General features: G+C 45.9%; 1 protein-coding gene across 1 annotated transcript; it reads right to left on the minus strand.

Moving 5' to 3' along the window:
* Positions 1-5641: 5641 nt before the first annotated feature.
* notum1a (notum, palmitoleoyl-protein carboxylesterase a) lies at positions 5642-57885 on the minus strand. Its single transcript, XM_070858233.1, has 11 exons — positions 57746-57885; positions 56130-56182; positions 50219-50314; positions 47724-47784; positions 45352-45410; positions 43904-44006; positions 15581-15772; positions 11477-11577; positions 10796-10943; positions 8321-8368; positions 5642-5980 (listed from the first exon to the last, which is right to left on the minus strand). The coding sequence occupies exons 1-11, from the start codon at positions 57868-57870 to the stop codon at positions 5674-5676; spliced, it is 1293 nt and encodes a 430-aa protein (XP_070714334.1). The 5' UTR covers positions 57871-57885; the 3' UTR covers positions 5642-5673.
* Positions 57886-72089: the final 14204 nt, after the last annotated feature.

Raw genomic sequence — 72089 nt, forward strand, 5'->3', positions numbered from 1 at the left:
GGAGTAAATGGGGACTTTTCAGAATGGCAGGCAGTGACTAGTGGGGTACCGCAAGGTTCTGTGCTGGGGCCCCAGCTGTTTACACTGTACATTAATGATTTAGACGAGGGGATTAAATGTAGTATCTCCAAATTTGCGGATGACACTAAGTTGGGTGGCAGTGTGAGCTGCAAGGAGGATTCTATGAGGCTGCAGAGCGACTTGGATAGGTTAGGTGAGTGGGCAAATGCATGGCAGATGAAGTATAATGTGGATAAATGTGAGGTTATCCACTTTGGTGGTAAAAACAGAGAGACAGACTATTATCTGAATGGTGACAGATTAGGAAAAGGAGAGGTGCAACGAGACCTGGGTGTCATGGTACATCAGTCATTGAAGGTTGGCATGCAGGTACAGCAGGCGGTTAAGAAAGCAAATGGCATGTTGGCCTTCATAGCGAGGGGATTTGAGTACAAGGGCAGGGAGGTGTTGCTACAATTGTACAGGGCCTTGGTGAGGCCACACCTGGAGTATTGTGTACAGTTTTGGTCTCCTAACCTGAGGAAGGACATTCTTGCTATTGAGGGAGTGCAGCGAAGGTTCACCAGACTGATTCCCGGGATGGCGGGACTGACCTATCAAGAAAGACTGGATCAACTGGGCTTGTATTCACTGGAGTTCAGAAGAATGAGAGGGGACCTCATAGAAACGTTTAAAATTCTGACGGGGTTAGACAGGTTAGATGCAGGAAGAATGTTCCCAATGTTGGGGAAGTCCAGAACCAGGGGACACAGTCTAAGGATAAGGGGTAAGCCATTTAGGACTGAGATGAGGAGGAATTTCTTCACCCAGAGAGTGGTGAACCTGTGGAATTCTCTACCACAGAAAGTTGTTGAGGCCAATTCACTAAATATATTCAAAAAGGAGTTAGATGACATCCTTACTACTAGGGGAATCAAGGGGTATGGTGAGAAAGCAGGAATGGGGTACTGAAGTTGCATGTTCAGCCATGAACTCATTGAATGGCGGTGCAGGCTAGAAGGGCCTATTTTCTATGTTTCTATGTTTCTATGTAAAGTACTTTTGTAGTCACTGTTGTAATGTGGGAAACGCGGCAGCCAATTTGTGCACAGCAAGCTCCCACAAACAGCAATGTGAAAATGACCAGATAATCTGTTTTCTTGATTGAGGGATAAATATTGGCCAGGACATCGGGGATAACTCCCCTGTTCTTCTTCGAAATAGTGCCAAGGGATATTTTACATCCACCTGAGAGAGCGGGCGGGGCCTCGATTTAACATCTCATCCTGAAAGACGGCACCTCCGACAGTGCAGCACTCCCTCAGCACTGCACTGGGAGTGTTGGCCTAGATTTTTGTGCTCAAGTCTCTGGAGTGGGGCTTGAACCCACAACTCAGAGGCGAGCGTGCTGCCCACTGAGCCACAGCTGACACCGACGTAACCACGTGAGCGGCTTCATGCTGGTTACCGTCCCCGCAATGCCGGCTGTGCTAACATGGCCAGCTTGGAGCTTCCCGATCAGTTCGGGATATTTCTGACTGGTCCAATTGAAATACCCACTTTAAAACGAACAGCTGAATTATCTTTCAGCAATACTCAAACCACTTTCTTGCAAGGAACTGTCAATTGTACATTTTTGAGCATTGGGGGAAGTTTTCACAAGGGACGCTGGCAGACGTGGTATCCGGTCAGGTGAGAAAACCACAGGTTGAAAATGTGGCCGCAAGTATCTCGAAGCAGGAAAACTTGGCACTTCATTGTGCTCCCACACTGAAGATTGCCTTTATGATCGAGAGCGTCTTGGCAGATGATGTGCGTCAAATACGAAGACGTTCACGTCTACACAAGTCAGCCACTGGATACCGGTTTAGAATGAGCCACTGTGGGCAAGTTTGCACAGGCAGACTGAAAGCGAGGGGATTCCTATTAACTTTTATCAATGCAGTGTTTAACATTGGAAATATTTCCAACACTACGCAATATCAACCCTGGGCTGCCTGAAGGCCAATTTAATGTTGGAATGTAAGAACAAGAATTAGGAGCAGGAGTAGGCCATCGGGCCCCTCAGTCATTCTCAGTCATTCAATGAGATCAGGGCTGATCTTCGACCTCAACTCCACTTTCCCGCCCGATCCCCATGTCCCTTGATTCCCTCACTTTTGCTTTATATAAACAGCTGATGCTTGTGGTGAAGGTGCTTTTGTAATGTTCAACAAGTCACTAAAGTTATGGGACTCTTTTCTGCTTTGGTACAGCTCCTCTTCAGTGGTACCAGGAGTTGAGTGGGCTGCCCTTAGCTTCATGGTCACGTTTTTGTTCCCAGACCAGTTTTGACCAGCGGTTTCAAAGCAAAAGTATAGGTGAGACATTGCTCAATGACAACCAGGGTTAATCCCCACCCCCCACCATCTAAAGACAAGCAGCAACCACCTCACTGTAGCCAAATATGAACAGAATTGGACAGCGATTGCCGTGTTAGCCTCTGCACTAGGAGCATCTTTCGGCTGAGACGTTAAACCGAGGCCCCGTCTGCCTGAGGACATAGCAGATCCCCTGGCACTAAAGGAGAGGTGAGATATTCCAAAATATTCAGCCAAAACTCCCTCCCTTTAAATCGGTATGGTTCTGCGTCACAGAAAGAGCAAAAGGCTTCCATTTGCCTAGAGGAGAGCCACTGTAACAGGGCAGATATTGCACAAAATTGCCCTTCACAATTGCCGGAAGGCACGCGAGAATTTACACAATCGTACCAATGAGCAATTCACAGATTCTCCACAGCCTTCATAGCTAAGATTCTCCATTCCTGACAACATCCTCGTAAATCTCCTCTCTACCATCTCCAGTGCAATCATATCTTTCCTGTAATGTGACCAGAACTGCACGCAGTACTCCAGCTGTGGCCTAGCCAGTATTTCATACAGTTCAAGCATAACCCCCCTGCTCTTATATTCTATGCCTCAGCTAATAAAGGCAAGCATCCCATATGCCTTCTTAACTACCTTTGGAATTCTCTACCATTGAACATATTCAAGACAGAGATCACTCGATTTTTGGATATTAAGGGAGTCAAGGGATATGGGGATAGTGCAGGAAAGTGGAGTTGAGGTACAAGATCAGCCATGATCTTATTGAATGGCGGAACAGGCTCGAGGGGCCGAATGGCCTACTCCTGCTCCTATTTCTTATGTATTGATGTTCTTATCCCAAGGTGCTTCACAAGGCAAAATAGTGAATCTTCACCACATGGCTATAATTCCAGCATTTAAACGCGGGCATGTTTGTTGAATGAACTTTGCTTTCAGTGAGGTGTATCTCTGTCAACAGCTGCACCAAAAGGAAAAACTGGTTTGTGAGCGGTTAGGGGACAACTGGCTGTAGAATAAACCTCAACTCCTTCCATCTCTCCGCAGCATTAGCGAGCTACCACCAGAGCTCTGTGTGACAGTATCGTCGGTTTAACATTACCATCAACATCAGACATTAAACTGGTGACAACAGGAGCAACCCACTAGGGCACTCCCAGTGACAAGGTCCTGACCTCTGCCTGTTACAAGAGACCCATTGGAGGCGACCAAACCCAGAGGCCATCAATATAAGACAGTCACCAATACATCCAATAGGGAATTCAGGAGAAACCTCTTTATCCAGAGAGCGGTGAGAATGTGGAACTCGCTGCCACAGAGAGTGGTTGAGGTGTAGATGCATTTAAGGGGAAGCTTGATAACAACAACAACTTGTATTTATATAGCGCCTTTGACGTAGTGAAACATCCCATGGCGCTTCACAGGAGTATTATGTGCTAAAAATTTGACATCAAGCCGCATAAGTAGAAATTAGCGCCGGTGACCAAAAGCTTGGTCAAAGAAGTAGGCTTTAAGGAGCGTATTGAAGGAGGAAAGAGAGGTGGAGAGGTTTAGGCAGGGAGTTCCAGAGCTTGGGGCCCAGGCAACAGAAGGCAGGGCCACCGATGGTTGAGCGATTATAATCAGGGATGCTCGAGGGCAGAATTAGAGACGTGCAGACATCTCGGGTGGGTTATGGGACTGGAGAAGATTGCAGAGATAGGGAGGGGCAAGGCCATGGAGGGATTTGAAAATAAGAATGAGAATTTTGAAATCGAGGCGTTGTTTAATCGGGAGCCAATGTAGTTCAGCGAGCACAGGGGCGATGGGTAAGCCTCAAAGCCTCTTTGATTAAGTGCAACATCCCCACCAACACCTGGGAGTCCCTGGCCAAAGACTGTCCAAAGTGGAAGAAGAGCATCTGGGAGGGCGCTGAGCACCTCGAGTCTTGACGCTGAGAGCATGCAGAATACAAGCGCAGGCAGCAGAAAGAGCGTGCGGAAAACTAGACTCTCCACCCACTCTTTCCTTCAACGACTGTCTGCCACAGCTGTGACAGAGACTGTAATTCCTGTATTGAATTGTACAGTCACCTAAGAACTCACTTTTGGAGTGGAAGCAGGTCTTGATTTCGAGAGACTGCCTATGATGATGATGGGTAAGCACATGAAGTGGGGGGGGTGGGGGGGGGAGAGGAATAGAAGGTTTTGCTGATAGGGTTATATGAAGTAGGGTGGGAGGAGGTTCATGTGGAGCATAAACACCAGCACAGACCCATTGACCCGAATAAACATAGAAACATAGAAAATAGGTGCAGGAGTAGGCCATTCGGCCCTTTGAGCTTGCACCACCATTCAATGAGATCAGGGCTGATCATGCAACTTCAGTACCCCATTCCTGCTTTCTCTCCATACCCCTTGATCCCTTTAGCCGTAAGGGCCACATCTAACTCCCTTTTGAATATATCTAACGAACTGGCCTCAACAACTTTCTGTGGTAGAGAATTCCACAGGTTCACAATTCTCTGAGTGAAGAAGTTTCTCCTCATCTCGGTCCGAAATGGCTTACCCCTTATCCTTAGACTGTTGACCCCTGGTTCTGGACTTCCCCAACATTGGGAACATTCTTCCTGTTTCCTGAATAGTCTGTTTCTGTGCTGTATATTTGATGTAATTCTATTTAAGACAGGAGGTGTACACTCGGTACCTGGAATCTGGTCCTGGAAGTGGAAATGCAACAAGTCTTGCGTCTTCCAGTGTTCACATACCAACACAAAGCACACCCAGGTGGTTGTCATAATGTTGTTTGTTTTAATTCCATTACAAAAAACATGCGATTAGGAGACAGTATTTACAATTTATAAAGAAACATATTTAGCTCTCTGCCTGCATAACACTTATAAATATGATTTACATAATAAAATAAATATGTAAAATTCCCAACTTAGCACGGGTTTTAGTTTGTTAAAAAATACACAGCATTATAGTTTGCATCAGTTTTGACCTTAGCAGTCCTGTTTGAACCCCGCTGCTCTGTTTTACGCTGTTAACTAAAGGGAATCCATTTGTATCTTCCTGTTCTATGACCCAATCTATGAAGACCGTCAGTCACTTAGAAAGACCTCTGGAGTCTTTCTTTCACCTGTCATTGAACAATCCAGTGCTTTCCACCACTTTGAATTTTAATTGTGTCCTTGCAGGTTCAGTTGTGAGAGGTTGTGAGGTCCCGTTGGAAAAGCCTGCCTGCTCCTCCACCGTGTGTGGACTTGATTTTTTTTTGTTTTCTTATTCTCCCTCATTCAAAGTCTCGTCAGTCCCGAGGCGCGGATATTTTAGCTCCCGCTGCTCAGCATCCCGAGTAGTTTGCTAACCTCCATGCCTTGCTGCTGGGCCATCTTCTGTATGTCGAAGCCCATGTGCATCAGGAACTGTATAACAGTCATCTCCTGACCTGTGTACTGGTCTCTGATGGTGGGACAGGTAGGGTTACAGTGTGGCCAGTGACAGCCATCAGTCAGGTGGATGGGACAGCCCTTCAGTGAATTCTTGCCGTTTTTATTGCCATCCTGGAGGCTTCGATCCCAACAGTGCAGGGCCCGGGGCAGGGAGATCCCTTTCACTTGAAGGTTCAACCAATAGCTGGAAATGAAATGTGAAAAGTAATTGTTATACTTGAAAGGAAACACTTGTACATTTCCCATCAACAACTTCAAGTGATCCTTCTAAGAACGTATGGTCATAAGAAATAAGAGCAGGAGTAGGCCATACTGCCCCTCGAGCCTGCTCCACCATTCAATAAGATCATGGCTGATCTGATCTTGGCCTCAACTCCACTTCCCTGCCCGCTCCCCATAGCCCTTGACTCCCCTACAGTTCAAGAATCTGTCTATCTCAGCCTTGAATATATTCAATGACCCAGCCTCCACAGCTCTCTGGGGCAGAGAATTCCAAAGATTCACGACCCTCTGAGAAAAGAAATTCCTCCTCATTTCCGAAACTATGCCCCCTAGTTCTAGATTCCCCCACGATGGGAAACATCCTCTCTGTATCCTTGTTATTTCCAGCATCTGACCTTTCCCTCCCATCACATTTCTATTTTATCAATGCTGAGCACACCTTTCTTGTATTCCTTACAGAAACAAATATATCATCCTCCTCACCGCATAGAATCAAGGCACAGAATGACAGTCACAGGTCATTTGGCACAACTGGTCTGTGCCGGTGTTTATGCTCCACACCAGCCTCCTCCCAAACCTACGTTATCTCACCCTATCAGCAGGATCTTCTATTCCTTTCTCCCTCATGTACTTATGCAATGGTGGTTTATTTTTGAAGATACCAGTTTAGTTATTGTGACTGTCATCATCATCATCATAGGCAGTCTCTCGAAACGAGAATGACTTGCTTCCACGCCAAAAAGGGATGAGTTCATAGGTGTTTCAATGAAGGACCGAATATTCCAGGTCCAGAACTACATCTTGAAGGGTGGAAGATGCCTGTGCGTGGATCTTTTTAACGTGTGGTGGCTGTTGCACACCAGCCACCACACAGGCTTGACAGAGCTAGGTCTTGGTCCAGTGGCAAGGATTACCCAGAGACCAGCTCTGCTGCACGGACCTAGTGCGCACACATATCGCAGTGTGGGCCGGCTTGTGTTGCCCCTGGGCCCTCGCCTCTTCTGTATTTAGCATTTGGAATGCATACCTAAAAAGATAGTGGAAAGAGATTCAATAGTAGCCTTCAAAAGGAGAAAAAATTGCAGAGCACAGAGCTGGACTAATTGGATTGCTCTTCGAAAGAGCCGGTACAGACTTGATGGGCCGAATGGACTCCTGTGCTGTACTATTCTATGATTATCTGGCTTCCCCTCGTTGTATGGTCTGTTACTCTATATCAACCTCTCCCCGGATCTCAAAATGATCAACTCCGCTCCCTCAGTCATGTCTTTTGCAATCAGCAGGTTTATAAAACTCAAACTTGATGTCCCCCTGGATCACTACTTCCAGGTTTATCTCAATTTCCCTCCGAGCATCGTCACCATTGGTGCTGTCTTGCACTATAGAGCCTGGCTTCATCCCTGTTTCTCCTTGGTTAAATACACAGTATTACACTGTTTTCAGGATGTATAAAATGTCCCATACCTCTTAAGGACTTCTTGCTTGTTCCATTTTTGCATCAGCATGAACTCAGTTGGTAGCACCCTAACATTCGAGCCAGAACATTTTTATCTGGCTCAGTGTCAAATTTATTTTTTGCCTTATAACACTCCTGTGAAGCACCTTGGGACGTTTTACTATGTTAAAGGCACTATATAAATACAAGTTGTAGTTGTTGTTGCTTTAGTCGCCTCTGTGCATTTTTCCCCTAATTTCTGCTGACTATCCACCTGTAAGTTACCTTGGGACATTCCCTTATATAAAAGGGGCTGTATTAATGGAAGTTGTTGTTAATGCAATAATGATAGACTCATTTTTAACAAAGAGATTCGATTTTATTGTTAAAAGTAGCTGAGCGAGAGAAGCAGAGGACAGGGGAGGACAGGGTACAATCGGAGCATAGGGTGTTTAAGGACAGGTTAGGGTTTGGTACATTTCAAGAGGAATTCTAAATGGAATAATGATTGAGCAAAGTTGAGGACAAGGATGGAAAGGATGGAAAGGAAAGGAAGGAAGGAAGACTGACTTGCATTTATATAGCGCCTTTCATGACCACCAGACATCCCAAAGCGCTTTACAGCCAATGAAATACTTTTGGAGTGTAGTCACGGTTGTAATGTGGGAAATGCGGCAGCCAATTTGCGCACAGCAAGCTCCCACAAACAGCAATGTGATAATGACCGGATAATCTGTTTTTATGATGTTGATTGAGGGATAAATAAAGGGCCAATATCTAGAAGCAGGATTCCGCAATTTGGATTATAAAGGAAAGGGTGCATTGGATCAAGAACCTTTTCTCTTTCGCTTCCTATTTCTATCTTACCTTTTTGTGATTACTTCATGAGACAAGCACGCAGGTGCAAAAACAGCCCTAAAACCAAAAAAAAGTATTTAAATCAATTGCATTAAAATATAAAGTTCCTGCACAATTCACATCAGCCACGCCTCAATCAAATATAGCGGTGGTTATAGCTCTCAATCAAATGCACAAGTTTACTTTAAGCGTGCCCTGATTTCTGCTGATTTCTTTTCAGTTCTCATTTAGTCTTTTTACGCAGCGAGTTGTTACGATCTGTTACGCACTGCCTGAAAGGGTGGTGGAAACAGTAATTGATAGGAACTTTCAAAAGGGGACTGGATAAATTATTGAAAGGAAACAAAATTACAGGGTTGTGGGGAAAGAGCAGGGGGGAGTGGGACTAATTGGAATAACTCTACCATAGAGTCGGCACAGGAACGATGGGCTGAATGGCCCCCTTCTATGCTGCATGATTCTATGATCATGAAAACTTTTGGGGAACGGGCTTGGATGATTTACTGAGGCTGACAGTGTAAGCTAATGTACACAAACAATTGAAATGACGAGATTGCATAAGTACGCTGGATTTTGCCTGTATTTACAGATGTGAATTGGCCTTGTTTGCCTCGGTTTCCCAGCAAAACAAATTGAGGTTGAAACGATTAACTCATTTCAAAAAGCAGCAGCATAAATATATGTTTGGGAACAGATTGCAGACTACATGGATAGGTGTAGACTTAGATCACAAGATAAAGACAGCCCAGCCTATTATAGCCCAGCTATCTAGAAATACCGAGACTTTGACATTCTAGTAGTCCCACACCACCAGCGGAAGTGCGATGGAGTGAGACCCTATCTGTTTGTTCGCAAAGAAGCCGAACCCTCTCCAAAATCATTACATAGGTCAGCCAATGAAGTATTTTTGAAGTGTGGTCACTGTTGTAGCCCTAGAACCAGGGGTCACAGTCTCAGAATAAGGGGTCGGCCATTTAGGACTGAGATGAGGAGACATTTCTTCACTCAGTGGGTGGTGAATCTCTGGAATTCTCTACCCCGGACCGCTGTGGAGGCTCAGTCGTTGAGCATATTCAAGACAAAGGTCGATAGAATTTTGGATATTAAGGGAATCGAGGGATATGGGGACAGTGCAGAAAAGTGGAGTTGAGGTAGAAGATCAGCCATGATCTTATGGCAGAGCGGGCTCGAGCGGTCGAATGGCCTACTCCTGCTCCTAAGTTTTATGTTCTTATGTCAGAGTGGCACCCACACCTCTCAGGGTATATCCCAGGCACCCACCCTGGCCTGTGCATGGAAGGTGGTGCAGTGCCCAGCCCTTCCACGACACGGCCCCGCCCTCAAGGTCCTGCCCAGGTCAAAGATAGAAGTCAAGTGAAAAAATATTTCTGCTCTTACATTAGCTCCCAATCTTCTAAATGGAGGGATCGATCACTTTTGCACCGGCAAAGTCTAGGGGATTTCCAGTGACCTCCTCAGACCTCGTGCACGTGCTCAGCTGGAGACTGTTCTGTATGGCCCTCCCGAGGGCGTGAGTGGAAGAATTCTCGGGTTAGCTCGGCAACTCCTCCAGACACGCCCCCATCGGCATGGGAGGTGGGGGTCAGGTGCAGCCCCACCCCTGCTGAACTTTAGGGCAGATGTTAAATGGGGCAGAGACCCCGGCCAGCCACCCTTCACCCTCTCTGACCCCAGGAACTTGTTTTATTTGTAGAAGCTAGCATTTATTGCCCATCCCTAATTGCCCTCGAGAAGATAGTGGTGAGCCGCCTCCTTGAACTGTTGCTGTCTTTGTATCGGTTTGTTACAACGGAATGGTTTGCGAGGCCATTTAAGAGCCAACCACATTGCTGTGGGTCTGGAGTCACATATAGGCCAGACCAGGTAAGGACGGCAGATTTTCCTTCGCTAAAGGACATTAAGTGAACCAGATGGGTTTTTATGACAATCCAGTAGTTTCATGGTCACCATTACTGACTAGCTTTTTATTCCAGATTTATTTAATTAACTGAAATTAAATTCCCCAGCTGCCCTGATGGGATTTGAACTCACGTTTCTGGATCATTCGCCCTGGCCTCTGGATCACTGGTCCAGTAACATAACCACTACACTACCATACCATACTTGAGACTCTTAGTTTCTTCATCACAGCAGTCAACTGTCTGTGGGTTGAATAGGGAAGATATGGCGATGGATAGATAGTTTGGAGCTTTCCCACCTATGAGGCGGACATTTTGGTGGATTTTTTCAATCTCCCTACACGCAGCAACGTAAATAAAGAGGAGCCCCGCCCCCAGCTCCTCCTCGCCCCAGGTGACCCACCGCCAGTCAAGCGTGGCATGCCCCTTGCACTTCACACATGAACTTGTTCTTAAAATAGGCGTTAACGTCTCCTAACAACAGAGGGTCAGTACCACGCAAGGAAACGTCGTAACGCCCAAGGATTCAACACGCTCACAGTGCCGCACAGCTGACAGAACTTACGGAACATCTTTCAGAGTGTTTTTCAGTTCTCTTCCCAGATTCTGAATGTAGTTCCACTGTCCTTCTTGAACAGGTTGCCCAGTGAGGTGCACGTTATCGACTGTAAGCTGTGCTTCATCGAAGAGCCACTGCACCACAAACAATGGACCTGTGGGGGGGGAAAAAACAAATGAAGTTAGGCTTCTTGGGACTTTTCTCCGCAGCCCCCTCCTTCCCCATCCCTTCGGAAACATCTCACCCTCCAGTGAAAGCTCATGGATAAATGTTGGGAAAGCTTAGAATTAAACTGGGATTTCCCAATCAAGTGCAGCAAAATTCTTAAACCAATTACTTATAAATGCACTGGGACTCCAACCACTGATTTTTTAGACTTTTCCAATATAACAGCAATTCAAATCATACAGTACAGAAGGAGGCCATTCGGCCCATCGTGCCTGTGCTGGCTCTTTAAAAGAGTGATCCAATTAGTTCCCCCCCCCCTCCCCGCTCTTTCCCCGTAGCCCTGTAATTTTTCCCCTTCGAGTATATGCCCAATTTATTTTTCAAAGTTACGCCTGAATCTGCTTCTGCCACCCTTTCGGGCAGTGCATTGCAGATCATAACAACTCGCTGCGTAAAACAAAATTCTCATTGCCCCTCTGGTGCATTTGACAATGACCTTAAATCTGTTTTTAAACTTACTTCTTAAAGTTGGATATATTTTATAACCAAAGAAACAGTTCCACTCTTCCCCTTCTCTGAACTGTTGCTTGCAACGTACAGGCACAACTCCATTCCAGTACCTGAAAGCATAAAGGATGATTTTAGTCATTTCGCACTGGTTCGTAAGCCCAACAATTCAGATCAGCCCATAGAGAGGAGACAAGGACCCCCCCCCCCTCTACTAAACCGAGGAGCCTATATGGAAATCTGCCCGACAGAACTGAGAAGCATTGCAACCCACAAGCCACGAAGCAGCCTCAGGAGTGGAATCTGAACCATATCAGACTGGTTCCCAAATGCTAATCACGGAACATAGGCTGGGGGTACACAAGCATAGAGGTGAGTTACTGCACTAACGATCCAGAGTTGTGAGTTCAAATCCCACCACGGCAGCTGGGGAATTTAAATTCGGTTAATTAAATAAATCTGGAATTAAAAAGCTCATGGCAGTAATGGTGACCGTGGGCCCCAAGTTTCAACTGATCCTTAGAACGGCGCACCTCCGAGAGGTGCGCGAGTTTCTGGAATAAAAAGCGTGCCTAATCCTTACCGCGGTATTCTCGACGTTCATCAGGCCTCCATCGGACTCAGCACAGCGCAGCAACAGCACTGGGGGGGGGGCAGGGCTATGGCTGTGCTGCGTCAACACAGCCGGCAAGGGGGCAGGGCTAGGGCCCAGCGTGTCTCTGAGTGCCGGCAGCATTGCGCATGCGCGTTGTAGCGTGTGCGCATACGCAATGGCACACAAACATTGGCAATCGGCCATCTTTAAAGATGGCCCCTAGCCCCTGGCTGAACGGCCCGAACGGATATGCGCTGCAGTAGGTGAGGTAGGAACTTTACATTTTTTATTTATTGATTTATTTTTCATTTATTATTGATAATGGTTCTTTATTGTTAAATGTGAAGTGTTTAATGTTTTGGAAAATCCTCTAACTTCCCTCCCACCCCCCCCCCACCCCCATCCCTATCTTTGGCTACCTGCGCTCATTTCTTAAGTCTACACAAGGTTTTTCTGAGCGTACAAAAGTGGACACATAAGCTGGCCTAAGTTAGTTTGGAGTAACTTTTAGCTGTCTAAACTTGCTTAAATGGGCAAAACAGGCATAAGTGGCTGGTAATGCCCCCTTATGAAAAAAAAACTGAACTAAAAAGAAACTGAACTAACTCACTGAAACTGGAGCAAGCTAAATGTGGAGAATTGTGATTTTTAAGATACTCCAAAAAAAACTAGTTGCTCCAAAAAAATAGGAGCAACTCCTGTCAAAACTTGGGCCCCATGAAACTACCGGATGTCAGGAAAACCCATCTGGTTCACTAGTGCCCTTTAGGGGAAGGAAATCTACCGCTCTTATTCCCGGGATGGCAGGACTGACATATGAGGAGCGACTGGGCCTGTATTCACTGGTGTTTAGAAGGATGAGAGGGGATCTCATAAGATTCTAACGGGACTGGACAGGTTAGATGCGGGAAGAATGTTCCCGATGATGGGGAAGTCCAGAACCAGGGGACACAGTCTTAGGATAAGGGGTAGGCCATTTAGGACTGACTTGAGGAGAAACTTCTTCACTCAGAGAGTTGTTGACCTGTGGAATTCCCTACCGCAGAGAATTGTTGATGCCAGTTCATTGGATATATTCAAGAGGGAGTTAAATATGGCCCTTACGGCTAAGGGGATCAAGGGGTACGGAGAGAAAGCAGGAAAGGGGTACTGAGGGAATGATCAGCCATGATCTTATTGAATGGTGGTGCAGGCTCGAAGGGCTGAGTGGCCTACTCCTGCACCTATTTTCTATGTTTCTATGTTTCTAACCAGTCTGGCTTATATATGACTCCAGACCCACAGCAATGTGGTTGACTCTGAAATGACCGAGTTGTACCAAAGCGTTACGACAAAGTCAGCACTGTGGGAGCACCTTCATCACACAGACTGCGGCAATTCAAGAAGGCAGCTCTCCACCTCCTTTTCAAGGGCGATTAGGGATGGGCAATAAATGCCGGCCTTGACAGCAACACCCACATCCCAATAAATAAAAAGGCCATTCAGCTCCTCGAGCTTCTTCTACCAGGGCTGAATGTATCCTAACTCCATTTACCTGCTGTAGTTCCATATCCCTTAATACCCTTGTTCCTTTCTACGTTTCATTTGATGCAACTAGCAATCGCACAATTTTTCTGTTACCTTTTCGGGTTCAAGAAAAGGCGGATGACATAAGAGATGTCACGTCTCTCATGACATGACTAAGAGCCATTGCTAACTTGTCCCTCTTCCACAATGTGAGCCAGTTTGATGTCTGTAATTCGGAAATGTGTTGGAGTCGATACAGATTTTCAAGGCAATTTGAACTGTTATGTACATGGAAGTGCACTCTAGTACAATAGCATGATGTGCTTGTGTGGCATCTTGCCTCAGTGCTGAGAATACCTTCTTGTGATTCCACCACATGATCTATCGCAGCACATGCATCTGCTGCTGTGGTTATAGTGGCCTGGAAATCCCGGCCTCCCCAGGTCCGTACGGAGTGTGTGTGCGGGGAGTGTGTGTGTGCAGGGAGCGTGTGCGTGCGCGGGGAGCGTGTGTGTGTGCAGGGAGCATGTGTGCACACGCGGTGAGTGTGTGTGCGCAGGGAGTGTGTGTGCACGCGCGGGGAGTGCGAGTGTGTGTGCGCAGGGAGTGTGTGTGCACGCGCGGGGAGTGTGTGCGTGCGCACGCGGAGTGTGTGCGTGCGCGTGCGGGGAGTGTGTGTGCGCGCTCGGGGAGTGTGTGTGCGCGCGCGGGGAGTGTGTGTGTGCGCGTGCGGAGAGTGTGTGTGCGCACATGGGGAGCGCAGAGTGTGTGTGCACACATGGGGAGTGTGTGTGCGCGCGCGGGGAGTGTGTGTGCGCACATGGGGAGTGTGTGCGTGCGGGGAGTGTGTGTGCGCGCGCGGGGAGTGTGCGCGTGCGGAGAGTGTGTGTACGGGGCGTGGGTATGGACCCGGGAAGGCATCGCAAAAGCCGGTTTTCAGCACACAATGCGCATGCGCTGAAAACCGGCTTTTCCGATCCGACAGATCCAACACATCTCGGGAACGAAGACATTTGCTTGGGCAAGGTTGCGAAATTTACCCATATCTTGCCCAGCAAATGTCCTCAAAACTCTTGCGCCTGATAAAAGCAGGCGCATAGCCTACTGTTACAGGCGTAAGAGTTTTAAAACATACAAAAATGTAATTAAATTAAATTTAAAAAACACATTTTATTGTTAAAAACCCTGCCCACTAAGGTAAGTTTATTTTTAACCCTAATTACAAAACTTTTTTAAAAATCGGAAAAATATTTTTTTTCCCCCAAGGCATTTATTAACTTTAATTTTAATTATGTGAGATGTGTTTTTTTTATTTTTTATTATGGTGTATAGTGTGTTTGGTTTTTTTCTCATTAATAGCAATGAGAATTCGTAGATATGGAGTTCCCATTGCTATTAATAAGAAAGCTGTGAAATGCTGTACCTGATTGGCTGAGCAGGCACACGTGACTGCACTTCCTCCGAGGACGGGAGCGCGCTCGGCAGCGCGGGAAGAGAAGGCCTCCCCACCGGAATCCCACGCTCCTCCCGGACCACCAGGTAAATTCATAGAAATGTTTCCGGTCGGAGGCAATTGCCCGCGGGGAAGCTTCCGACTGCAATTTCTGGGCCAGTATCTTTAGCTATAGTCCCAGAGGATAAAGCAAATTGTCACAGAAATGGAATGGTTGAAAGTCTATATTCCAGGGCCCTTTGTTCATTAAGAATGATTTAGAGATAGTAAAGAGTAATCCTCATTGGTCACAAGTGCCTGTGATAATGTATTGTAGTACACGGATGCGTTAACCTGTTGTGATTGCCCTGATTGACTGGAGACTATCAGGCCAGAAGATGCTGAAGCAGCTTGGGTCATTAGCTTGAGAACAATGTATTCACATCTGTTATCAAGCAGTTGCTGCTGTCGGCCAAGGGCAAACTGAGAAATAAATCGGCACCAAGCTGCATTTGCTAGTCAGCAGGTTCCCACACTGTACAGCAGCTCACAAAGGGGAAGCGATGATAGCAAAACGTCTCACCTTATTCCTTTCTTGATTGCTTCAGTGGGGCCGCACGATATTGTGTCGATGCAATCGGTCCTTTGGTATTGTTTGTTGTCCAAGAACCAGCCTGAATCAGCCAGACCGCGAACCTGCACTCCATGGACTCCCAACTCTTCCAGCTGTTCAGCCACTCTGTCTACATTCAGCAGGACCCCGGTCCCACCAGCACTAAACAAACAGACAACCGCTCCAGTTAATAACACTACTTGGAAAGAATTTATACAGCGCCTTTCATGACTTCAGAACGTGCAAGAGTACTTTTGGAATGTAGTCACTGTTGTAATGTGGAAAATGCGGCAGCTAATTTGCACACAGCAAGCTCCCACAAACAGCAATGCGATAATGACCAGATAATCTGTTTTTGTTATGTTGATTGAGAGTTAACTATTGGCCAGAACATCAGGGATAACTCTGCTGCTCTTCTTCGAAATAGTGCCATGGGATCTTTTACACAAACCCAAGAGAGCAGACGGGGCCTCGGTTTAACGTCTCATCAGCAAGACGGCACCTCCGACAGTGCAGCACTCCCTCAGCACTGCACTGGAGGGTCGGCCTAGATTTATGTGCTCTAGTCCCTGGAGTAGGACTTGAACCCACAACCTTCTGACTCAGAGCCGAGAGTGCTGCCCACTGAGCCACGGCTGACACTTAATGTAGGAAACACGGCGGCCAATTTGTGCACAGCAAACAGCAAAGTGATAATGACCAGATAATCTGATTTTTAAGTATTGGTTGAGTATAAATATCGGCCTGCTCTTCTCCCGAAATAATGACGTGGGATCTTTTACGTCCACCTGAGAGGGCACTCAGGGCCTCGGTTTAACGTCTCATCCGAAAGACAAAAGAGTGGCAATAATTCTTCCGAACCCAAGTTTCAAATGAGTTTGTCCTAATATAAGAACTACAAGGCTTTATTTGTTAATGTCTAGTCAACATCATTTAACACATCTTCCCCAAACAGGGAACAAGCATCCATATACTGTACTATGAACTACACATCAATTGTTCATTCTTCCATAATCACTTCTGACACTTCATAGGTACATCTATCCAGTGTACCACCAGATACCTTGCTTCCTGCGCCTGCAGTGTGGGCTGCAGGATAAGCCAATCGCAGAATTCTTCATTAACAAAGGAGGTATCATGGAGTTCCCTCCCCCAGACAGCTGTGGAGGCTGGGTCATTGAATATATTTAAAGTGGAGATAGACAGATTTTTGAATGATAAGGGAGTCAAGGGTTATGGAGAGTGAGCGGGGAAGTGGAGTTGAGGCCAAGATCAAATTAGCCATGATAGTGAATGGCAGAGCAGGCTCGAAGGGCCAAATGGAGTACCCCTGCTCCTATTTCTTATGAACATAGAATAGTACAGCACAGGAGGCCATTCGGCCCATCTTGTCTGTGCCGGCTCTTTCGAAGAGCATTCCAGTTAGTCCCATTCCCCCCGCTCTTTCCCCATATCCCTGCAATTTTTTCTACAATTATTTATCCAATTCCCTTTTGAAGGCTACAATTGAATCTGCTTCCACCGCCCTATCAGGCAGTGTTTTCCAAATCCTAGCCACTCATTATGTAAAAAATGTTTTCCTCAAGCCGCCTCTGGTTCTTTTGTACTCGTTTGAAATTCCATCCCAAATGATCGCATCCCGCAGTTGTAGAATAACATTTGTCTATTGCACTGTTGATAAAATTCCTTCCTTTTTGGCAGCCCCAGGGTCTTTCCCTGGAATGACCTGGTCAAAGTCCAAACATAGAAACATAGAAAATAGGTGCAGGAGTAGGCCATTCGGCCCTTCGAGCCTGCACCACCATTCAATATGATCATGGCTAATCATGCAACTTCAGTACCCCATTCCTGCTTTCTCTCCATACCCCTTGATCCCTTTAGCCGTAAGGGCCACATCTAACTCCCTTTTGAATATATCTAACGAACTGGCCCCAACAACTTTCTGCGGGAGAGAATTCCACAGGTTCACAATTCTCTGAGTGAAGAAGTTTCTCCTCATCTCGGTCCTAAATGGCTTACCCCTTATCCTTAGAGTGTGACCCCTGGTTCTGGACTTCTCCAACATCGGGAACATTCTTCCTGCATCGAACCTATCCAATCCCATCAGAATTTTATATGTTTCTATGAGATCCTCTCTCATTCTTCTCAATTCCAGTGAATATAAGCCTAGTCGATCAGAAATAAGCGAGGCTGAGAAACTCTAAATTTGATGTAAAGTGTATCAGTTTTGAGTTGAGCTGCATACACCCGACAGTGTATCAGACAATTCCACTCTCCTCAGCAATTTGGAGATGGTACTCCATCTGAAAAAGCTCCGATAACTATCCTGTACAGCAAATAAACAGCCCAATGCCAGGCAATCTGAACTGCTTGCAGACTGCAATCGGTGTAAAGAAAGAAAGAAAGACTTGCATTTATTTATATAGCACTTTCACGACCTCTGGTCATCTCAAAGTGCTTTACAGCCAATGAAGTACTTTTGGAGTGTAGTCACTGTTGTAATATGGCAGCCAATTTGTGCACAAGCAAACTCCCACAAACAGCAACATGATAATGACCAGGTAATCTGTTTTTGTTATGTTGATTGAGGAACAAATATTGGCCAGGACACCGGGGATAACTCCCCTGCTCTTCTTCAAAATAGTGCCATGGGATCTTTTACATCCACCTGAGAGGGCAGACAGGGCTTCAGTCTAACAAGTCATCCTCGTTCGAGGGACTGCCTATGATGATGATGATGACGACGACGAACGTCTCATCCGAAAGACGGCACCTCCGACAGTGCAGCACTCCCTCAGCATTGCACTGGCAGCGTCAGCCTAGATTTCTTTAAAGAAGGATTGTTGCCACTGTAAAGTTATGGACTATCTTCCCCCCCCCCCTCACTTTAATCGGCTTAAGTTATCCTCGACTCCGAGGGACGGCCTATGATGATGACTTTATCGGCTTGCAACAGAACGGCGTGATGCTGATACAAAGAGACCATGTGAATTGTGAAGGTGTCATATGCACTGAGCTCTTCTATGGTTTATTCCCCTCCCCAAAATATTGATCATGTCTTTTAAGTGGGTTGTACTGCAAGCTGGAATGTTAGCGGGCTGGGACGGGAAGATGGGAGGGAGGTGCCGAACAGCTTCAAACTTCATTCATTTGGTTTGTGTTTCTTTTTTTTTTAATCCACATCTGGAGACTCATGGGACCCACAAAGAGGTAATTAGGACCACATGGGCCATGAAAATTAAAGGCAACAAAGGCACACACGCTTTGAAGCGCAAACATGAAAAATGTACGCTAAGCTATGGACAAGATTGTTATCATTATTTAGGCAGCAATGCGTTATTTAAATATTGATTATGCAACAGAGGAAGAGCAGTTGGACAGCAGAACTGTAGGCAAAGGACTTGCAGCATTTTGCACTCCCTAGCTGGTTCTGCACTCCAAAATATTCATAGGCATTCAGCATTAGCATTCAGACTGAAATTTCTCCATTTATTAGATTCACATCATTTTTATCTGAAAGCAAACTATTATTATTGTAACAGTCAGTTCACTCTTCAAGGTTCTGAGTCTGAGAAAGTGATTTGTATTGAAGATTTCACCCTTCTAAAGAGCTTTAACAATGCATGAGGTCTATAATTAATATATATAGTGAATAACACTTGGCTTCTAACAAAGAAAGAAAGACTTGCATTTATATAGCACCTTTCACGAGCACCTGACATTACAATAGTGACTACACTTCAAAAGTACTTCACTGGCTGTAAAGCGCTTTGGGATGTCCTGAGGCTGTGAAAGACGCTATATAAATGCGTGGAGGCCCCTTCAGGGTGCAGCGCGAGCTGGCGCAGGAGGGCGACGGCAGCGAAGAGCGATGTCATCAAGGTGCAGGTCGGTGATTGGAGCGTGGGCAGATACAGCAGGAGCGGCGAGGTCGGGGCGAAGGAGCGGCAAGAGACTGTGGGGGGATGTGATCGGGGCCCAGGGGAGGCGTGAGTTCAGGGCCAGGGGCCCAGGGACAGCACGGGCCCAGCCCACACTGCGATATGTGTGCACACTAGGTCCGCGCAGCAGAGCTGGTCTCCAGTTAGTCTTGGGTAATCCTTGCCACTGGACCAAGACCTAGCTCTGCAACGGCCACCCCACGTTAAAACAATCCACGCACAGGCATCTTCCATCCTTCAGGATGTAGTTCGGGTTCTTCATTCGAAGCACCTGTGAACTCATCCTTTTTTGGCATGGAAGCAAGTCATCCTCGTTTCGAGGGACCGCCGATGATGATGATAAATGCAAGTCTGCCTTTCTGTCTGTCTTTCTGTCTTGTGAACTATTATTCCATATATATGTATTCATTGTATTGTTCAAGCTATTTAGACATGGGACATCTTCAATGCAAATCATTTTTCCAGACTCAGAACCTTAAAAAAAAGAGATTTGGATTTCTATAGCGCCTTTCACGACCACCGGATGTCTCAAAGCGCTTTTCTGCCAAAGAAGTACTTTTGGAGTGTCACTGTTGTAATGTGGAAAATGTTGGAAAAAATTTGTCCACTCCAATACCCGCACAAAGTGTGTTTCATAATGTTCAAAACCTCCATTGTGTGACTAAAATAATTGCACAGAACTGGATCTTGGAGCTAACAAGCCACCTCAACTAATCACACAAATTCGCTTGGATCCAGGCACTTCTCTTGACAATTTACTTGGAGCACAAGCAGGTGAAAAGCTTGTTCCTCTAGTTCAGCCCAACCTTTCGACCCATGTCCCAAACCTGTCGATGTCACTTCCACCTCTCTCCCACCTCATTAGCTTTACACCATGTTGAGTACGTCTGTTCATTTCATTATTGAAGTTATAGTGTCAGCTGTGGCTCAGTGGGCAGCACTCTCGCCTCTTGGGTCAGAATGTTGTGGGTTCAAGTCCCACTCCAGGGACTTGAGCACATAAATCTAAGCTGACCCTTGAATGCCAGTACTGAGGGAGTGCTGCACTGTCGGAGGTGTTGTCTTTCGGATAAGATATTAAACTGAGGTCCGTCTACTCTTTCAGGTGGATGTAAAAGATCCCATGGCACTATTTTCCGAAGAAGAGCAGGGGAGTTATCCCTGGTGTCCTGGCTAATATTTATCACTAAAACAACAGATTATCCGGTCATTAACACATTGCTGTTTGTGGGAGCTTGCTGTGCGCAAATTGGCTGCTGCGTTTCCCACATTACACAAGACAGTACTTCATTGGCTGTAAAGAGCTTTGAGACATCCGGTGGTTGTGAAAGGCGCTATAGAAATGGAAGTCTTTCTTTCTATTGAAGGCTTTGACTCAGCCCCATTCCCGTCACCAGCTGGCATTATGTCATAGGGCCGTACTCAGGGCCTGGACCTTTGTGCCCACATCACGCAGCCGTAACTCTTCTGACGAGAAAATGACGGCGGCGCAGCCAACGAGAGGGAGAATAAAGGCCAGCCGAGGTACATTCTCAATAATTAAGAGGAAGGACTTGAGTCCTGTAATGAAATGGATGACGACTGCTGTGCTCCAGTGCCCATATAAGAAATATCAAAACAGCTCTCCTGGCTCCTGTTCAATGTGTGTGCAGCAGCTGTTGTGGGAAGCCATTAGGTTGGAATATTCCATGCGCACATCAATCAGTCAGTGGAACGATGTCACATATTGCATGCATTCGTGGAAGTGGCATCACCAGGCCCAAGAACAGAGACTGAGGGGACATTTAATTGAGGCGTATAAAATTATGAGGGGCCTCGATGGAGTTTTCCATCAGTCTATCGACTCTGGATCAGTTCCTATGGACTGGAGGGTAGCTAATGTAACACCACTTTTTAAGAAAGGAGGGAGAGAGAAAACAGGGAACTATAGATTGGTTAGCCTGACATCAGTCGCGGGGAAAATGTTGGAATCAATTATTAAAGATGAAATAGCAGCACATTAGGAAAGGATCGGTCCAAGTCAACATGGATTTATGAAAGGGAAATCATGCTTGTCAAATCTTCTAGATTTTTTGAGGATGTAACTAGTAGAGTGGACAAAGGAGAACTAGTGGATGTGGTGTATTTGGACTTTCAAAAGGCTTCTGACAAGGTCGCACATAGGAGATTGGTGTGCAAAATTAAAGCACATGGTATTGGAGGTAATGTATTGACGTGGATAGAGAACTGGTTGGCAGACAGGAAGCAGAGAGTCGAGATAAACGGGCCCTTTTCAGAATGGCAGGCAGTGACTAGTGGGGTGCCGCAAGGCTCAGTGCTGGGACCCCAGCTATTTGCAATATACATTAATGATTTAGATGAAGGAATTGAGAGTAATAGCTCCAAGTTTGCAGATGACACTAAGCTGGGTGGCGGTGTGAGCTGTGAGGAGGATGCTAAGAGGCTGCAGGGTGACTTGGACAGGTTAGGTGAGTGGGCAAATGCATGGTAGATGCAGTATAATGTGGATAAGTGTGAGGTTATCCACTTTGGTGGCAAAAACATGAAGGCAGAATATTATCTGAATGGCGGCAGATTAGTAAAAGGGGAGGTGCAACGAGACCTGGGTGTCATGGTACATCAGTCATTGAAAGTTGGCATGCAGGTACAGCAGGCGGTGAAAAAGGCAAATGGTATGTTGACCTTCAAAGCTAGGGGCTTTGAATATAGGAGCAGGGAGGTCTTACTGCAGCTGTACAGAACCTTGGTGAGGCCTCACCTGGAATATTGTGTTCAGTTTTGGTCTCATAATCTGAGGAAGGACGTTCTTGCTATTGAGGGAGTGCAGCAAAGGTTCACCAGACTGATTCCCGGGATGGCAGGATTGACATATGAGGAGAGACTGGATCGACTGGGCCTGTATTCACTGGAGTTTAGAAGAATGAGAGGGTATCTCATAGAAACATACAAAATTCTGACAGGACTGGACAGGTTAGATGCAAGAAGAATGTTCCCGATGTTGGGGAAGTCCAGAACCAGGGGTCACAGTCTAAGGATAAGGGGTAAGCCATTTAGGACCGAGATGAGGAGAAACTTCTTCACTCAGAGAGTTGTTAACCTGTGGAATTCTCTTCTGCAGAGAGTTGTTGAGGCCAGTTCGTTAGATATATTCAAGAGGGAGTTGGATATGGCCCTTACGGCTAAAGGGATCAAGGGTTATGGAGAGAAAGCAGGAAAGGGGTACTGAGGTGAATGATCAGCCATGATCTTATTGAATGGTGGTGCAGGATCGAAGGGCTGAATGGCCTACTCCTGCACCTATTTTCGATGTTTCTATGTTTCTTAGCAGAGGGATCAATAAATTTAGATTTAAATAGATGGGTAGAAGTATTAGAGGAGAGATGAGGGGACATTTCTTCACCCAGAGGGTGGTGGGGGTCTGGAACTCACTGCCTGAAAGGGTGGTAGAGGCAGAAACCCTCATCACATTTAAAAAGTACTTGGATGTGCACCTGAAGTGCCGTAACCTACAGGGCTATGGACCAAGAGCTGAAAGGTGGGATTAGGCTGGGTAGCTCTTTTTTGACTAGCACGGACACGATGGGCCGAATGGCCTCCTTCGGTGTCATAATTTTCTATGATTCCATAAGAAACTAAACGCCTTATAGATTTTGCACTGAATTCTCAAATACGAGTCTTAAAAGCAAAATACAAATCGATGTGCTCAATCATTGATTGGTTTCACAGGAACAAAGGATTACATTCTTTTCCTTTGAAGAAATAATCAGTGTTTCTTACCGATATACAAGTATATTAAACTGTCGATAAATGAAATCAAGATGGCGCATTCATTTGCTGTTCTCCGTTTTACGGATGTGCTAATCTACATTTGTGGAGCTGCGAACATTAGTTTACAGAGCTTAGTGCAGTTGTGGGAAACCATTAGGTTGGAAATTCCGTGCACACATCAATCAGTCGGTGGAACGAGGGAGGTCACATATTGCATGCATTCGTGGGGTTTCAATGAAGACGCTCCATTTCAGAAGCTAGGGAGATTCAGTGTTGGGAGTTTTGAATTGGATGAACAAAAGTGTTCTCTTATATTTCAAAAGCTTTTTGTATCTAATTGTGTAATAGTAATAATAGTGATTACAACATGGCCATGGAAAGGGTTACCAGACTGTTAATGGCAATTCCACAAGGAAAATAAATGTAATCAGGGCCTGGGTGGCACTTTGGGTAACAGAGTATCCTTTAATCTGCGGGACCTTGCTTTGAATTCAGCCCACAATGTTGGGACATCTCTTTCCAACAGTTGTTAAAGGCCCCAAAAGAAACTGGGAGGGTGTGCCACTATAACCTTCCTGCCTTGATGTCATTTCAACTATTTTCACCAGCTTGCTGGTGTTTCCGACAGGGAATATCGCAGAAACACAGATCCTCGAGTTTCCCAGTTATATGCAGCTCCCAACGTAGAACTGAGCCACACTGACTCGATTGTAGCTTCAAGCCCTGCTCTGTGGCTAATCTCAACCAGGGAATTGGCCTTAAGTGTATGGATGCCAGATGAAGAGAGAACAGCTCTGATGCCTCTGCAGCTGAATAGTTTGCCAACACTTCCCCATTTGAATTCTCACATGAAGAACCTTCACTTGGGCAAAAATACTGAAGGGTGTAAGGTGGCTGTGGAACACGTTGGAATGAGCCAGCACCTAGAGAAGAGGAGAGGGCAAGGGGTAGGGAGGAGAGGTGAGAGAGGGTGGGGGAGGGGTGAGAGAGGGTGGGGGAGGGGTGAGAGAGGGTGGGGGAGGGGTGAGAGAGGGTGGGGGAGGGGTGAGAGAGGGTGGGGGAGGGGTGAGAGAGGGAGAGGGGGAAGAGGGAGTGGGGGAAGATGGAGTGGGGGAAGATGGAGTGGGGGAAGAGGGAGAGGGGGAAGAGGGAGAGGAGGGAGAGGGAGAGGGGGGAGGAAAGAGGAAAAGGGAGGAGAGAGGGGAGGGGGAAGAGGAAAAAGGAGAGAGGAAGGGGAGCGGAGGAGGGAGGAGAGGGGAGGAGAGATCGGCGGTGAAAAAGGAAATGAAATATGCCAAATATCCTTCAAAACTCCAAAAATTTATGAAAAAAGATGATCTATAACAAAAGCAGAAACGGAATGAGCCAGCACCTAGAGGAGGGGAGAGAAGAGAGGGGAGGGGAGGAAAAGGGAGGAGAGATGAGGGGAGGAGAGATGAGGAGAAGGGAGGGGGGGAGGAGAGAAGAGGGGAGATCTGGGGCAAAGAATTGAATGTGCTGAATTTCCCATAAAACTCCCAAAATGTGAAAAAAAGTGATTCCCTTCAACAAAAGCAGCAAGTGCTGGAAACGCTCAGCAGGTCAAGCAGCACCTGTGAAACTGTAGCAAGGGAAAGGCAGGATTAACGTTTCAGGTTGACGACCTTTCGTCAGAACCAATTTCCAGCATCTGCACTACTTTGCGTTTCACGATTATCTATAAAATAGTTCAAAGCAATAAAGTATTTATTGTCTACAGCTACAAGCTCGAGTCAGACAGAAGAGCCAACTATCAGCTGGGCAAGCTTCAGAATTGTTCCCGTAAATGACGTTCACCCATCACCAGGGTAGTGAATCCAAAGCTCTGCTTTGTTGTGTCTGCCAAAATTCCATGAAGAGCAAGTGGAGATAAAAAGAGATCAATTATTTTGCTCAAACGCTGGCACTAGCAGCGATGAGCATAGATCAAGCTGGAAGGTAATATGTCGGATAAACTGGAATCCTTTTGACATCAGACTTCAGCTCCCACTGCCCACTCACACTCCCGGCCCACGGTCAGATATCACCAGACTGATTCCCGGGATGGCGGGACTGACCTATCAAGAAAGACTGGATCAACTGGGCTTGTATTCACTGGAGTTCAGAAGAATGAGAGGGGACCTCATAGAAACATTTAAAATTCTGACAGGGTTAGACAGGTTAGATGCAGGAAGAATGTTCCCAATGTTGGGGAAGTCCAGAACCAGAGGTCACAGTCTAAGGATAAGGGGTAAGCCATTTAGGACCGAGATGCGGAGGAACTTCTTCACCCAGAGAGTGGTGAACCTGTGGAATTCTCTACCACAGAAAGTTGTTGAGGCCAATTCACTAAATATATTCAAAAAGGAGTTAGATGAAGTCCTTACTACTAGGGGGAATCAAGGGGTATGGCGAGAAAGCAGGAATGGGGTACTGAAGTTGAATGTTCAGCCATGAATTCATTGAATGGCGGTGCAGGCTAGAAGGGCCGAATGGCCTACTCTTGCACCTATTTTCTATGTTTCTATGTTTCTATCCACTGGTCACAGACCCACAGCACATCCCGAGATCTTGTAAAGCCAGATGGGTGAGAATGACTAAACAGACCCCCTTGCTACAAGCCAAGTTCATTCCCACTGCCCCCTCAACGCTACTGACCTTCCCTGACCTTCCCTGACCCAAGCCCCATGAATTGCATCAGCTAAAAAAACACTTGCATTTACATAGCGCCTTTCATAACCTCAGGACAGCCAATGAAGTGCTTTTTTTTTGGGAGGCGTAGTCACTGTTGTAATGCAACCATTAAATATGGATACACAGTCTCGTACTTTTACAACACACATGAGCAGCAGGTGTAACTGGCTTCTGATTCATCCTCCCTCCTAGCATTCCATTTCAGACAGTCAGTTTTGTTAAAAATGGACATTATAAAAATGGGGTGACTTTACTTGTCGATCTCCAAGCTCAAACTTGCCTCAACTAACTGGACAAGTTATTCTGCTCACCGAGTTATCTAACCACAATCATTGTTGACAATTGTTTACTGCATTGCTGTAGAAACTATCCATCCACATTACCACTTGTACTACACTTCCCTTCGTGTACAGACAGCAATCCTGTTGAGTCTGACCACCATAGCTCAAAGAGTTTGTAAATTATAAAGACCGCAGCGTGTTACTCAAGCTGGAGTAGGAATTCCTCTCGTTGCTCTGAAGTAAATATCTTTGTTGAAGATTTCCTTTGTTCAGTACTTCCATGTCAAGTGATGGCATGAACCAAGAGAACATGTTTACAATTTCAGTGGAAATACCCAGCAGGGGAGACGAACATCAATGTGTTTATGATGTTGCCACACACAGCATCCAGAAGGGATCTACTCCCACTGATCTTTATCCACAGTGATTCGTCACACACACAGTTTCACAACTTGATATCTGCACTGATTTATTCCGCAGACTCACAATAGTAGGACAAATCTAATCTGGCCAATTACCTCCCCCCCCATCAGTCTACTCTCAATCATCAGCAAAATGATGGAAGGTGGCGTCGACAGAGCTATCAAGCGGCACTTACCTCGCCACCATGCTCCACCTTACAGTCAACAAGCTCCCCGCTGGAGTGGAACTAAACTACAGAACCAGTGGGAACCTGTTCAACCTTCGTCAGCTCCAGGTGAGATCCAAGACCACCCCAACCTCTGTCGTCGGGCTACAGTACGCGGACGACGCCTGCATCTGCGCACATACAGAGGCTGAACTCCAGGATATAGTCAATGTATTTACTGAGACTTACGAAAGCATGGGCCTTACGCTAAACATCCGTAAGACAAAGGTCCTCCTACAGCCTGTCCTTGCCACACAGCACTGTCCCCTAGTCATCAAGATCCACTGCGCGGCCCTAGACAACGTGCACCATTTCCCATACCTCGGGAGCCTCTTATCAACAAGAGCAGGCATCGACAACGAGAATCTACACCGCCTCCAGTGTGCCAGTGTAGCCTTCGACCACCTGAGGAAAAGAGTGTTTGAAGACCAGGCCCTCAAATCTGCCACCAAGCTCATGGTCTACAGGGCTGTAATAATACCCGCCCTCCTGTATGGCTCAGAAACATGGACCATGTACAATAGACACCTCAAGTCACTGGAGAAATACCACCAACGATGTCTCTGCAAGATCCTACAAATCCCCTGGGAGGACAGACGCACCAACATTAGCGTCCTCAACCAGGCCAACATCCCCAATAATGAAGCACTGACCACACTTGATCAGCTCCGCTGGGCAGGCCACATTTTTCGCATACCAGACACGAGACTCCCAAAGCAAGTGCTCTACTCGGAACTCCTTCATGGCAAACGAGCCAGAGGTGGGCAGAGGAAACGTTACAAGGACACCCTCAAAGCCTCCCTGATAAAGCGCAACATCCCCGCCGACACCTAGGAGTCCCTGGCCAAAGACCGCCCTAAGTGGAGGAAGTGCATCCGGGAGGGCGCTGAGCACCTCGAGTCTCGTCGCCGAGAGCATGCAGAAATCAAGCTCAGACTGCGGAAGGGGCGTGCGGCAAACCAGTCCCACCCACTCCTTCCCTCAACGACTGTCTGTCCCACCTGTGACAGGGACTGTGATTCTCGTATTGGACTGTTCAGCCACCTAAGGACTCATTTTAAGAATGGAAGCAAGTCTTCCTCGATTCCGAGGGACTGCCTATGATGATGATGACTCACCAATAACCGGCTCACCGATGCCCAGTTTGGGTTCCACCAGGACCACTCGGCTCCAGACCTCATTATAGCCTTGGTCCAAATATGGACAAAAGAGCTGAATTCCAGAGGTGAGGTGAGCGTGATTGTCCTTGACATCATTTGACCGAGTGTGGCATCAAGGAGCCCTAGTAAAATTGATGTCAATGGTAATCAAGGGAAAAACTCTCCACTGGCTGGAGTCATACCTAGCACAAAGGAAGATAGTTGTGGTTGTTGGGTGCCAATCATCTCAGCCCCAGGATATCACTGCAGGAGGTCCTCAGGGCAACGTTCTAGGCCTAAATATCTTCAGCTACTTCATCAATGACCTTCCCTCCAGCATAAGGTTAGAAGTGGGGATGTTCGCTGATGATTGCACAGTGTTCAGTTCCACTCGCAACTCCTCAGATAATGAAGCAGTCCATGCCCACATGCAGCAAAACTTGGACTAATAAGTAGCAAGTAGAATGCACACTACATAAGTGCCAGGCAATGACCATCTCCAACAAGCGAGAGTCTAACCATTTCCCTTTGACATTCAACGGCATTCCCATTGTCGAATCCCACACCATCAACATTCTGGGGGTCATGACTAACATAGAAACATAGAAAATAGGTGCAGTAGGCCATTCGGCTCTTCGAGCCTGCACCACCATTCAATATGATCATGGCTGATCATGCAACTTCAGTACCCCATTCCTGCTTTCTCTCCATACCTCTTGATCCCTTCAGCCATAAGGGCCACATCTAACTCCCTTTTGAATATATCTAACGAACTGGCCTCAACAACTTTCTGTGGTAAAGAATTCCACAGGTTCACAACTCTGAGTGAAGATATTTCTCCTCATCTCAATCCTAAATGGCTTACCCCTTATCCTGAGACTGTGACCCCTGGTTCTGGACTTCCCTAACATCGGAAACATTCTTCCTGCATCTAACCTGTCCAATCCCGTCAGAATTTTACATGTTTCTAGGAGATCCCCTCTCATTCTTCTAAATTCCAGTGAATATAAGCCCAGTCAATCCAGTCTTTCTTCATATGTCAGTCCTGCCATCCCGGGAATCAGTCTGGTGAACCTTCGCTGCACTCCCTCAATAGCAAGAATGTCCTTCCTCAGATTAGGAGACCAAAACTGCACACAATATTCCAGGTTTGGCCTCACCAAGGCCCTGTACAATGGCACAGATAGCTGTTAACGGATATGATGTAATTGGGATTACGGAGACATGGCTCCAAGGTAACCAAGGCTGGGAATTCAACATCCAGGGGTATTCAATATTCCGGAAGGACAGACAGGAAGGAAAAGGAGGTGGGGTAGGGTTACTGGTTAAAGAGGAGATTAACACAATAGTAAGGAAGGACATTAGTGTGGATGATGTGGAATCTGTATGGGTAGAGCTGCGAAACACCAAAGGGCAGAAAATGTTAGTGGGAGTTGTGTACAGACCACCAAACAGTAGTAGGGGGGTTGGGGATGGCATCAAACAGGAAATTAGGGACACATGCAATAAGGATACAGCAGTTATCATGGGTGACTTTAATCTACATATTGATTGGGCTAACCAAACTGGTAGCAATATTGTGGAGGAGGATTTCCTGGAGTGTATAAGGGATGGTTTTCTAGACCACTATGTCGAGGAACCAACTAGAGAGCAGACCATCCTAGACTGGGTCTTGTGTAACGAGAGAGAATTAATTAGCAATCTGGTCGTGCGGGGCCCCTTGGGGAAGAGTGACCATAATATGGTAGAATTCTTCATTAAGATGGAGAGTGACACAGTTAATTCAGAGACTAGGGTCCTGAACTTAAAAAGGAAACTTCGACAGTTTGTGACGTGAATTGGCTAGGATAGACTGGAGAATGATATTTAAAGGGTTGACGGTGGATAGGCAATGGCAGACATTTAAATATCACATGGATGAACTACAACAAATGTACATCCCTGTGTGGCATAAGAATAAAAACGGGAACGTGGCTCAACCGTGGCTAACAAGGGAAATTAGGGAAAGTGTTAAATCCAAGGAAGAGGCATATAAATTGGCCAGAAAAAGCAGCAAACCTGAGGACTGGGAGAAATTTAAAATTCAGCAGAGGAGGACTATGTTTTTAATTAGGAGGGGGAAAATAGAGTATGAGAGTAAGTTTGCAGAGAACATAAAAACTGACTGCAAAAGCTTCTATAGATATGTAAAGAGAAAAAGATTAGTGAAGACTAATGTCGGTCCCTTGCAGTCAGAATCAGGTGAATTCATAATGGGGAACAAGGAAATGGCAGACCAATCGAACAAATATTTTGGTTCTGTCTTCACTAAGGAAGACACGAATAACCTCCCGAAAATACTAGGGGACTGAGGGTCTAGAGAGAAGGAGGAACTGAGGGAAATCCTTATTAGTCAGGAAATGGTGTTAGGGAAATTGAAGGGACTGAAGGCCAATAAATCCCCAGGGCTTGATAGTCTGCATCCCAGAGTACTTAAGGAAGTGGCCCTCGAAATAGTAGATGCATTGGTGGTCATTTTCCAACATTCCATGGACTCTGGTTCAGTTCCTATGGATTGGAGGGTAGCTAATGTAACCCCACTTTTTAAAAAAGGAGGGAGAGAAAACACAGAATTATAGACAGGTTAGCTTGACATCGGTGCTGGGGAAAATGCTGGAATCAATTATTAAAGATGTAATAGCAGCGCATTTGGAAAGCAGTGACAGTGACAAATCTTCGAGTTTTTTGAGGATGTAACTAATAGAGAGGATAAGGGAGAACCAGTGGATGTGGTGTATTTGGACTTTCAAAAGGCTTCTGACAAGGTCGCACATAGGAGATTAGTGTGCAAAATTAAGGCACATGGTATTGGGGATAATGTATTGACGTGGATAGAAAACTGGTTGGCAGACAGGAAGCAAAGAGTGGGAATAAATGGGTCCTTTTCAGAATGGCAGGCAGTGACTAGTGAGGTACCGCAGGGTTCAGTGCTGGGACCCCAGCTATTTGCAATATACATTAATGATTTGGACGAAGGAATTGAATGTAATATCTCCAAGTTTGCAGATGACACTAAGCTGGGCAGCAGTGTGAGCTGCGAGGAGGATACTAGGAGGCTGCAGGGGGACTTGGACTGGTTAGGTGAATGGGCAAATGCATGGTCGATGCAGTATAATGTGAATAAGTGTGAGGTTATCCACTTTGGTGGCAAAAACAGGAAGGCAAATTATCTGAATGGTGACAGATTAGTAAAAGGGGAGGTGCAACGAGACCTGGGTGTCATGGTACATCAGTCATTGAAGGTAGGCATGCAGGTACAGCAGGCGGTGAAGAAAGCAAATGGCATGCTGGCCTTCATAGTGAGGGGATTTGAGTATAGGAGCAGGGAGGTCTTAACTTGAAATTTAACCGGACCAACCATATAAATACTGTGGCTACAGGAGCAGGTCAGAGGCTGGGTATTCTGTAGCGAGTGACTCACTTCCTGACTCCCCAAAGCCTTTCCATCATCTACAAGGCACAAGTCAGGAGTGTGATGGAATACTCTCGAGTTGCCTGGCTGATGCAGCTCCAACAACACTCAAGAAACGCGACACCATCCAGGACAAAGCAACCCACTTGGTCGGAACCCCATCCACCACCGGTGCACCGTGGCTGCAGTGTGTACCATCTACAAGATGCACTGCAGCAACTCGCCAAGGCTTCTTCGACAGCACCTCCCAAACCCGCGACCTCTACCACCTAGAAGGGCAAGGGCAGCAGGTGCATAGGAACACCATCACCTCCAAGTTCCCCTCCAAGTCACACACCATCCTGACTTGGAAATATCGCTTTTCCTTCTTCGTCGCTGGGTCAAAATCCTGGAACTCCCTCCCTAACAGCACTGTGGGAGGACCTTCACCACACGGACTGCAGCGGTTCAAGGCGGCGGCTCACCACCACCTTCTCAAGGGCAATTGGGAATGCCAGCGACGCCCACATCCATGAATGAATACATTTTTAAAAATTAAATCTATCTTTATCTGTGTATCTACATACCAAGATCTCTCTGGTCCTCTACCTCATTTCAAATCTTACAATTTACAGCGTATTTCCTATCCTTATTCTTACTTAAAAAATGTATCGTCTCACATTTTTCCGCACTCGCTATCTGTCCGTTTTATGTCTGTAATCTATGCACATGTGAGTATGCTCATAGGTTTGTGGAGCTGTTGCACTGGGAGTGGCTTAGGCGGTCACGTGATGTTCACAAGACTCAATAAAACACCAGTTAATTGAGTTCAGATTCTCCATGATGAGGTATGCAGTTGTGAGCCTGGTGGATGAACTGGTTGGGTTCAGTTTGATTGTTAAACCTTTGCTAATAAACCAGCTGGTTCTTCACAGCAAATGTGCAGATGTGAATTCTTCAGCAAAGAACCCATGAAGCAAATACACTACAATGTCCTTCTGCAATCTTTCATAATTTGCCATATCCCCTAATTTGATGCTATTAGCAAATTCCAGTATTGTTTCCTCAATCCCTAAGTCCAAGACATTTATGTATATATGTAAATAAGTGTGTCCTCGATGCAATACTCTGTGCAACATATCTCACCACATATTTCCAGTCAGAGAAACTTCCTTTTAGCCTCACCCGTTGCTTCATAAGAACATAAGAAATAGGAGCAGGAGTATGCCATACGGCCCCTCGAGCCTGCTCTGCCATTCAATACGATCATGGCTGATCTTATCATGGACTCAGGTCCATTTCCCTGCCCGCTCCCCATAACCCCTTATTCCCTTACCGTATAAGAAACTGTCTATTTCTGTCTTAAATCTATTCAATGTCCCAGCTTCCACAGCTTTCTTTGGAAGCGAATTCCACAGATTTACAACCCTCAGAGAAGAAATTTCTCATCTCAGTTTTAAATGGACGGCCCCTTATTCTAAGATCATGCCCTCTAGTTCTAGTCTCCCCCATCAATGGAAACATCCTCTCTGCATCCACCTTGACAAGCCCCCTCATAATCTTATATTTTTCGATAAGATTATCTCTCATTCTTCTGAATTCCAATGAGTATAGGCCCAACCTACTCAACCTTTCCCCTTAAGTCAACCCCCTCATCTCCGGAATCAACCGAGTGAATGAACCTTCTCTGAACTGCCTCCAAAGCAAGTATATCCTTTCGCCAATATGGAAACCAAAACTGCATGCAGTATTCCAGGTGTGGCCTCACCAATACCTTATATAGCTGTAGTAAGACTTCCCTGCTTTTATACAGGAAGCAAAGAGTAGGAGTAAATGGGTACTTTTCAGAATGGCAGGCAGTGACTAGTGGGGTACCGCAAGGTTCTGTGCTGGGGCCCCAGCTGTTTACATTGTACATTAATGATTTAGACGAGGGGATTAAATGTAGTATCTCCAAATTTGCGGATGACACTAAGTTGGGTGGCAGTGTGAGCTGTGATGAGGATACTATGAGGCTGCAGAGTGACTTGGACAGGTTAGGTGAGTGGGCAAATGCATGGCAGATGAAGTATAATGTGGATAAATGTGAGGTTATCCACTTTGGTGGTAAAAACAGAGAGACAGGCTATTATCTGAATAGTGACAGATTGGGAAAAGGGGAGATGCAACCAGACCTGGGTGTCATGGTACATCAGTCATTGAAGGTTGGCATGCAGGTACAGCAGGCGGTTAAGAAAGCACATGGCATGCTGGCCTTCATAGCGAGGGGATTTGAGTACAGGGGCAGGGAGGTGTTGCTACAGTTGTACAGGGCCTTGGTGAGGCCATACCTGGAGTATTGTGTACAGTTTTGGTCTCCTAACTTGAGGAAGGATATTCTTGCATTGAGGGAGTGCAGCGAAGGTTCGCCAGACTGATTCCCAGGATGGCAGGACTGACATATCAAGAAAGACTGGATCAACTGGGCTTGTATTCACTGGAGTTCAGAAGAATGAGAGGGGATCTCATAGAAACGTTTAAAATTCTGACGGGTTTAGACAGGTTAGATGCAGGAAGAATGTTTCCAATGTTGGGGAAGTCCAGAACCAGGGGGTCACAGTCTAAGGATAAGGGGTAAGCCATTTAGGACCGAGGTGAGGAGAAACTTCTTCACCCAGAGAGTGGTGAACCTGTGGAATTCTCTACCACAGAAAGTTGTTGAAGCCAATTCACTAAATATATTCAAAAGGAGTTAGATGAAGTCCTTACTACTAGGGGGATCAAAGGGTATGACGAGAAAGCAGGAATGGGGTACTGAAGTTGCATGTTCAGCCATGAACTCATTGAATGGCGGTGCAGGCTCGAAGGGCTGAATGGCCTACTCCTGCACCTATTTTCTATGTTTCTATGTTTCTATACTCCATCCCCTTTGCAATAAAGGCCAAGATTCCATTGGCCTTCCTGATCACTTGCTATACCTACATACTAACCTTTTGTCTTTCATGCACAAGTACCCCCAGGTCCCGCTGTACTGCGGCACTTTGCAACATTTCTCCATTTAAATAATAACTTGCTCTTTGATTTTTTTCTGCCAAAGTAGAGCACCTCACACTTTCCAACATTATATTCCATCTGCCAAATTTTTGCCCACTCACTTCGCCTGTCTATGTCCTTTGCTTTCTGTCTTGTAACCATCTCACTATCCCTGTGAGCACATTCCTTTGAGTTCCATAGGTCACACTCTTTGCCATAGGTCTGTGTGCTTTTTTGAAAATCCGCATAAACTACATCCACCGCATTTCCTTAGTCTAACCTCTCTGTTATTTCTTCCAAAAGTTCAATGTGATGGCCAAATATGACCTGCTAAACAGAGATTTGATTTGAATGGCATTGAATGTAGCAATTTCATCCTGTATTATATACGCTAGTAGTTAACCAACAATAGATGCATGACTGACTGGTCTATAATTTCCTGGTTTATCCTTGTCTCTGTTTTTTTTTTAAAAAAGGGCAGTCACTTTTACTACCCTCCAGTTCTCTGGCACAATTTGCCTTTGCACAGAACTTTGGAAAATTATAGTCAAAGCATCAGCTATTTCTTTCCAAACTCTCCTCGGGATCCTCGAATGTAAACCATCACATCCCCTGTGATTTGTCTACCTTGGGTTTTGAGTAACTGTTTTCGTATCAATTCTCTTTGAATTGCAACCTTCGCTAACTGCTCGCCACCCACCTCTGGTGGTTCTGCAACCCCAGTACTTGCCTCCTCTGTGAAAACCAAGACAAATGATTTACCATTTCTGCCATTCCCTCACACACCACTACAAGCTTGGTACCTTGCTCTCTCAGCAGCCCTTCCCCTATTTTGCCTAATAGTCATCAATACACTTCCTTCTTGCCTAGTGGAATATACTTAATTTGTACTCTTTCGGTCTCCTGTTTCAATATTTCCCGTTAAATACAGTTCTCTTTGCCAATTTTTCATTCCCTTTAATCTAGGCAAGGTCCCTTTTTATCTTGGTATAATTTGCTTTTTCCTGTCAAATACACATGCCTTTCACTTTTCTTGTTCCTTACTATTCTTACATTGAGCGCAATTAGATTGTGGTCACTGTTTCCCAAATTTCCCCCAGACTTAACGTGGCTGACTTTCTCCATTTCATTACACAGAAACAAGTCCAGTGGTGCTTCCTTCCTTGTTGGAGTAGCAACAAATTGCCCGAAAAAACTGTCCCGAAAACGCTGCAAAAAGCTTTGCCTCCCTTTCGCAAAGATGTCCAATGTCTATTTTTGGATAATTAAAATATCCTAATCGATTGTTAATATGTGCCCCTTCCTGGTCTTCCTTCCTTATCCCTCCTGAAAGTGTTACAGCTCAGTATATTTCTCTGCCACTCCTGACTTGGCTGCAGTCACATTTCAGTTATTGGTTTCTGTCACGAATGCCTATTTTAATCAATGATGTTGGTTACCCAATTTTAGACTTGGCATTGCAGTTAGTAACTATATTGTATGCAGGAGTGAATTGTCCAACTCTGGGAACAGTCATTACTATATTACCAAGGTATCGAAACATAGAAATTAGGTGCAGGAGCAAGCCATTCGGCCCTTCGAGCCTGCACCGCCATTCAATAAGATCATGGCTGATCATTCAACCTCAATACCCATTTCCTGCTTTCTCTCCATACCCCTTGATCCCTTTGGCCGTAAGGGCCATATCTAACTCCCTTTTGAATATATCTAATGAACTGGCCTCAACAGCTTTCTGCGGTAGAGAATTCCACAGCTTAACTACTCTCTGAGTGAAGAAGTTTCTCCTCATCTCGGTCCTAAATGGCTTACCCCTTATTCTTAGACTGTGACCCCTGGTTCTGGAACTCCCCAGCAACAGGAACATTCTTCCTGCCTCTAAACTGTCCAATCACATCAGAATTTTATATGTTTCTATGAGATCCCCTCTCATTCTTCTAAACTCCAGTGGATACAAGCCCAATTGATCCAGTCTCTCCTCATATGTCAGTCCTGCCATCCCGGGAATCAATCTGGTGAGCCTTCGCTGTACTCGCTCAATAGCAAGAACATCCTTCCTCAGATTAGGGGATAAAAACTGAACACATATTCGAGGTGTGGCCTCACCAAGGTTCGATACAACTGCAGTAAGATCTCCCTGCTCCTATACTCAAATCCTCTAGCTATGAAGGCCAACATGCCATTTGCCTTTTTCACCGCCTGCTGTACCTGCATGCCAAACTTCAATAACTGATATACCATGACACCCAGGTCTCATTGCACCTCCCCTTTTCCTAATCTGTCACCATTCAGATAGTATTATGTCTTCCTGTTTTTGCCATCAAAGTGGATAACCTCACATTTATCCACATTATACTGCATCTGCCATGCATGCCCACTGACCTAACCTGTCCAAGTCACCCTGCAGTCTCTTAGCATCCGCCTCACAGCTCACACTGCCACCCAGCTTAGTGACATCTGCAAACTTGGAGATATTACATTCAATTTCTTCATCTAAATCATTAATGTATATTGTAAATAGCTGGGGTCCCAGCACTGAACCCTGTGGCACCCCACTGGTCACTGCCTGTCATTCTGAAAAGGACCCGTTTATTCTGACTCTCTGCTTCCTGTCTGCCAACGAGTTCTCTATCCAAGTCAATACATTACCCCCAATACCATGTGCTTTAATTTTGCACACTAGCCTCTTGTGTGGGACCTTGTCAAAAGCCTTTTGAAAGCCTAAATACACATCCACTAGTTCTCCCTTGTCCACTCTACTATTTACACCCTCAAAAAATCTAGAAGATTTGTCAAGCATGATTTCCCTTTCATAATTCCATGCTGACTTGGACCGATCCTGTCACTGCTTTCCAAATGCACTGCTATTTCATCTTTAATAATTGATTCCAACATTTTCCCCACCACCGATGTCAAACTAACTATAATTCCCCATTTTCTCTCTCCCTCAGTTTTTAAAAAGTGGTGTTACATTAGCTACCCTCCAGTCCATAGGAACTGATCCAGAGTCAATAGAATGTTGAAAAAATGATCACCAATGCATCCACTATTTCTAGGGCCACTTCCTTAAGTACTCTGGGATGCAGCCGATCAGGCCCTGGGGATTTACCGGTCTTCAATCCCATCAATTTCCCACCTATTAAGGATTTCCTTCAGTTCCTCCTTTTCACTGGACCCTCGGTCCCCTAGTACTTTCGGAAGGTTATTTGTGTCTTCCTTCGTGAAGACAGAACCAAAGTATTTGTTCAACTGGTCTGCCATTTCTTTGTTCCCATTATAAATTCACCTGATTCTGTCTGCAAAGGACCTACATTGGTCTTCACTCATCTTTTTCTCTTCACATATCTATAGAAGCTTTTGCAGTCATTTTTATGTTCACTGCAAGCTTCCTCTCATACTTTATTTTCCCCCTTCTAATTTGATCCTTTGTCCTCCTCTGCTGAATTTTAAATTTCTCCCAGTCCTCAGGTTTGCTGCTTTTTCTGGCCAATTTATATCACTCTTCCTTAATTTCCCTTGTTAGCCACGGTTGAGCTAGACAGGGATGTACAATTGTTCAAGTTCATCCATGTAATCTATAAATGTCTGCCATTACTTATCCACTGTCAACCCTTTAGGTATCATTCGCCAGTCTATCCTAGCCAATTCACGTCTCATACCATCGAAGTTACCTTTCCTGAAATTCAGGACCCTAGTCTCTGAATTAACACTGTCACTCTCCATCTTAATAAAGAATTCTACCATATTATGGTCACTCTTCCCCAGGGGGCTTCGCACAACAAGATTGCTTATTAGTCCTCTCTCATTACACAACACCCAGTCTAGGGTGGCTAACTCTCTAGTTGGTTCCTCGACATATTGGTCTAGAAAGCCATCCCTAATACACTCCAGGAAATCTTCCTCCACCACATTGCTACCAACTTGGTTCACCCAATCTATATATAGATTCAAGTCACCCATGATAACTGCTGTACCTTTATTGCACGCATCCCTAATTTCTTGTTTGATGTCATCCCCAACCTCACTACTGTTTAGTGGTCTGTACACAACTCCCACTAGCGTTTTCTGCCCTTTGGTATTCCGCAGCTCTACCCATACAGATTTCACATCATCCAAGTTAATGTCCTTTCTTACTATTGCATTAATTTCCTCTTTAACCAGCAATGCTACCCGACCTCCTTTTCCTTTCTGTCTATCCTTCCTGAATGTTGACTACCCCTGGATGTTGAGTTCCCAGCCTTGGTCACCCTGGAGCCATGTCTCCATCATCCCAATTATATCATAATCGTTAATAGCTGCCTGCCCAGTTAATTCATCCGCCTTATTACGAATACTCCTCGCATTGAGGCACAGAGCCTTCAGGCTTCTCTTTTTAACACACTTTGTCCCTTTAGAATTTTGCTGTAATGTGGCCCTTTTTGATTTTTGCCTTGGGTTTCTCTGCCCTTCACTTTTACTATTCTCCTTTCTATCTTTTGCTTCTGCCCCCATTTTATTTCCCTCTGTCTCCCTGCATAGGTTCCCATTCTAACTAAACAGATGCTAAGGAGTATGCCACAAATTACAATTTGTAATATGAGAGAATAAAGATGGTAGAAAAGCAACTAGATTCCCTGGGCCCAAGTTTCCACATGATTTGCACCTGATTTTTAGGAGCAACTGGTGGAGAACGGACTATCTTAGAAATTGCAATTCTCCACATTTTTTTTTCTGCAGTTCTAGTCAGTTAGAACAGTTTCACTTTGGAACAGAATTTTTTCTTCAAAAGGGGGCGTGTCCGGCCACTGACGCCTGATTTCAAAGTTTCCACAGTGAAAACGTACTCCGAACTAACTTAGAATGGAGCAAGTGAAGATTTTTGTTGAACTGAAAAAACCTTGTCTACACATTAAAAAATCAGGCGCAGGTTACAAATTAGGCGTCCAGAACGAGGTGGGGAGGGGGGGGGGAAGGGAAGTCATTAAATTCTATAATAAATCCTTATTCATACTTATACAAATATTATACAAATAAATCCAACCTGAATAAAAATTTATAAGCAAAGAAAAGATTAAATAAACCATCTTCCTACCTGTGTGAAAGTGTTTCAGCCAGGGAGAATGCTGCAGGGGGGGGGGGGGGGGGGGAAGAGAGGAGGCAGCCGTTCCCGACGGGGGGGGGGGGGAGGGAAACGGCTGCCTCAACTTTCTGAGGCTTCCTGCAGCCTTCTCACTGCTGCAAGAAGCCTCAGTGCTGATGTGCTGATGGCAATGTGCTTTTATTAAAAAATGTTCAAAAATTAAACAACTACAAAGAACTACAAAAATGGCCGAGTGCCAATGTTTCCTTCACACTGCGCGAACGCTCCAACGCGCACGCGCAGGGTTGCCGGCAGGAAAAAAACTAATTTAAATGGTACCCGCCCCCTCCCACTTACAAAATCGGCGCGAGTGGTAGGCTCCGCCCCCCTGGGCGCCGCGCCAAGCAGACATGGAGCTGCAGGGCGCTCCAGAATCGCGCGTTTTTTTTCCGGCGCCATTTTCGGCACGAAAAACGGGCGCCCAGCTCGGAGGGGCGCCCGTTTTTTATCGTGTGGAAACTTGGGGCCCCTGTGTTAGATTAACTGTTCTATATTCACATTTAAACACCAACACTTAGTGCCACACAGCATTGGAATGCAGATTTGATCACCCGTTCTATTTAATTGCCAATCTCAAGTCACATCATCATCATCATAGGCAGTCCCTCGAAATCAAGAAAGACTTGCTTCCACTAAAAATTAGTTCTCAGGTGACTGAGCAGTCCACTACAGGAATTACAGTCTCTGTCACAGGTGGGGTAGACAGTCATTGAAGGAAAGGGTGGGTGGGACTGGTTTGCCGCACGCTCCTTCCGCTGCCTGCGCTTGTTTTCTGCATGCTCTTGGCGACGAGACTCGAGATGCTCAGCGCCCTCCCGGATGCTCTTCCTCCACTTAGGACGGTCTTTAGCCAGGGACTCCCAGGTGTCGGTGGGGATGTTGTATTTTATCAAGGAGGCTTTGAGGGTGTCCTTGAAACGTTTCCTCTGCCCACCTGGGGCTCGCTTGCCGTGTAGGGGTTCTGAGTAGAGCGCTTGCTTTGGGAGTCTTGTGTCAGGCATGCGAACAATGTGGCCCGCCCAGTGGAGCTGGTCGAGTGTGGTCAGTGCTTCGATGCTGGGGATGTTGGCCTGATCGAGGACACTAACAAGTCACATCAGTGTGATGAAGGAAAAGACAATCACTGAAGCTCTCAGGGGCGAAATTGCCCCTTTTTATAGCCCCGCTGGTAGCTGCGGGCAGTTTTCACCCGGAGGGAGTGGGGCGCTCCCGCCCCCCCCCCCCCCCCGGGAAATTGCCCCAGAGGTTTTGGAGGCACTGCCTTGGCAGCGCATTATCCCGCGGATAGCAGCCTGGGTCCGCCACGCAACCAGCGATGACGTCATCGCCATACACGGTGACCCCCGCACCGACCCCTTAATGCCCCGCGGGGGAATCTTTTTTCGGCAGTCAACTTGCGGGTTGGCTCGACCATGGCGGTCCTGGTTTGGTCCGGACCGCCATCATGCACCAGAGACCGCGCTCCGCTTCCTTTGAGGAGCGGTCGGCCCAATTCCGCATCGAGGGCGGGGCATCCAGGCCGGGCAATGGAAGTCCCAGCCCCGGAAAGTTACCGCCCTCAATTGGGGTGGGGACAATTTCGCCCCCTGGGCTTTACAATTATATTACAATGGCCAAATCTCAGTACCACGCACAAGTATGCTTTCGTTGTACGTAATTTCTGTTGAATTATTTTCTATTTGATTTGGTAAATGCGCGTCAACCCATAAAAGTGTCTTTAGTCACAGTGTGCGAACACGTTGAGGTTTTAATATGCCACCCTTTCCTGTGGCACATAGATCACATACTTTGCCAACACGAGCAAAGAGAACTAAGTTTTGCTCAGTGGCTGCAGGAAGCAGCTCAGGGCATTGTTGGTGAATCTTTTTGCACAGTGCTGCAGTTGAAGACTGCTATCTGTGCCTACAAACCTCACACTGTTCTCTGCTGATAAGGTTAGCACTCAGCACAGGATCCATTCTCAGTTTGTGCTGATTCAACTGATTTCAGCAAGTTGATTTCACCTGCGATGGGTGAGGTCAAAACTTTATTGTCCTTCTGCCTTAAAAAGTCATAACCCTTTTGGGTATTTTTTGTAAGTGTGGTTGGTAAAGATTACAGGCATTCTGGCCTTGTATCAAATGAATGCCGTTGTTGTATTTTTTCAAGGAGATGGATATTGAAAGGCATGCAAGACACACCATTTTTTATAATAGCAAAACTCCTGTGGCACTGCTCATAGAGCTTGCACTGTTTGATAAGGTCAGGAAACATTATACCACTTAATATGTTCCTTTAAAGCTACAAAGTTTACTTGTTAAGTAAACACTGGGAAAGTCGATACAGAGCCCAGTTAAGAGGCTGAAGACTTCCTGATTCCAATATTTTGCGTTTAGAAACATAGAAATTTACAGCGCAGAAGGAGGCCATTTCGGCCCATCGTGTCCGCGCCGGCCGACAAAGAGCCAAAGGCCCTCGGTCAGCCGCCCTGAAGGTTACATATAAACCTATGAACAATGAACAATGGCAGAAAGGTCAAGAGCACCCAGCCCAACCAGTCCGCCCCACACAACTGCGACACCCCTTACACCGAAACATTCTACACTCCACCCCAACCAGAGCCATGTGTTTCTGGAGAGTTGCTTTTTGTTTCTTTATACTTTTACCTGAAGTGTGACATACAACATTGTTTTTGTTGGGCAAGGGTATTAAGGGTTACAGAACCGAGGCAGGTAGAGCGAGTTAAATTACAGATCAGCCACGATCTAACCGAATGGCAAAACAGGTTCGAGGGGCTGAATGGCCTCCTCCTGTTTCTGTGTTCCTAACAGTAAGAAATGTGCACTAGATGTACTGTTTTCATAGTAGCTGATAGCTAAAGTCTATATAAAGACTACATTGTTTATTGGCTGCTATTATATGACCACTTCAAATCGATTGCCCCTTTTCCACATTTCCCCGTGAAATGGAAAGAAATTTCATGCTTGTACCTCCCCACCTTGCGGCAACAGTTTCAGCATCCTGCCTGGTATTTTTGTTTTTACCTGCACTGCCTTCCTGAACGGTTACTCAATGTGTTGAATGTGTGTGCTGCAAATGAGAGGAAGAAAGGATTGACAGAAATATGCAGCAGAACATCAGAACCGACCAAACCATCATTACTGTGCCCCCTTCCATATTGCAAATTACACGCTCCACTTTACAAAGGTGGCTTAAGAAATCCATTGCAACCGTTTGAAATTGCAACGTTGCAAGAAGTTTAAACGTATGAATAGCCCATTTACCCGGTCATTTATCCCACCCTACAATCGCCATGTGACCACTCAGCTCCACTGTTTCAAACTCCAGCTAAATGGATAGCGCAGAAGGTTGATTTGTGACACAACCGAGTTATAAATAGCCTTATAGCTTCAAAAATTCTATGGACATTGACCTCACTTTCATCTCATCTCAGAAAAGCAGTAATGGTGAGCTCACCTAACGGTTAAGCTGGTTAGTGGCAGTAAGCAGCTAATCTGCAGAGAGTAGGATGAACATTGGTTCAGTCCAAGGTTCCTGAGTTAGCAGATTTCAAACAGCAAGAAGCAAGGGAGGGTTTGAGAGGATGAAGTCATCCAGCTTGCCCGCTCCTGCTTTTTATCTGGGATCATTGCTGGAAGTGTGCCTGTGAACATAGGAACAGGAGTCGGCCATTCAGCCCCTCGAGCCTGTTCCGCCATTCAATGAGATCGTTGGCTGATCTGTATCTTAACTCCACCCACCCGCCTTGGCTCCATATCCTTTTATATCCTTGTACAAACATTTGGGTTAGCTAAGTTGTGCTCTCGCCCAACATTGGATGAATAACCCGCCAACATTCTCTGTCTAGGTTTGTGCTTGAGGAATGGCAATTTGACTGTGATAGCAGATTTGTGGAATTCTACCCCAGAGAGGAGTTAATAACTTCAGAGGAAGAGTGGGGTGGGGGGGTAGGGCACGGACAGGGAAGGAAGTTGATGGAAAGAGAAAAAAAACAATGGCCGCTAACTGTTTGATTGATTTGCAGCAATGATTAATCAATCAACATCCTTATCAAGTTGCCATGGTAGGGTGAGATGGTATGGAATTTAATCTTTAATGACCGTGGGCAGTGTTTGAGATGCAAAATAGGATTTGATCCTAGCCAAGATAACTCGCACTGCAGGGACTGAACGCAGTTTTCTACACGGAATTCACTTTCATCTCAAAGGAGCATTTGATCTTATCCGAGTACATCTCAAAGGAGGAGGGAGTCTCGGCACTGGGACCCCGAAAACCCAAACAACATACCTGGTTCCTGCTAGCAGGAGAATCTTTGCATTCTCAAGGCCTTTAGTTAACAGCTCTTTGACAACTTCTTGTATTATCAGTGCTCCCATGAAAGCGTATTCACCTTCAACAAACAATAGGCAGAGGACAGTGAGTGCACATTACACTGGGACAGGCTCGTACAGTAACATCCGACTTTTTCGTTTGTCTCCTCTCCCTCTCCTGAAGGCACTGACTAATACAGGGTAGCAAAGACCAAAGTGGCTATTCTTCCTACTTGACCGCTCAAGGTGACGCTGGTAGCTATTTGACCTCGTGAGACATCAAAGCCAAGTCTAATCATCTCCTGACACAACATTCACACACACACACACACACGCACACACACAGACTTTCCAATAGGGACCATTGGATAGCAATTGGGGGCAGGAACCATGGGACTATATCTAGTGGAATAAGAGCAGGCTAAAAGAAACTCAATGTTGATTGTTAAAAGTTTAAGAGGTTTCGATAGAGTGAATGGGGGAAAGGCTATTTAAAATGATCACCAAGAGAGTGAGAGATTAGGAAAAATGGATTTATGCAGAGAGTTGTTGCTTTGCCACGGGGAGTTGTTGAAATCGAGACGACGGCATCTTTGAAGGGAAAAGTGGATAAATATTTGAAGCAAAGGAAGGTTATAGGGACTATGTGGAGAGAGCAGTGGGATTAGTTTAGGATTGCTTTAGCAAAGAGTTGGCACAGATATTATTTTGCGGGTGTTGCTACCCATCCCTAGCTGCCCTGAGACGGTGATGGCAACTGGATGTCTTGTTATACCACTTCCGAGGGCAGTTAAGAGTTAACCACGTTGGTGTAGGATTGGAGTCACATATAGGCCCAACCAGGTAAGGACGGCAGGTTTAATTTCTTAAAGGGCATCAGTGCATCAGTTTGGGTTTTTATGACAATCCGACAGCTTCATGGTCACATTTACTGATACCAGCTTTTTTTATTTAAATGGTTAAACGGTCTACTTCAGTGCTGTAAATTTCTGTGGTTCGATGGGCTCAGTTCATGGCACCTCCAGCACCTTCACCAAAATGACCATTCTTCACATGTGACCCTTCGCAACGACCCGTTGGCAGGTTATTTGAACTCGGAAGACATCACAGCCAAGTCTGATTCTGCGCCAAAACAGCACCCACACACACGCCCACACACACAGGCTTCCCGATAGTGGACACTGGACCTCAATCAATAGTCGGAGCCTTAACCCAAGGACACTACCTTCACCTGTAGTGGCCCCTCCACTGCCCTGGCCACGATCGGCTAACTGAGCTCAGATCAATTATCAAAACCCGAGACCTTCCGAATCTGTGTGGCTCAGAACCACTCCAGGTAGTGAATTTACTCATTAAGCCATTCGACCAACTCCAATTAAGTTCTACAAGGATGAATTCTGCAAGAGGAGGCAAACGAAAGCTTACTTTTCTCTGATTTCTGGGAAGCTCCACTCCAAACATCACTTGAGCAATAAGGGATGAAACTGAAATGTGAAACAAAATGCAGTTAGTCGATGTGCTTGATAAAATGATTCTGGTGGAAATAATATTTGCAGTGCAACCCAGTTGCTTATGAGTGGGAATAAATGCAGATCACACACTCATGCTTAGGATTCCCCTACAGAGCCAGTCAGTCCCAGATTTCAGCAAAGTGACTGTTGGGGAGGGGAGGGGAGTGGGACTGAAAAATAGTCCCTTCACCACATGGAGAGAAGGAAAATCGACAGGACCATTCACCCTGCTACTTACTCCCTTTGAATCTCTCAACATCTCAAAAAGCAGGACAGACTCATGGTCATGCAGCAGGTCTCCACTGCCTGTGTCCCGGATGGTGAGTAGTGCAGAGGGTCAATAGACAGAGGCAGAAAAATAACCTGCAAATGAGGTGAGATGATGCACCAGGTTATATCTCCTGCCCTGTACTGATACTCGTTATCTATATTGTGCGGCTTTCCCATAACACAGGACTTGCTGGCATGATTACATGCCATACTTTGGTGTGTTTTCCACCAATCCCAGCATAAGAAATCCTAACATTGCCAAAGTCTCAACGAGAATGCAAGCTAATTTATAACAAGTTCCCATTTGGTTCCCGAGATCGGAATGCTGTAGTCAACAAAAACAAAAACTTGTATTTATATAGCGCCTTTGACATAGTACAACGTCTTCACAGGGGTATTATAAGACAAAAAAATTGACACCGAGCCACATAAGAAGAAATTACAGCAGGTGACCAAAAGCTTGGTCAAAGAGGATGGTTTTAAGGAGTGTCTTAATGGAGGAAAGAGAGTTAGAGAGGCGGCAAGGTTTAGGCAGGAAATTCCAGAGCTTGGGGCAACAGAAGGCATGGCCACCAATGGTTGAGCAATTATAATCAGGGATGCTCAAGAGGGCAGAATTAGATATTTCGGGAGTTTGTGGGGCTGGAGGGGATTACAGAGATAGAGAGGGGGCGAGGCCATGGAGGGATTTGAAAATAAGGATGAATATTTTGAAATCAAGGTGTTTGCTTAACCGAGAGCCAGTGTAGGTCAGCGAGCACAGGGGTGATGGGTGAGCCAGACTTGGAGCAAGTTAGGATATGGACAGCAGAATTTGGGGTGAACTCAAGTTTACGTAGGGTAGAATGTGGGAAGCCAGCCAGGAGTGCGTTAGAATAGTCAAGTAAAGAGGTAACAAAGGCATGGATGAGGGCTTCAGCAGCGGATGAGCTGGGGCAAGGGCGGAGACGGGCGATGTTACGAAGGTGGAAATAAGAGGTCTTAGTTATGCTGCAGGTATGTCAGTCCTGGTATATGCAATGTGGTTCTAAGCAACATTTTTTTTCTCAGGTCTATTGTGATTAACAGGATTATGTTGTTCAGTATTTTTCCTAATTTCCTTGCTCCCCTCTGCACCCAAAAGGTGCCAATTCCTGCTGGGGTATAACATCAGCCCTCTAGCACCTCTACCCAAATGAGTGTTCTTCCTGTGTGTCTAGCCGGTGAGTGCTGGCAGGACAGCTAACTGTGAGGGGAGTCACAGGTGAGCCCCATCTTATCCTCACCCATTGTTCACTCGGGAAAGCACAGCAGTCAGGAGCAGGAACACGCCCCCTAGCTCATTCTTTCCTTCACCATCCAAGGGATGCTAAGGCCAATTCTAATGCCTTCACCCCGGCCTCAGCTATGATCAACTGACCCAGCACGGAAGTGTAATTGAAGCCAGGATCGTCCTGCTTTGTATTATTCCGTACCAAACCAGATACTGCATTTTCCCAGTGAGTGAGTGCGTTTTAGTTTTACAATGTTGTGCTCAAATAGTTACACAATGCAGCTTTTCCATTTTTGGTTCGGCTGTGGCTCAGTGGGGTAGCACCCTCACTTCTGAGGCAGAAGGTTGTGGGTTCAAGTCCCACTCTAGGGACTCGAGCGCAAAAATCTGGGCTGACGCACCTGTGCAGTGCTGAGGGGGTGCTGCACTGTTGGAGATGCTGTCTTTCAGATGAGACATTAAACCGAGGCCCCGTCTGCTCTCTCAGGTGGATGTCAAAGATCCCATGGCACTATTTCGAAGAAGAGCAGGGGAGTTATCCCTGGTGTCCTGGCCAATATTTATCCCTCAATCAACATAACAAAAAACAGACATTGCTGTTTGTGGGAGCTTGCTGTGCGCAAATTGGCTGCCACGTTTCCTATATTTCAACGGTGACTACACTTCATTGGCTGTAAAGCGCTTTGGGATGTCCGGTGCTTGTGAAAGGCGCTGTATAAATGCACGTCTTTCTGTCTTGTTTAATTGAGTTCACCAAAACTTACACTATATTAGCGTTCCACCAGTAAGGGTTTTCTTCTGGCTGAGGAGATAGGATCCCAGTTCCTGTTGAAATAAAAGCCCATAGAAAGGTCAGGTCCGCGTGCTAAATGTCGATTTGTCAACACACCGCATTTCATTGATATTTGCTGGAACATTTTGATGGACACCAGTGTTTAGACTTAGAAACAGAATTTTACAGCGCAGAAGGAGGCCATTCCGGCCCATTGTGTCCGCGCCGGCCGACAAAGAGCCACATGACCCTTGGTCAGCAGCCCTAAAGGTTACATACAAACCCATGAACAATGACGGAAAGGCAAAGAGCACCCAGCCCAACCAGTCCACCCCACACTACTGCAACACCCCTTATATAAAAGCATCTACATTCTACCCCAACCGGAGACATGTGATCTCCTGGGAGAGGCAAAAACCAGATAAAAACCCAGGCCAATTTCGGGAGAAAAAATCTGGGAAAATTCCTCTCCGACCCATCCAGGTGATCGAAACTAGTCCAGATCACCCTGGCCGGATTCTATTCCCTGCAGTACTTACCATTATATCTGCGCCGGCCAACGAAAGGTCATCCAGTCTAATCCCAAATACCAGCTCTAGGTCCGTAACCCTGCAGGTTACTGCACTTTAAGTGCCCATCCAACCATCTCTTAAAAGTGGTGAGGGTTGTCAGGAATATAAAGAGACTATGGTCAGTCCTTGTGCATGCTGGTAGTGCACATCAGGAAATTCCAACCATGGATTTTAGCGATTAGAAAAGTCCCGGCTGGGGGTGCAGCATTTCTCAGTACAGGCTCTTGTTTTTTTTTATATTCATGGGATGTGGGCTTCGATGGCAAGGCCAGCATTTATTTCCCATCCCTAATTGCCCTTGAAACAACTGATTGTTTGTTGGGCCATTTCAGAGGGCAGTTAAGAGTCAACCACATTACTGTGGGCTGGAGTCACATATACGCCAGACCAGGTAAGGGCAGCAGATTTCCCTCCATAAAAAGACATTAGTGAACCAGATGGGTTTTTACGACAATCCAATAGTTTCACGGTCACCATTACTGATATTAGCCTTTTTTTTAAATAATTGCAGGTTTATTTAATTGAACTTAAATTCCCCAGCTGCTGTTGTGGGATTTGAACGCACATCTCTGGATCATTAGTCCAGCCTCAGGATTACTAGACCAGTAACATAACCACTACGTTACCGCTTATAATATGATCGGGCACAATCCAGCTGAATGATGGGACATTTAGCTACAAATGGATGGCACATTTGCATGTTCTGTAGTGTCTCTCAGTGAGGTTGCAAATGAATGCCAATCTGCACCAAATTGTGGGGAGTTTTCTGCTGTGGACCCCACCCATTAGTCACTAGGTTGACTGATTCTAGGATACTGTGGAAAGCTCACTGGCATAAGAAATAGGAGCAGGAGTAGGCCATTTGGCCCCTCGAGCCTGCTCCGCCATTCAATAAGATCATGGTTGATCTAATCTTGGCCTCAACTGCACTTCACTGCCCGCTCCCCATAATCCTCAACTCCCTTATCGTTCAAAAATCTATCTCCACCATAAATATAGTCAATGACCCAGCCTCCACAGCTCTCTGGGGTAGAGAATTCCAAAGATTCACAACCTCCTGAGAGAAGAAATTCCTCTTCATTTCCGTTTTAAATGGGCGACCCCTTATTCTGAAACTATGCCCCCTTAGTTCCAAATTCCCCCACGAGGGGAAACACCCTCTCTGCATCTACCCTGTCAAGCCCCCTCAAAATCTTATATGTTTCAATAAGATCACCTCTCATAGTAGCTATGCAGCCAGCAAGAGCACAGGAGAGGAGAGAGAAGGGGGAGAAAGAGTGAGTGCAAGTCGTCCTTTATCCCATCCAAGTGCCCAAAGCACTATACAGTCCCTGCATATAACAACAACTTGTATTTATATAGTGCCTTTAACATAGTAAAATGTTCCAAGGCGCTTCACAGGAGCGCTATCATCTGCAGGTTCCCCTCCAAGTCACACACCATCCTGACTTGGAAATATATCATCGTTCCTTCATCGTCGCTGGATCAAAATCCTGGAACTCCCTCCCTAACAGCACCTTCACCACACGGACTGCAGCGGTTCAAGAAGGCGGTTCATCACCACCTTCTGAAGGGCAATTAGGGATGGGCAATAAATGCCGGCCTTGCTGGCGACGCCACATCCCAGAACGAATTTTTTAAAACTATAAATATAAATATGTTATATATGATTATGGATATTTTTTAAAGGGGTAGGGTATGAGTGCATTGACTTATTATGTTAGGTGACTGCTGGGGCCTTGTCCAATATTGACTTATTTCCACAGGCATTTGGTCATATAACTCACTGAATAACCATACCACAGATCTAATGGATCTCAAAAAGATTATTTTAATGCTTTATTCTTCATCAGTGTTTTCCCTTTATTGTCTAAGCCAATAGTGCGATGTGCAAGCCGTCATTGCCGGCACTAACCTGTTTTACTGCGAGGCCAGTTGGTGGAGCTCATTAACCGGCGCATGGTGTCGTATCGAGTGTCACAGTTCTCTTTGCTGAAACAATACCAGCCCCCTAAGTGAGTAAAAACAAACGGCAAAATCAATATGCAAGAATAGGACAAGCAGTGCGATACGACTAATGCGTTAGGATCCCTACAAGATGCACCCTGTACCCTATCGAAAGGCTGCGAATGCTGAAAGTCTATCAATAAAAACAACAAGACCTTCAACGTCAAAACAAAAAGAGAAAAGACTTGGGTGCAAACTCCTCGTCAGAACTGGGAGCTGGAAGATAAGTGAGGCCTTTAATTATGAACAAAAAAAAAACTGGGCGGGGCAGGGAGGAAGAGGAGGAAAGACTGGCTTGAATGCCCAAACAGGGCTTTTTAGGAAAACCGGTGCATTTAGTGTGATCATCTCTACAAGACAACCAAAAGAACAGCGTATTTAGTGTAGGTAAGTCGGTGGTGAAAAGATACAGGAAGAAAAATGGGGCAAAATGTTAAAAAAAAAAACTGCAAGTACAGGCAACTCTCGATTATCCGCACATGGATGCAACGGAAAACCATTGTAACGGCATTTAAAATTCCGTGTGTGTGATGTCGCTTTGAAACTCTGAGGTTCCTTTCGAATGTTGCCTGTTGACCCTTGCTTCTAAGCGCTCTGCCTTGCCTCAGCTCCCGCTGCTGCCTCTGTCGAGCCTCCACTTGCCGCGAACACTTACAGGGAGTAATCAACAAGCCTAATGGTCTTCAGATCGAGAGAACTAGAATTCAAGGATTAGAAGATGCGCTACAGCTATTGGTTAGAGCACACGTGCAGTACTGTAAGCATGAACTGTAATGTCAACTCGCTCTAACGGAGAAATCGTTTACCCGGCACAGCCCAATTCCCCGAGGGACCCGGATAATCGAGAGTTGCCTGTCGTTGAAATCTAGGAGAGACATTGAAAATTCTGGAAACACACAGCAAGCTTGTCAGCATGTGACAGATCCACACCCTGGGAGCAGATCCCCAGCCAACCCACAGACAGTGAAGGAAGCCCCAATACATCCCCGGTTCCCATGGCTAAGAGGTCTAAAGGCGTTCAGCCAATGTTCAGTTGTGTTTCTATTGCATTTCTTTTCTTTTCCTAGTACTTTATCAGATTGATTTGAAGTCCTCTTCTTAAATTGGCACACGAGATTAATACAATAAATGGAACATACTGAAGTCAACGGTGTGTTACCAATTATAGGCTCCCCTGGCACATTTTACAAAACCATCCCAAAATGAATAAACTTTAAATCTCTAAATCAACAACCACAATTGATGAATTAAAATATGCTCAGTACCAAATCTGAAATCTTTTGCTTCAAAAAGCAGGACACACTAATGCTCCATTAACTCTCTCCAATATACAGTGCTACAGCATCACAAAAGCAAAATACTGCGGATGCTGGAAATCTGAAATAAAAACAGACAATACTGGAAATACTCAGCAGGTCAGGCAGCATCTGTTAGATATATAACAGGTTTTAAGCAAGTACAGAGACAGGGAAGGGAGGGTGGACGAACAACAGGGATGGTCTGTGATAGGGTGGAAGGCAGGAGAGATTAAATGATAAAAGGGATAATGGTGCACTGCAAAATGGGGTGGTAATGGGCCAAGTAACGAACAAAAGATGGGTCTAGAAGAGGTGTAAATAGGAATGGAGGTCAGCGTGGAGGCCCCAACCTGTGAGAAACCACCAGCCGCAGGTCGGGGCCATAAAAGGAGCGGAGGAATAGCGGCCCAGGAGCAGCGTGGAGGCCGCTTCAGGGAGCAGTGTGAGCTGGTGCAGGAGGGCGATGGCTTGGAGAGGGGCGACTGGATTGGACGTCACCAAAATTAAGTTCGCTGATTGGAGTGTGGGCAGGTACAGCAGCAGAGGAGCGGTGAGGTCAGGGCGAAGGAGCATCGATAGATTGTAGCGGGACGTGATCGGGGCCCAGGAGAGGCGAGGGCCCAGGGGCAGCACAGGCCAGCCTACACTGTGATATGTGCGCGCACTAGGTCCGTGCAGCAAAGCAGGTCTCCAGTCGTCTTGGTCAATCCTTGCCACGGGACCAAGACCTAGCTCTGTCAAGCCCGTGTGGTGGCTGGTGTGCAACGGTCACCACACGTTAAAAAAATCCACGCACAGGCATCTTCCACCCATCAACATGTAAGAACATAAGAATATAAGAAATAGGAGCAGGAGTAAGCCATGCTGCCCCTCAAGCCTGCTCCGCCATTCAATAAGATCATGGCTGATCTGATCATGGACTCAGCTCCACTTCCCTGCCTGCAAGTGATCAGAAAGGCCAATGGTATCTTGGACTTTATTGCAAAGGGGATGGAGTATAAAAGCAGGGAAGTCTTGCTATAGCTATAGCTATGAGGCCACATCTGGAATATTGCGTGCAGTTTTGGTTTCCATATTTACGAAAGGATATACTTGCATTGGAGACAGTTCAGAGAAGGTTCACTAGGTTGATTCCGGGGATGAGGGGACTGACTTATGAGGAAAGGTTGAGTAGGTTGGGCCTCTACTCATTGGAATTCAGAAGAATGAGAGGTGATCTTATCGAAACGTCTAAGATTATGAGGGGGCTTGACAAGGTGGATGCAGAGAGGATGTTTCCACATATCGGGAAGACTAGAACTAGAGGGCATGATCTTAGAATAAGGGGCCACCCATTTAAAACTGAGATGAGGAGGAATTTCTTCTCTGAGGGTTGTAAATCTGTGGAATTCGCTGCCTCAGAGCACTGTGGAAGCTGGGTTATTGAATGTATTTAAGACAGAGATAGACAGTTTCTTAACCGATAAGGGAATAAAGGGTTATGGGGAGCGGGCAGGGAAGTGGACCTGAGTCCATGATCAGATCAGCCATGATCTTATTAAATGGCGGAGCAAGCTAGAGGGGCCGTATGGCCTACTCCTGCTCCTATTTCTTATGTTCTTATAATTGATATTACATTGGGGTCATTACAGTCAGCCTAAGCATCTGTCTGCTCGGTAGGGGCAGATTGGACATGTTCCCCACAGGATTATAAAATCACAAGATCGAAACCTAGGAAGAAGGTTGTTGGGTCCAATTTAGCTTGTTCCATCCATTCAGAAGGACCTTACAATCTCTCCATCAAACCACCCACCCAACAGGTTTGCAAACGCCTGGAGGGCTTATTCCTCCACAAATTGCCCTCTGTCATTCAGTGTCCAGGGTAACATACCAAGCATGGCCAAGATGTTACAGGGCCTGCTCCCTGTGGAATCATTCCCCAGATGGAAGGATAACTAAAGAAAACTGATGTAAAAAAGGAACTGGTCAATCTACCTCTTGCATTTATAGAGCTCACTTATAGTAAAACATCCCAAAGCACTTCACAGGAGCATAAAATAGACAAGATTTGACACCAAGCCACAAAAGGAGATATTAGGACAGGTGCCCAAAAGCTTGGTCAAAGAGGTAGATTTTAAGGGGCGTCTTAAAGGAGGAAAGCGAGGTAGAGAGGCGGAGAGGTTTAGAGAGGGAATTCCAGAGCTTAGGGCCTTGAGGACATTCTTGCTATTGAGGGAGTGCAGCGAAGGTTCACCAGACTGATTCCCGGGATGGCAGGACTGACATATGAGGAGAGACTGGATCGACTGGGTCTGTATTCACTGGAGTTTAGAAGGATGAGAGGGGATCTCATAGAAACATATAAAATTCTGACGGGACTGGACAGGTTAGATGCAGGAAGAATGTTCCTGACATTGGGGAAGTCCAGAACCAGAGGTCACAGTCTAAGGATAAGGGGAAAGCAATTTAGGACTGAGATGAGGAGAAACTTCTTCACTCAGAGAATTGTGAACCTGTGGAATTCTCTACCGCAGAGAGTTGTTGATGCCAGTTCATTGGATATATTCAAGAGAGAGTTAGATATGGCCCTTATGGCTAAAGGGATCAAGGGGTATGGAGAGAAAGCAGGAAAGGGGTACTGAGGGAATGATCAGCCATGATCTCATTGAATTATGGTGCAGGCTCGAAGAGCCAAATAGCCTACTCCTGCACCTATTTTCTATGTTTCTATGTTGACGGCTGAAGGCACAGCCAGTGGTGGAGCGATTAAAATCAGGGTGCGCAAGAGGCCAAAATTGGAGAAGCGCAAAGATCTCAGAGGGTTGTGGGGCTGGAGGAGATTACAGAGATAGGGAGGGGTGAGGCCATGGAGGGATTTGAAAACGAGGATGAGAATTTTGAAATCAAGGCGTTGCTTAACCGGGAGCCAATGTGTAGGTGAGTGAGCACAGGGGTGATGGGTGAGCAGGACTTGGTGCGAGTTAGGATATAAATGAAAGGAAATGACCACCAGTTTAATGGCTGGATTCCTGGCAGAAATATTGTCCATTACCTGACAGATCCATCCTGCAGATATACAGTTCACCAATGAATTGTGCATCTCTCAGTAAACCGTTCAATGGACTTTTTTTTTACATTATTTCGATTATCATATCAAATTGTTTTCAAAATATTGTGTATTTTCAAATTGCACTTTCCTTCTCTGTTTGAAATAAAATTTGCAACTGTCATTCGGGTTTTAGAAATCTAAATCCGGGTTGGATCCGATGCAAATGAGAAAGTGCAACTGGGAGCAGGCAACATAACACAGTAAGTAAGGACTTTGTGGACCTGGGGTGAACTGATTCGGTACCAGTGCTAGTGTTGCGTATATTCAAAGCTGAGATAGATAAGATTTTTGGATATTAAGGGAATCGAGGGATATGGGGATCGGGCAGGAAGGTGGAGTTGAGATAGAAGACCAGCCATGATCTTATTGAATGGCGGAGCAGACTCAAGAGGCTGAATGGCCGACTCCTGAGAAAAGATTGGATAGGCTAGGGTTGTTTACTTATGAACAGAGTGGACTGAGGGGAAATCTTATTGAGGTATATAAAACGATGAGGGGCCTAGAAAGTGGATAGGATGGACCGTTTCCCTTAGCAGAGGGGTCAATAACCAGGGGGCATAGATTTAAAGTCGTTGGTAGAAGGATTAGAGGGGAGATGAGGGAAGTGTCTTCACCCAGAGGGTTGTCAGGGTCTGGAACTCACGGCCTGAAAGGGTGGCAGAGGCAGAAACCCTCATCGCATTTAAAAAGTACTTGGGTGTACACCTGAAGTGCCGTAACCCACAGGGCTACGGACCAAGTGCTGGAAGGCGGGATCAGACGGGATAGATATTTTTCGACCAACATGGACACGAAGGGCTGAATGAAAATTACAGAGAAAGAGGCCAATGATTCGATGTTCCCAATTTTTATGTTCAATCTTATAAAGGACAACCAAAAGCAAAACTACAGCAGGTGCTGGAAATCTGATACAGGAAAAAAAACACAGATAAGGCTGGAGATATTCGGCAGCGTGGGGCAGCATAGCACTAACCTGAAGTGCTCTTGCAGAGAAGCGGCACGGGCTGGATGGGCCGAATGTCCTCCTCCCATGATGTAACCATTCTGACATCTGTCCGGAAAGCACCAGCAATGGGGTTTTATACCTGGTGCTTTCCCGACGGATGTTGCCTGGCCTGCTGAGTATGTCAGGCGTGTTCTGTCGGTCACTGCAAATTCTGTCGGTGGACAGCGGCAGCTGAATGCTGGGGTGAGACAGACGCGACCAGTTTCTCTCGCAACGAAAACCAAGTGTGGGATGCAGCACTGTAATTTTGCAAATACTCAATTCCTGATCGATGTTGTCGGTCCCCGCATGGTACAATCTCTGAGAACGTGCAGTGCATTCCAAACAGCGACTACACGCTTCGAGAAAGGCGCTACAGAAATGCAAGTTTTTAAAACTCACCCAAACATGAACACTTGACCCACCCTGGTTAAAACCCCAAACTCACCTTCCAAAAAGATTAGCCAGCGTCTGCTGCCCTTTGACTCTTTCATGTAGTACCTGTGAGGGCAATGATAACTCGGTTAGTTAGTCCATCGATGGTTAAAGAGAAATCTATCTTTAAAAGTACATACATTTATCGATGTATTCTTGATGTAAAAGCTAGTTAGGACTCGGAGCTCCCACCAATAATTTCTGTGCTCAAGGGGTCAGATCCCGTTTTTTTTATATAAATCAGGTGGGAAGGTGGATTTTTACTAATGTGTAAGTTTGGGAGAACTCACCAGACGAGTGTTTTACAGTTAGTACCGGAGCTGGTGCAGACACGGTGCCCGCGCCCCCAGCAGTAACGTGAGGAGCGCTTCACAGCAACTGCTGACTGGCTCAGTCAGTCAATCCATCCTTCCAAGTGGCGGGGCCCGCGTTTGCAACACTGAGCCCCAGTTCCAAGGGGATCTGGGGCTGGTTATTCTTGAATCTTCAGGAGGCTACTTTCTGGGCTGATGGGATGTTAAACCTCAGCCCGTGTTATTGCCCGGAGTGTAAAGATTTCGATGTAAACGTGGACGGGGGGGGGGGGGGGGGGGGGGGCTGGTTATAACAGAGAGAAGCGTTTGTACCGAGCCCTTGGAAAAAGTGCATCTTGTAAAGTCTGGGTTTCACAGGTTCACATGCCCTTACAACTGTTTGATGGGTTGCAAGTGCTGACCGAGTGGCGTCTAGTCTGTGGACTTTAATTTGTTAAACTGTTGCAGTCTGGAAAATTACATTCGCCTGTTTTTTAAAGTCAGGTGACAGTGCAGAGAGAAATCCCAGAACCGGTTCCATGGCCACAAGATATTCCACCACACAAGGCTCGCCCCAAATTACTCTAGAGTTCCATAGGGTTTTTTTTTAAATATATATTTTCGCGTTTAATATAAACATGACTAAATGAAACTCAACTTTAAAATATCAGGCCCCCCAGAAATGCCTCGTGTCCGGAGAAGGCAAACAGGTTAACTGGTTACTTGTAACTCCAATCGGTGAGATTTACATTGTCTTAGCAATTATACAATGCATCCATTTACTCTGAACTGAAGCGGTGTTAGTTTGGATGGCAGTGATGATTTACAGGGAGTGGGATCACTGGGGTTTGTGAAAGTGACCAGGAGGTCTGTTTCACAAGGAGAGGGGTTTGTAAAGTGCAGACACCCTGGACAGGGGTGGGGTCAGAGACAGGAGACAGCTCCTTCACAGGGACACCAGTCAAAAACCCACAAATTCCCAGCAAATCTTTAGCTGATTTTTGGGAGGAAGGGGAAATAAACCCTCCAAAAAGTGGATTTTTAAGAAAATACATAAATTGCTGCGAATTTACAACAGGTCAATCAGCGTCTGAAAGCTGGGTTGGAATATGCTGCTACATCACAATTTGAACACGTTTTGTGGGACACCAGTTCTGATCCAGGTTTTATTTTTCCTGCGGGTTTTAACAAACCATCTGGTGCATTGGTTAAAAGGGGGGCTTTTTTTTTTCTTCTAGCTGTCTGGGTGTTGTACCAGGCGATTGGCAGCTGCCTGGGCTGAGAGTTTTAAAGCGGTGTTACCGGCGCCGGTCAGGCTGACAGCAATATTCCTTACCCCGCCGGCGTCCCGTCGTTGCAGGTGACGGAGGAATTGAGCAGAAAGTGCAGCCGCATGTCATCGTTGAGCCGCTGCGCGGAGCAGGGGTAGAGGGACTGAGCCAAGCTCTTGATCTGCGCCATGAAGCTGTCGATGTTACCCTCGACGGCGGTAAAGTCCAGGGTGAAGCTCTCCTCGGTGCCCGCCGCCGCTGCCGCCGTCGCCGGGTGAAGTTGCTGCTGCTGTTGGCTCCAACCGGGCGCCTGGCCCCGTTCCCGGGCGGCCGCTCCTTGCGCCCGGCGGTAGTGCGAGTTCTGGCGGCCGGCCCTCCAGCTCTTCCTGCCCTCGGAGGGGCCGCTGAGTTGCACCAGGACCAGGCAGCTGAAAAGCAGCGGGCGCCACAGCCTGGGACACGGCTGCCAAATCCGCTTGCAGCCCATCCTTTCCCCCCACACACACACACACCCCACTTTGAAGCGAAATCTGCACAAGTTGCTCCCGCTATGCAGCCAAAACGACACTGAATGATCTGGGGACAGTGCTTCACATAAGAAACGAAAATTCTAACAAAAGTTCGGAAATTTTTTTTAAAGTGCGACCCAAATGGTTTTAATTTGCAAGTCACAACAATTCGGACCCCCCTCCCCCTCCCCCCAATAAATACTCCTGTTTTTAAAAATCCACTTGCTTTGCAGATCTGCTTAACATTTAAAGTTCTGTGCAATTGCTGAACTAAAGCGGTGGGATCTGCTTAGCCTTGTTGAGCCTGGGTGCTGAGCAAGTTTGTCTCTCTCTCTCTTCTCTCTGTCTCTGCCTCGCTTGTTAAATACTCAACTTCAACCCAGTGCATTTAGGTAATTAATATGGGTCGGAAGGTTTCTTTCTCTCTCTCCCCCCCCCCCCCCCGCTTATTTCATTTTCTCTCTGACTCACTGCCAATGAACGCACTCGTTCTGGGACTGGAGAAATGGGCGTCGTCTATTTATGCTGTTTGTAGATGCAAATCGCAGCCCCCCCCCCCCCCCCCCCCACTCCGCTCTCCCCTCTCTCTCCTTAGGGTGAGGTGCTCTCATGTAGCGTTTGATCTTTCTGGAGATAGAGAAAGAAGATTAAATAAATGAAAGGCAGGGGTTGGGGGTTGCTTAGTGTGAGTGCGGGTTTCTTTTTCCCGGCCGGACCCTCTCCAACAAACATTACAGGAATTGAATATTGCAAGAGAGGGAATCCTTTGATGTCGCCGCCGTATAACGTGCTGCTGAAAATCAGACACGACGGATCCAGCCGCTGGGTGCCGATGAAGGAGGAAAACCGTTTAGCAAATGATTAAAAATCCTACCTGCTCTCTTCCAGACGCTTTTAAAACCCGTTTCCTGGATATTTCGTAATTTTTTGTGCAGGGGAGAGTTCTCCCCGGTGTCCTGGCCAATATTTATCGCTCAACCAACAACACTTTAAAAAAAAAGCAAATTATCTGGTCATTATCACATTGCTGTTTGTGGGAGCTTGCTGTGCGCAAATTGGCTGCCGCGTTTCCCACATTACAACAGTGACTACACTCCAAACAGAACTTCATTGGCTGTAAAGCGCGTTGGGACGTCCTGAGGTCGTGACCGGCGCTATATAAATGCAAGTCTTTTTTCAAGGTTGAAGATGAGTGCGTTGCCTGTCAGAGTTATTAGTGAGGCCAGTTCCTGCTCTTTGCATGTATTCGAAATGTGCATCTCATCAGTCCAATCCCGCATTGAAATCTACCCCAGGCTGGGACAGGACCCGCACTCATTTCTTCGTCCCGATTATAGCTTTTGCAATCAAATTATTCCCCTTCCCTCCCCAACCAAAACATTTTATGACTGGGCTCCAAGTGCCAAAGATTTGCTTTCTGACTCCTGGCGGCGGGGCTTCTCATCATCCTCGCCCGTGGTCAGGTTTTTACCAGGGGGCGAGCGCTCGCTGTCCGCCGGAGCGCTCCGTGTCTGGGTGGAGGTTCTCCCGGGACAGTTACACGGAGCCATGCCACGCTGGTGTTAAACTTTGACCAGGATTTTATCGACAGTGAGAAAAACACAGGCGGCTTCTTCAAACCTCCTGCAGGCGCCGCATACTGTCCTGCCCAATGCCCCAGTCACACACCCCTATTATTTCCAGCTACGGCTTGTTTACACACACTTTAGACTGCAATATCAACAGAATTCACTGTATAATGATTGCTCTTAAATTGTCTGCGCGGCCACTAATGCGCCGCGGAAACTTCATTCAAAGGGCGAATGCAAACAGGTTGCCCCTTTCTCTGTTTTCAATTAACAATTAACCGTATCTTTTTGAAGTGATTGATTCAGATAAGGGATGGAAAGTTGAGATAAGGGTTGTTTATTCAAGCAACAACACGGAAACACCCAACAGAAGTGAAGTTGAACGCGTTGTGTCCTGCCGTGGGGCACAGAGACGGTATGGCCCCGGAGAGCTTTCCCTTGGGTACAGAATGCAGCAAGCGAGAGGCTGTGGCTCGGTGTGGAGGAAGAGTGGGTGGAGGGAGAGTAGGTCTAGGGAGAGAGGGTGGAGGGAGCGAGATGTGCAGGAAGAGTGGGCGGAGGGCGGGAGATATAAAAATAATCGACTTTCATTTATATGGCGCCTTTCACGACCTCCAGACCTCCCAAAGCGCTTTACAGCCAATGAAGCACTCTTGGAGTGTAGTCACTGTTGTAATGTAGGAAACTCAGCAGCCAATTTGCGCACAGCAAGCTCCCACAAACAGCGGTGCGATAATGAGCAGATAATCTGTTTCAGTGGTGTTGATTGAGGGATCAATATTGGCCAGGTCACCAGGGATAACTCCCTTGCTTTTCTATGAAATAGTGCCATCAAATCTTTTATGTTCACCTGCATGGGCCTCGGTTTAACGTCTCATCCAAAAGACGGCACCTCTGACAGTGCAGCACTCCCTCAGCACTGCACTGGAGTGTCAGCCTAGATTTTTGTGCTCAAGTCTCTGGACTGGGACTTGAACCCACAACCTTCTGACTCAGGGACCAGGGTGCCACCCATGGCTTAAGAGTCGTGGAGGGAGAGAGAAGGAGGAAGAGGGGTGGAAGGAGATTGAAGGGGGAAGTATGGTGGATGGAGAGAGAGAAATGGAGGAAAAGTGGTGGAGGGAGAGCGAGTGCAGGTAGAACATCACAACATAAGAACATAAGAAATAGGAGCAGGAGTAGACCATACGGCCCCTCGAGCTTGCTCCGCCATTCAATAAGATCATGGTTGATCTGATCCTGGCCTCAACTCCATTTCCCCACCCACTCCCCATAACCCTTGACTCCTTTATCATTTAAAAATCTATCTATCTCCACCTTAAATATATAGCCTCCACAGCTCTCTGGGGTAGAGAATTCTAAAGATTCACGACCCTTTTAGAAGAAATTCCTCCTCATTTCTGTCTTAAATGGGTGACCCCTTATTCTGAAACTATGCCCCTAGTTCTAGATTCCCCCATGAGGGGAAACATCCTCTCTGTATCTACCCTGTCCATCCCCCTCAGAATCTTATATGTTTCAATAAGATCACCTTTCATTCTTCTAAACTCCAATGAGTTTAGGCCCAACCTACTCAACCTCCCATCATATGACAATACCTTCATCTCAGGAATCAACCTGCTTCTTTAATAAGGAGACCAAAACTGCACGCAGTAATCCAGGTGTGGTCTTACCAATGCCCTGTACAGTTGTAGCAGGACTTCCCTACTTTTATACTCTATCCCCCTTGCAATAAAGGCCAACATTCGATTTGACTTCCTGATTACTTGCTGTACCTGCATACTAACTTTTTGTGTTTCATGTACAAGAACCCCCAGCATTTTGTAATCTCTCCCCATTTAAATAGTAATTAGCTTTTTTATTTTTCCTACCAAAGTGGATTATCCCACATTTTCCCACATTATACTCCATCTGCTAAATTTTTGCCCACTCACTGAGCCTATCCATATCCCTTTGTCGATTCTTTACAGTCTCCTCACAACGTGCTTTCCCACCTATCTTTGTATCATCAGCAAATTTGGCTACATTACACTCGGTCCTTTCATCCAAGTCATTAATATAGATTGTAAATAGTTGAGGCCCCAGCATTGATCCCTGTGGCACCCCACTGGTTACAGTTTGCCAACCTGAAAATGACCCATTTATCCCGACTATCTCTTTTGTTAGCTAGCCAATCATCTATCCACGCTCTATCCAGAGTGGATTGAGGGAGATTGGTAGTGTGAGGGAGGGTGGAGGAAGGGTGTTGGAGAGAGAGGGGAGGGCGAAAGGTGGCAGGAATGAGGTGGGAAGAGCGGTTTTAGGAGAGGGTTTGAGATAGATTAAGGCGCCCAGCTTCAATACATCACCTTCCCTCATCTCTTGGTTATCTCCGAGCGAGTCCCACCACAGCTTCCGAATGAATTGACATAAACTCTTCCATTTGCGGGCACACACGATTCTCTCTGGGTTTATCACCGCGTCTCCAGGGCCGGGAGCCTCCGGAATGTCTTAGCTGTGTCCGGAACACCTCGGTGTAGACACAAGATCAAATACTCGCTTCAAAGCCCGTGGCGGGACAACCTGACACTTCAGTCGCGGGTGTGGGGAGGTACTGGCAGATCAAAGGGAAATTAAATATCTCCTTTTGGGAGGAGGTACCTTGCGAGACGCGAATGGGTTTGATGGGGCGTCTGCACTCTCAGACGGGTCAGCGATTGGAGCAGGTGCTTCTATTGGAGTTGAAGGTTTTTGATTGTTTCTCCTCCGGGGGCTGGGATTAAAATGTACTTTGTTATTGGGCCCAAGACGTTCACATCAATGGCATAACAGCCCAAGAGGCAAACACGCAAACACTTATCTCCAAGGCATGAGTGGCTTCTGAAACTGTAATAGACCTGGTCAACAATTTACAATAGGTTCCCAGATCTATCGCTGCTTGTTGATGAGAAGTATGGGGAGAGATCCCAACTGCGATGATCCATTGAATTCCCAGGGGTTTATCACGAATGAGACAAGCCCCCGTCCCAGCGCTCTTGTGAACTTGACTCCAATTGATCCTTGCGTCAACGAATTCCTTCTTGCGCCTGAAGTGGTGTTGAGGGCAGCGGATCAGTGACTGTGGTTGGCATCAGCTCAGCTCCTGGGAAAAACAGAGCAACAGAAAGCTCCCCAAAGGAAAGAGATCGCATTAAATAAAGAAAACAAAATAATCTAAAAGAAACATAGAAACATATGCACCACCATTCAATATGATCATGGCTAATCATGCATTTCAGTACCCCATTCCTGCTTTCTCTCCATACCCCTTGATCCCTTTAGCCGTAAGGGGCACATCTAACTCCCTTTCGAATATATCTAATGAACTGCCCTGAACAACTTTCTGTGGTAGAGAATTCCACAGGTTCACAATTCTCTGAGTGAAGAAATTTCTCCTCATCTCGGTCCTAAATGGCTTACCCCTTACCCTTAGACTGTGACCCCTGGTTCTGGTCTTCCCCAACATCGGGAACATTCTTCCTGCATCTAACCTGTCCAATCCCGTCAGAATTTTACATGTTTCTATCAGATCCCCTCTCATTCTTTTAAATTCCATTGAATACAAGCCTAGTCGATTCAGTCTTTCTTTATATGTCAGTCCTGCCATCCCGGGAATCAGTCTGGTGAACCTTCGCTGCACTCCCTCAATAGCAAGAATGACTTACCTTTCACAACCATCAGATGTCTCAAAGCGCTTTGCAGCCAAAGAAGTGTAGTCACTGTTGTAATGTGGGAAAGGCGGCAGCCAATTTGCACACAGCAAGCTCCCACAAACAGCAATGTGGTAATGACCAGATAATCTGTTTTTTAGTAATGTTAATTGAGAGATAAATATTGGCCAGGACACCGGGGATGACTCCCTTGTTCTTCTTCGAAATAGTGCCATGGGATCTTTTACATTCACCTGAGAGAGCAGATGGGGCCTCGGTTTAATATCTCATCTAAAAGACAGCACTTCCGACAGCACCAGCCTAGATTTATGTGCTCAAGTCTCTGGAGTGGAATTGAACCCACCATCTTCCCACTCAGAAGGTGAAAGTGCTACCCACTGAGCCACTGGCTGACTCTCAAAAGATGGCCAGAGCAAGTCCATGAAGCTTTGGAACTGTCCAATGTTTAAACCATAGCTATAAGAATGCAAGGATAACGTTTGAACTCTTTATCCTAACTGTGGTGGTTTATAAAATATACTAAAAAATATAAAAGCTTATATGGCCATGAAATTAAAAACTGACTGCTACACATGCACAACAGGTCAGTCAGCATTTGACATAAAGCAGGATTTGGAGTGTACACCCTCTCTGAGTACCCATAGTTACATAGAATGTACAGCACAGAAACAGGCCATTGGGCCACACTGGTCTGTGCTGGTGTTTCTGCTCCACACGAGCCTCCTCCCACTCCTCTTCATCTCACCCTATCAGCATATCTTTCTAATATCATCTGTTTGAAATAATTATTTTCTAAACTAAGTCCAGGATAACGATTTGCACCAGCGCTGCGTGAACCTGCCTGGCCTTTATTTTCAGTGTCAAGGATTCTTCTGCTGTGTTGCCTCACAGGCCGGCACCGTCAGTGAAACCTCCCAGGGCATCACCCTCCACAATGAACCAATTCATTTCAGGGCGATCAAGGAACATGATTGCAAAATCAGAGAGAGAAATAAATAAGACTGTTTACTTTACACCGAAATGCAAATGGGTCGGGCTTGCTATCACACCCCACTGAAAATAAATAGCATCCCGTAGGCAGGTAGAGAGTTTCATCATTAAAAAAAACCATCAGATCGTACCACCCAACTTCACCTAACCTTGAAGTAGTTTTGAAGGACCTGTCAATATTGAGCACATTGTGCAGTGTGTCTGACTGACAAAGGTCAGTGTGGTTTAGATACAGACACCATGGTGTGATGGAGAATTGTATGAATAATGGGTCTGTTCAGAATGCCAGCGGTGTAGTGCGGTCAAAGGGAATGAATAAAATGATCAATTTCTACCTCTACTTTTCCAATATCCTTCTCTATCTGCCGATTAACCCTTCTTTCTGTGTACATCTCTCTCGTTTTCTTGTTAAGTTCTTGTGTTTGTTGCTGCTTCCCATGTCAGATTCGGTCAGTTCGTCTTCATCCAAGTTAAACTGGCAAGTAGGAAGCCCTGTTTGGGCAGGCGTGAGCTACTGGCTGGTGTAGAAACAAAAGTGAAGTGTGATAGAAAGCGAGGCAGAAAGCCTGGGGCACGTGAGCCGTCAGGAAGTGGTGGCACTACAATGCAACGAACGGTGCACTGATATTCAGGCTTTCAAAGGGTCTTTGATGCAAAGGGACACCCTGTAATGATCAATCCCCATCTGTTTCCTCTTCGCCCTTAAGGTCATCTTAGGTAAAGTTCAATCCAAAACATCATTTAGTGCTAATCCCATAGCGTCAATCATCTGCCAAGGATCCAGTCATGATCTGTGAGGCCAAGGCTTCCTGCCAATTCAGGTCACAGCAGATTCCCACCATCTGGGGGAGAAGAGGGAGAACTCATTGATGTAGACTTTATGGAGGGCATGACCTACCTGACAGAACTCCACCTCCCTCAGGAATGGAGCAGTATTATACCCTCCACTTCTCAAGATAAATTTTTTTGCTTTTTTTTGGTGTTCATCAAAGTGAGAGATGCCAGTGCTGAGGGCTGGAGCCCTTTTCCGCTTTGGACACTCCGAGCTCGAAGATAGCACAGGTTAGTTGCCGATCAAAGCACGTTCTACTCCGCTCCAACAATGCACCCCGACTCCAGTTTCAGAAAGTAACACTCATTGTGCCAATGTAACATTTCTAACCGTTTGGCCAGCCACTGAGAGATTTAGTCCTAATTTGTGCCATGATGCGATGTGAGTCTTGTTGGTCCTTAAGCATTCGGTTGAGTCAGTCAAATTTATGTCATGTAGCAGTGATAGAGACTGAGGAAACTTTTATCTTATCAGTTTGCATTGGATTTGGTCTCAAGTACCAGAGCCTTATGTTAATATAAAAACAGATAGTAAGAGTTTCTACAGGTACATAAAAAGGAAAAGAGTGGCTAAAGTAAATGTTGGTCCCCTAGAGGATGAGACTGGGGAATTAATAATAGGAAACAGGGAAATGGCAGAGACATTGAACAAATATTTTGTATCAGTCTTCACAGTAGAAGACACTAAAAACATCCCAATAGTGGATAATCAAGGGGCTATAGGGATGGAGGAACTTAATATAATCACTATCACTAAAGAAGTAGTACTCGGTAAAATAATGGGACTAAAGGCGGACAAGTCCCCTGGACCTGATGGCTTACATTAAAAGAAGTGGCTGCAGAGATAGTGGATGCATTGGTTGTAATCTACCAAAATTCTCTGGATTCCGGGGAGGTCCCAACGGTTTGGAAAACCCCAAATGTAACGTCCCTATTTAAAAAAGGGGGCAGACAAAAAGCAGGAAACTATAGACCAGTTAGCCTAACATCTGTGGTTGGGGAAAATGCTGGAGTCCATTATTAAGGAAGCAGTAGCAGGACATTTGGAAAAGCATAATTCAATGAAGCAGAGTCAGCATGGTTTTATAAAGGGAAATCATGTTTGACAAATTTGCTGGAGCTCTTTGAGGATGTACCGAGCAGGGTGGATAAGGGCGAACCAGTGGATGTGGCGTATTTAGATTTCCAGAAGGCATTCGATAAGGTGCCACATAAAAGGTTACTGCACAAGATAAAAATTCATGGGGTTGGGGTGATATTTTAGCATGGATAGAGGATTGGCTAACTAACAGAAAACAGAGAGTCGGGCTAAATGGGTCTGGTTGGCAAACAGTAACTAGTGGGGTGCCGCAGGGATCGATGCTGGGTCATCAACTATTTAGAATCTATATTAATGACTTGGATGAAGGGACCGAGTGCAATGTTGCCAAGTTTGCTAATGATACAAAGATGGGTGGGAAAGCAAATTGTGAGGAGGACACAAAAAATCTGCAAAGGGATCTCGGCCCCGAACTTGGTGGACTCACCGGCAACTGCCGTGCGCTGCCGCCAAGTTTTCTGGGCGGCCTCCCTTTGATGCCAGTTTCATGGAGGCCTCTCGCCGGCGGGGAGGGAAGACCACTGGCAACCGCACGCTGACGTCCGCTGGCGCGCAAAGCGCGTAAGTGTCCTCCCGCCCGCCGAGCTGCCAGTTTGCTCCGGGTGGGAGTCGGCGGCAGCAGGGGGAAAGGGCCGTGCTGTGGAGGCAGGTCTAACCTCTACGGTAATTATGAAGACCTGCAAAAAAAGGTAAGTCAACTTCTGTTCTTTATTTTTTTACAGCGATTCAGGTGGATGAGGTCCCCTGAAAGTTTTCTAGGGTTTTTTTTTTATGTGTAAATATTTATTTTTATGTGTGTCCCCCCTCCCTGGGCCTGACTCAATCCTCGGTGGTACTTTGCCGAGGATTGTATTTGCCGCCGAGATTGGGAGCTCCTGCCCGCTGCTGCCCAGATTCAGGGTGTAAGTCTTTTTTTTGCCGCCGGGCGGTCATTCCCCAGGACTTTTTAACGAAACGCCCGCCCAAAGTACCGTCAGGTCTCTCAGCAGTCCATGGGTGGCACTTGGGCAGAACTTAGCTTCCACCAAGTTCGGGCCCAATGACAGGGCTAAGTGAGTGGGCAAAAATTTGACAGATGGAGTATAATGTGGGAAAATGTGAGGTTATCCACTTTGGCAGAAAAAATAGAAAAGCAAATTATAATTTAACTGGAGAAAAATTGCAAAGTGCTGCAGTACAGAGAGACCTGGGGGTCCTTGTGCATGAAACACAAAAAGTTAGTATGCAGGTACAGCAAGTAATCAGGAAGGCAAATGGAATGTTGGCCTTTATTGCAAAAGGGATCGAGTGTAAAAGCAGAGAAGTCCTGCTACAACTGTACAGGGTATTGGTGAGGCCACACCTAGAGTACTGCGTAAAATTTTGGTCTCTGTATTTAAGGAAGGATATACTTGCATTGGAGGTTGTTCAGCGAAGATTCACTAGGTTGATTCCAGAGATGAGGGGGTTGACATGAAGATACGTTGAGTAGGTTGGGTCTATACTCATTGGAGTTCAGACAAATGAGAGGTGATCTTATCGAAACATATAAGATAATGAGGGGGCTCGACAAGGTAGATGCAGAGAGGATATTTCCACTCAAAGGGGAAACTAGAACTAGGGGGCATAGTCTCAGAATAAGGAGCCGCCCATTTAAAACTGAGATGAGGAGGAATTTCTTCTCTCAGAGGGTTGTATATCTATGGAATTCTCTGCCCCAGAGAGCTTTGTAGGCTGGGTCTTTGAATATATTTAAGACAGAAATAGACAGATTTTTGAGCAATAAGGGAATAAAGGGTTATGGGGAACGGGCAGAGAAGTGGAGCTGAGTCCATGATCAGTTCAGCCATGATCTTATTGAATGGCAGAGCAGGCTCAAGGGACAAAATGGCCTACTCCTGCTCCTATTTCTTATGTTCTTATGTTCTTAATCTTCAATACAATCATTTCCCATGGCAGAACTTCTTAAATATCAAGGTAAAACTATTTGAAATATAATATAAATACTAGTTTCTTGGTGTTAGTTTTGTTCAGTTGGAAATACTCTTACCTCCGAGTGAGAAGGTTATGGGTTCATGTCCCAGTGTAGAAATTGAGCACGTAATCTAGGCTCACACTTTAGTATTAGGCAGGCTGACACTGTAGTATTAAAGGAGTGCTGCATTTTCGGAGGCAATATCCTTCAGCTGAACTATTAAACTGAGGTCTGTTTGATTAGATGGATGTAAAAAATTCCATGGCACCAATTAAAGAAAAGCAGGGAATTTTCCTGGTGACCTGGTATTCCTTCCTCAAACAGCACAACCAATAATCAGATAATATATGGAAAAAGATGGGCCATGCACTACTGTGGGCAATTGGCCTGTAGAACACAACTGCATGGAGTTTAATTGTAGTCTGTAAGGTTGAATTAATATTCTGGTGCTTTATTCTTCACCGTCAGAGAGAAACTCAGCAGGTTTTTATCTTCTTGGTCGGTTTGCTTGGTGGTTGGGTGGCCCAGGTTCCTTCAGAAGATTGGGTAGGTTTGGCAGAACCTGGGTGGAACCATTGAGTCTGTGGAAGGTATGGGTCTGATGGGCCATATCCTCAGACAAAGTGACAAAGGAAATAGAATTAAGTGTGTTTTAAACCAGGCATTTCAATTCAACCAGTTAGTTAAATTATGAGTACAAAAGCAAGGATGTTATGATGAACCTTTGGAGTATTGTGTTCAATTCTGGGCACCACACTTTAGGAAGGATGTGAAGGCCTTAGAGAGGATGCAGAAAAGACTTACGAGAATGGTTCCAGGGATGAGGGACTTCAGTTACGTGGATAGACTGGAGAAGCTGGGGTTGTTCTCCTTAGAGCAGAGAAGCTTGAGAGGAAATTTGATAGAGGTGTCCAAAATCATGAGGGATCCAGATAGAGTAGAGAGAGAGAGAAACTGTTCCCATTGGCGGAAGGGTCGAGAACCAGAGGACGCAGAGTTAAGGTGATTGGCAGAAGAACCAAAGGCAACACGAGGAAAAAGCTTTTTACACAGCGAGTGGTTAGGATCTGGAATGCGCTGTCTGAGAGGGTGGTGGAGGCAGATTCAATCGCGGCTTTCAAAAGGGAGTTGGATAAGTATCTGAAGGAAAGAAAATTGAAGGGCTACGGGGAAAGGGCGGTGCAGGGGGACTAGCTGAAGTGCTCTTGCAGAGAGCCAGCACGGGCTGTGCTGTAACCATTCCATGATGCTATGATTCTACGAGTAGGTCTAACAATAAATAGGGACAAGCTATTTCCACTGGTCAGTGAGTCATTAATTGATGGGCAAAGAGTTAGGATTATCCCCAAAATAAGTGTTGGGTGGTATTTTTATGCAGAGGGGTGTTAGGCTCTGGACTGCCCATCCACAAACAGGATCAATAATAGCTTCGAAAAGAGAAATGTATCGATATTTGAAAAAGAAACAAAAATGAAAAGGGTATGGAGGATCGGTTTTTCAGAGATTCCTTCTGTGCTGTAAAATTCTATAATTCTACAAAATGAAAGTTGTCCCGACAAGAAATTTCATGCAATGTGTCAACTCGTGACTCGAATTACTTCTTCAATTTCTCTTAACTCTTGCCTGATGTCCACGACAGTCATGGATTTTACATCAGCACTCACCCACTGAAAGAGTGAGAATAGATTGTTTTCTCTGTATAGCAGTTGATGGTGAATTTGCAGCACATTCAAATATTCTAAGAAACATAAGAATTAGGAGCAGGAGTAGGCCATATGGCCCCTCAAGCCTGCCCCGCCGTTCAACAAGATCACGGCTGATCTTCGACCTCAACTCCACTTTCCCGCCCGATACCTTGATTTCCTTCGAGTCAAAAAATCTATTCCAGTCTTGAATATACTCAAAGACTCAGTATCCACAGCCCTTTGGGGTAGAGAATTCCAAAGATTCACAACCCATTGAATAAAGAAATCTCTCCTCATCTCAGTCCTAAATGGTCGACCCCTTGTCCTGAAACTATGCCCCTGAGTTCTAGACTCTCCAGTCAGAGGAAACAACCTCTCAGCATCTACCCTGTCGAGCCTCTTCAGAATCTTACCTGTTTCAATGAGATTGTCTCTCATTCCTCTAAACTCCAGAGAGTATGGGCCCATTCTTCTCAATCTCTCCTTATAGGTCGACCCTCTCCCAACCCAGGGATCAATCTAGTGCGAATTTAGTGTCCTTGTGCTGAATCACAGAGCTGAGTTTTCATGGTATCTTTATAACTTTCATGAAATAAATGTCATTTGGGACTGAGAAAACCTGGAAAATCTGATATTAAGATGGCAATCGGCCACATTTGGAAAAGGCACTCTCTTGAAATGCAGAGTATTAAAGTGTCGTCTATACTTCCATTAAAACAATAACAAAATCAAAGTCATTTTGTAGCCTGTATAAATACAATGCCCAGGGAGCGAGTGTGAACCATACAAGCAACACAATCACAACTCATGCGTGACCTCCTCAGTCATCAGTAAGCCAAGTGATTTGGAGCCTGGTGACTTCCTGTGATACAGTCTGCAAATGTCTGCATTTAACATGTGTAGTGCTATTTGGTGCCTGAGTATTACAATTTTGTATAGAAAGTCTCAGAGCAGTGAAAACACTGGTGTCGGAGTAGATCTGAGCAATAACAAGTCATTGCACAAATCGTTGGCCTTTACTATTAGTGTTTTCCTTGTTAATAAGGAAAGAAAGACTTGCATTTATATAGCGCCTTTCACGACCACCGGACATCTCAAAGCGCTTTACAGCCAATGAAGTACTTTTTGAAATGTAGTCACTGTTGTAATGTGGGAAACGTGGCAGCCAATTTGCGCACAGCAAGCTCCCACAAACATCAATGTGATCATGACCAGATAATCTGTTTTTATTATGTTGATTGAGGGATAAATATTGGCCAGGAACCGGGGGACAGCTCCCCAGTTCCCCAGAAATAGTGCCATGGGATCGATTACATCCACTTGAGAGAGCAGACGGGGCGTCGATTTAATGTCTCATCTGAAGGACGGCACCTCCGACAGTGCAGTGCTCCCTCAGCACTGCACTCAAGTGCCAGTCTAGAGTTATGTGCTCAAGTCCCCGGAGTACATAAATCTAGGCTGCCACTCCAGAATAAAGTAAATATTTTAGTTTGGGTACGCCCACATTATTCAATTTTATACATTTAGATTCATTTTTACTTCTTGCTGATTTTGATGATGATAAATTAGCTGATCAAAAAAAATTGAAAAGAAGAAATTACAAACACAAAATGCTGGAAATACTCAGGCGGTCAGGCAGTATCTGTGGAGAAAGAAACAGAGTTTCAGCTTGATGACCCTTCGAAAGTAGACATAAACTGGTTTATTTCAAAGTCATGAGGCTGTAGTCTTCTGAAACAGTGCAAGATCCTGCAGCAAATCTCCACAATGGCAGTCTTCGGTCATGTCATGAGTGATGATTCTCCAGCACTTTGCCACCAATATGTTGCCTTGGGTATTTATCATAACGTTAGTCTTCAGTTTCTGTCTCTCTACCTCTGAAGGTATTGGCTTCCTGCTGGCAGGTAGTTCCACGCGGCCTACAGGTACCACACTCCAGTGGCTGTTCTTCAAGCCTGCCCCTCGATAGTCTCTGGAAGCGACATGAGCATAGAGAAGGCGTATCACCGCTGAACCCCATCCTGTCTTCATCCAATGTCTACACATGCGGTGGGGGGGGGGGGGAAATTGGTACGCGTCGTGCT

This window comes from Pristiophorus japonicus, chromosome 16 (assembly GCF_044704955.1).
Source record: "Pristiophorus japonicus isolate sPriJap1 chromosome 16, sPriJap1.hap1, whole genome shotgun sequence".
Taxonomy (NCBI): Eukaryota; Metazoa; Chordata; class Chondrichthyes; family Pristiophoridae; genus Pristiophorus; species Pristiophorus japonicus.

Bases quoted from the DNA above. Each gene is read 5' to 3' on its own strand.
- notum1a (XM_070858233.1), bottom strand. From the start codon at position 57,870: ATGGCGCAGATCAAGAGCTTGGCTCAGTCCCTCTACCCCTGCTCCGCG. The intron at 56,183-57,745 runs GTAAGGAATATT...TTGCCCTCACAG, and splicing joins AACGACGGGACGCCGGCGGG to GTACTACATGAAAGAGTCAA. The intron at 10,944-11,476 runs GTAAGTTTAAAA...CCCCCCCCACAG, and splicing joins AATATATCCAACTTTAAGAA to GTCCATTGTTTGTGGTGCAG.